This window comes from Ascaphus truei, chromosome 4, assembly GCF_040206685.1.
Source record: "Ascaphus truei isolate aAscTru1 chromosome 4, aAscTru1.hap1, whole genome shotgun sequence".
NCBI classification, from domain to species: Eukaryota; Metazoa; Chordata; class Amphibia; order Anura; family Ascaphidae; genus Ascaphus; species Ascaphus truei.
Window position 1 is genome coordinate 105,177,452 of NC_134486.1, and position 72,089 is coordinate 105,249,540.

The 72,089-nt window shown below is 42.8% G+C and overlaps 1 protein-coding gene across 1 annotated transcript; it reads right to left on the reverse strand.

The window, feature by feature from the left end:
• Positions 1–9,220: 9,220 nt before the first annotated feature.
• ZC3H6 (zinc finger CCCH-type containing 6) lies at positions 9,221–50,678 on the reverse strand. The gene is made up of 12 exons (XM_075596345.1): positions 49,999–50,678; positions 33,516–33,693; positions 30,750–30,866; positions 27,612–27,822; positions 26,709–26,845; positions 25,412–25,528; positions 23,482–23,595; positions 22,298–22,405; positions 21,805–21,872; positions 21,263–21,654; positions 20,298–20,393; positions 9,221–14,806 (listed from the first exon to the last, which is right to left on the reverse strand). Exons 1-12 carry the CDS (start codon positions 50,082–50,084, stop codon positions 13,257–13,259), a joined length of 3,174 nt encoding a protein of 1,057 aa, XP_075452460.1. The 5' UTR covers positions 50,085–50,678; the 3' UTR covers positions 9,221–13,256.
• Positions 50,679–72,089: the final 21,411 nt, after the last annotated feature.

Here is a 72,089-nt window from a genome sequence, read left to right on the forward strand (position 1 = left end):
TTAATGCTGCAGCAGATTACATGGCGACTGTAGCAGAAATATATGAATATTTCATTTCGAACTATGATTTCTACAAATTTTCACCTGATGTTTGTGGGTGGAACCGTTTGATAACACAAACCTTAAATAACGATCAGTGTTTTTTTCGCATCGACCCTGCACCCGGAGATAAAAGTGGGTATTGGGGTGTGGTCCCAGACTTTTACAGTATGTTTGATCATGTCAACTGCAAAAGGAGAAAGGTCAGGTTTAATCCATATAAAATTTGTCAATCCCAACCCAGCAATGTGCCAGCAACAGCGCAAGCACCAGCCACCGGCTTACAATAAGGGTCTGACCGTCAGTGAAAACCTGGTGAACGGCAATCCTTGCTACCTGTCCCCGCCGGAATACCTGCAACATTTCCAGCCTGAGCCTGATTTCACATACAGGAACCACCCCCCACCCCAAATAAAAATTACAGTATGCCACCCACGTCATAAAGTACAGTATAAATGACTGTAAAATTAAAAAGCTAGTGATTGATTGTAAGAATGGCAAAAATTGAGAGAGAGAGAGAGAGAGAGAGAGGAAAAAAAAAAAGGGAATTCACATTGAATGAGAAGTTATTTTCGCAAAATCCCCCAGAAGGGCTTATCACACATGAGCATGCATGTGAAACCGGACTCTACAGGACACAGTTAAAGAAAGCCTGGAACATAATGATTGGCTCTGGGGGAGGTGTCGATAAGCAGTTCAATTCACTTTGGTTTGTTAGGCTTTGTGTGTGTGTGTCTTTGGGGGGTGGAGGGAGGTGTGTATGCAGGATTGTTAGTTCAAAGAAATCTTTTGAACAGTTCATGTTTTGAACCCCCTTCCACCCCCAAATAAAAATTACAGTATGCCACCCACCTCATAAAGTACAGTATATATGACTACAGAATAAAAAAGCTAGTGATTGATTGTAAGAATGGCAAAAATTGTTAAGCCAATGTCGAGGGGAAAAAAAAGGGATGTCTATTTTTTTTCAGACTTGAAATTCCCATTGAATGAGAAGTCATTCTCGCCAAATCCCCCAGAAAGTGGTGACAGTATCACACTCATCCGGGTGTGCAGGATTATACCTGTAGTTCAAAGACATACACGCATGCGCTTAAATTTGATGATACGCATATGCGTTTCAACAAGGTTCCAATGAGACATTCACGCATGCGCTTAAATGTGATGACACGCATATGCGTTTCAACAAGGTCCCAATTAGACATACTGTACACGCATGAGCGGAAAAAATATTTTACATTCAGAAGCGATGTTGTATTTTTATATTAGAGGTGGTCCTTGGTTATCCGACGCAATGCGTTACTCAAAATGGCGTCGGATAGCGAAGCGTCATAAAGTGAATCACATTTTCCCATAGGAACACGGTTTAAATCAAACGTTCTGTTCCTGAAGGAATTTTTTATGCTAAAATACTTTACTCAAGCAATAAGATATGCAGCACCCACATAGATTATGATGTAAACATTATATTTATTGATTCCAGAACGGTAAAATAAAACTATATTCTGTACAGTAATGTACATGATGTACATTATGAGCAAAAAAAACCCATCAATTATTTGAGGAAGATGATTGGGGGGGGGGGGATCTTCAACGGATAGCGGACTTCTTGGGGGTGATGTAGGTGGACTTGAAGGTTTGGTTCACTTGAAGAAGATCTTCAATGAAATCTGGACAGATCCTTTCCTTTTCAGTCTGTAGATCTCTTTATAGCAGCTGATTTGGTTGGACACCCCACGATTGACTGTTGAATTCCGTTCGATGTTGGGGTCATTTTCCTCAAATATGGCCAGTGCGCTATCAATGTGCTTGAATGCCACCGTCAACATTTTGGTTGACAAAGATTTACGTGACTGTGCCACTTCAGCAGATTGGTGGGCCTCCTCTTCAGCAATTTTTTGCTCTTCTAATTGCATCAGGTCTTCATTGCTCAACTTGTTAGAATGTGAGGCGAGCAACTCCTCAATATCTTCGGTTTCCACCTCCAAGTTGAGATCTCTGGTCATTTGCACAACAGTTTCTGTAACCTTTGCAACAGTCTCTGTAAGGCCTTGGACATCTGACACAAAATCAGGGCACAAATTACGCCAAACTCCATTTAAATTGGATTGTTTGACCTCATTCCATGCCTCTCCGATGTTTCTTACTGCATGGAGAATGTTGTAACCCTTCCAAAATTCTTTCAAGGTTGGACCTCCTTCCACATCAGTTGCTCTGATGGCCTGGGCAAATGTTCGCATAAGATAGTAGTCCTTGAAGGAAGCGATAACCCCCTGGTCCATCGGCTGTATCAATGACGTGGTGTTGGGGGGCATGAACACCACCATGACGTTTGGATGGAGGTCATCCAGGTACACAGGATGGTCAGGAGCATTGTCCAGGAGCAGCAATGCTTTAAAATCAAGGTTCTGGCTTATGCAATATAATTGCACAGCTGGGATAAAATTATGCTGGAACCAGTCCTCAAAAAGGCTCCCTGTTACCCATGCCTTACGGTTGGACTTTCAAATCACTGGAAGTGAGCTCTTTGCATTACCCTTGAATGCCTTAGGGTTTTTTCATGATAAACAAGCAAAGGTTTTAGCTTGAAATCACCTGCAGCATTTGATCCAAGCAGAAAAGTCAGCCTGTCCTTTGCAACTTTAAAACCAAGCATAGATTTTTCCTCTTTTGCAATGTAGCTTCTGCTGGGCATTTTCTTGCAGTAGAGCCCAGTCTCATCTGCATTGAATACCTGACGAGCGTAATAGCCACCATCCTCTATAATTTTAGCTAATGTAACAGGGAAGGTTTTAGCTGCCTCCTCATCAGCACTAGCAGCTTCACCGGTCACTTTAATGTTATGCAAGTTTGCCCTTTCTTTAAACCGCATAAACCAGCCCCTACTTGCAGTGAACGTTTCATCAGTGGACCCTTCTCCATGCTGGTGCTTAATGTCCTCATAAAGACTCAAAGCCTTGGCCTGAATTAAGGCTAAACTAATAGGCACATGACGCTGGGATTGATATGAGGAGGAGTTTTTCTACCTCAGCAATATGCCCAACACGTTGCCTTATTGTTGTACCTTGCATAGGAGCTGAGCCCTTAATCTGTTCCAAGATTCTTGCCTTATCTCTTATAATTGTCACAATAGTTGTGCGAGGTATATCCAAGGCACGTCCAATTTCTGTGTTCGTCTCTCCTTTCTCAGAGCGCTTTATTATGTTTTGTTTGGTCTCTAAAGTAATAGATTTTCTAATCCTTTTTGGAGCAACACCACTTTGCTTTTTGCTTTTATCAGGCATGGTTAAGGGCCTAAAATAAACCAGTAAACCTTCACACAGACCGTTCAGAATGATTTCCCTGACCTGCAGCCTTCTGATTGGGCAATTGTATAAATTTTGCAGGCGTTGTAAGAGCGTCGGATAAGCCGTTCAGGCGTCGTAAAAATGGCCATAGGGATGCATTGAATAGCGTCGGATAAGCCGTTCATCGTAAAACGAGGACTGCCTGTACTCCTTTTCCCTTTATTATCCTGTACAATACAACACTTAATTCGTACAAAATACGTTTGTTACTGTATGTGTGCTCATATTTTTAATCTGTGTATGGCTAAGGAGCCTCAGAAAGGACTTCTTTCCCATGTACACTATACAGTATGAACTCGTAACGTTAATCTTCAAATTACAATTACAGATACTTGATGTATTGTACTGTACGGCAAGACAGGTTGAATTGCTATTAGACTTTTAATATTTGCCAAGAGAGATTGGGCACTGTAAGAGCTAGACGATGAGGCTGATCGTAGTTGATAAAATGAATTTATTGGGGCATAATACCCAAAAAGTTAAAACAGCACAGGTGTCCCGATGCATTTCTCGCCTCACAGGAACTTGCCTATTTCATTTACCACCTCCACCTTTGCCTACTAGAGCACACTTAGGGGAGCTTCTCTCCCCATTTCTACCATTTATTATTAGATTTTTAAGACAACTCGCGATTGCCCACTTGAGTTTCTAGACGGTATTGCAGATAACGCTAAAATGCCATTTTCGGCACACGAGTCAACACGCGTCTTAAGGCAGTACGGTTGGAAGAAATCACACGCCGTGACATGGGTATTGCGAGGTATACAACGCGTGAAGTGTTCGATTAACGGCCGCTGCATCTGTACATTAATACATAAACACAAACACACACACACACACACACACACACACACATGCATTATATACACACAAAAACTGCAGTATTTTTTTTAAGAATCGTGGCAAATATTTATTTTTTGTATAACGTTTACTTTTCATTCCATGAGACATTATTTTTGAGAAAGAGAACCTATATATAAGTAACATGGGTAAATTCAGACTATAATCAGGAAATCGTGATCTATTTATGTTGCATAGGTAGAACTTTCCACACACCAGCTGCCTGGGCCTGATCCCGCTCTGGAAAGGTCCTGTAGGTCACTGTGCCCTTTTGGGATTCTGTCAGATACCATTTCTTTTAGTGATCAGATGAAACTTGGCTATTACCAGAAGATTTTGATACCTCTGTGTTATTTGCAGTCATCCAACTGCATTAAACAATTATTGAGTAATATGCAGAACCACACAGTATATTGTGTTGTTGCATTTGCATGCATTAATCACAGCTATCAAAACTAGTAGTAATGTTTTGGAGTCAAAAAGGTGCAGGAACTATTTTTTTCCCCATGTATTTATAACTACAACAGGTAATCCATCTTTAAACTTGAATATATAGCATAAAATCTCTGAGTTCCCCCCAGTCAGGAAAAGCATCAGTTTGTGCATGTATAGGTCAGACCAGCAGTAACAGTCTTCACCATGCTGCTAGTATTATGATAATATTAGAAAGTATTGTATATGCTTGGTAAACGTAGTATAAAATCTGGAGTTTGTAAAAGTATGATCTTGCAATTTCCTATTAAGAACAAAACCAGTTAAAGTACAGCAAGAAACCAGAGATCAACTTCAAGGTTCACCAGATATGAGTTACTGTAGCTTTGTTTCCTGCATGTATTGAAGTGACGCTCATGTTGTTGTGACAAATCAGAGTTTTGATTGTACAGATATGAAAACTGCATTTAACACTTTCCCCCCCACTTTTAACACTTTTCAATGTAGACCACAGACCAGCTCATTGCTTCTGCTAGATGCATAGCTGCATGCGGGCAGTCTTTTGTAACATTTGTTCGAATTATGGCTAAAAACAGCGCAGACCGGAGTTCAGCTGATCTGCTATGTGGTATGGCACAAGTTCAAACAATTAGCAGCCAACTCAGCATTATTTCCAGGTAAAAAAAATATCCCAACATTTTGTTGTAATTCTAACAGGAACATTTACATAATAAAAAATGATGTCAAAAGTCAACATTTCCCCTCATTTATGAATTGGCGCGGCAGCTTCTCCTGAAAAAGCACAAATTGAGAGTACAGTACATTTTGAGAAACATCCGTCTATATCCGTCCCATCTATATTTGGAGATGAATGAAAACAGATTAGTTCATTCTTGAAACCAATGTTGATCATGTATAGTATTCATGAAGTCTTCATTGAGTAGGACAAACAACATAATGAAAACAAGGTAATTAAAAATGAAGTCAGATGGGAGCCACATTAGAACAGTTGTCTCTTGTTAAACAGCCATCATATGAACCTCACTTGTGCTTTCAGGCTACCGAACATCCTTTGCCCTTTTTTGTTCTATATCTGCTTCTGTAAGCAGAAGCCAAGTGTAAAATGACTGTTTCAGAGGGGCAGGAACACATCAATAGTGCACACTACAGGTCACATTCAGTGTATTATTCTAAAACATCCCATCTGTTTCCAAGAATGTTCTATGTTGACCCACCAAATCAGTTTGTTATTTTATTTTTAACTATTTTTGTAAGCTTTTTGCCAGCTAATAGAGTATTTATTCCATGAAATGAAAATGACAATGGCTAACTGAAGTTGAATAGGTCTTTCAGAGCTGCAGTTCTTTTAATGATTATGAAATCACATTCACATGTGCTTCAAAAGTAAAGTGCAGTTCATGCATTAAGCATATACATGCATATGATTCTGGCTAACATTGCTATGGTTGAATACATACAAAACAATATGATCAAAATACCTAATAAAATTAGGTCCAAATCTGGACTGGTTCCAATTCACATGTAACTCAGTTATAACATTTAAAGGAGTTACAACTAAAGTATTTTGATATTCCACTTTTAGATGTCACCATATACATACAGTAGAGCTAAAGAACAAAAAAATATGGATACAGCCTTTAGTATAGGAATAAAAGCACTAGACAGATATAAACATAATGAATTCCTGCCCCAAGGATCCAACAACAATTTAACTGGTTAGGTGAAAACTGAAAAACAACAGGTCAAACATCATATCTTCAGAAATACTGTCATGCCAGGTTTTCAGATAAGCCTATCAATAACCATATAAATGCAGTAAGCTCCCGTTAAATGAAGTGTTAGTCATGGCCTTCATATGGTTACTTCATGGTGAATCAGACAACCACTGTGAAAATGGTACCAAATTAGTATGTACAGTACAATGGGGAAATGGGAGTTTACTTACTGGAAGCAAGAATTCGAAGATACATTATGGATATAATTAAAGCCAAAGAGATATTCAATGACTGGTCGGCAGAGGATAGATCAGGTATGAATACAGCGTTCCCTTTTGAGCAGAGAAGTTGTATTTTAACAGGGAAGTCATCAACAAGCAGGGTAAACCAGAACTGGTCCCTTGTGACACAAGGACACAGCAGCAAATGGCCAGACAGGTGAGCAGAGCAAAATTAATTCCCTTATCTTCCTGAAGAAATGGGGTTTATTATAAACACAACAGATATTATATTTCAACATAAATGTGACTTACCACATTGCACTGATTTTATTTCACTTGATATATTTGCCTTGCTCTGTTCTAATTTGTATGCATTGTGTCTTCTGAATATTTAAAGTGTAAAAGCAGCAACAGGTTGTGATGATTCCTCAGGAGACGATGTGCTGGTGAAAAATGCCCAGAATCTGATTCACAGAGTTTTACAGACTTGGAAAGCAGCAGAAGTTGCCTGCATTAAGGTAAGTAGGCTTTGTTGCTACTTGAACCTTTGGATCTATTTAAGCCTTTAAGTACAGCAATACATGCCTCGTTGACTGAAAAGGTTAAATGCATAGCTTCTCTTTCTTCTGTACACAAACACACCTATATAAATGTATCTTAGAATATCCTTTATTTTGCACCTTTAATTCTAATCACATACTTCATTGTGAACAATCTACTTCTCTTCTGCAGATTTAGCTTTTGTAATGGTTCTTAAAATGTCTACTATTATTAGGATGACTATATTTGTCACAGCAAAAACCAGGACAAATGTCACGCATGCAGTCAGTTCTCACAGACTGCGCATGCACAAACGGCGAGCACACTGCGCATGTGCGAAGAGCAGCAATTGCCGGCCATGCATGCGTGATCAACGTTTGCCAGTTGCTAATGAGTTATCAGCAAGGGCAATCAACATTTGCCGATTGCGCACAAGCAACCGGCAAGTGCAGAAAACCAGGACAGCACCCCAAAAAGTCAGGACAGAGGCCTAAAAATTGGGACATCTGGTCACACTAACTCTTGTGATTCTCCAAGAGCTATTTTTTGTTTTTAACTCCACTCTTATTAGACGTTTGAAGTTGGTGCCACACACTTTCCTCAGTAAACCCTTTATGAAAGCGGTTTTTATTTGTCGTTTGAACTTAGACTTTCAGGCCTAAAATTGTATAGCTTTATATATTTAAAATGATAAAACATCTATTAAAATAGCAGAGGGGGCATATAAGACGATTAATGTTGTGACTTGTAAGCATAATTGCCGTGGTTATATTTCCCATAGAAAGAGGGTCACATCTTCAAGTAGCAATCCCAGGCTGTTATTTTTTTTTTGTTTTTACAGGCTGGGAACCTGTTCCTGAAATACATACAGATAAAGGTACTGTACTGGCGATTCAGTCTCCTCCGGGTAAAACAAAACAGTGGTTGAAATCTCGTGTCACACGGACCTATATAAAGCCATGTCATACGTTGCGGCTTCCTAATGGATTGTGTGACACAGGTGATTTAAAACACAGAAAATAATGTGGATGCCTTTACCAGTATCTCAGGAACCAGGGAGGTATGGAGGGAAGAGGTTCATGGACCTGAGAATAACGCAGTTCAGCTCTGGGGAGTCCCTGCTAAATAGACAAAACTGGTGCAGAACAAATCCCCCAACAGATTTATCAAAGAAGAGGAATCTCAGTAAAAGCAATGTTTTTCCCCCCTTTGATAAATATGGTGCATTTTTGCAGCCATGATATATTGATAAGACTACTGTTTCTGAATGTAAAGCAGAATTTTATCTAAGATTCAGGGTACTTTAATACAGATCACTAAAGCATGTAATTAAAGGACTATACATAAAGCATTTATTTACCCTGTACGATGCAAGGGGGCCCTTCAACACACTACTTTGAAATGCAGCAACATGATTCTGCCCCAAAAGCTTCATGTTCATTATTATTGTGGTATTGTTTGACACATTCTCAATTTACAATATGGAGCTACAGTATTCGTCATAGAGGTATTGCATTAAATTGGAGCAAAATAATCTACAACAGTCACTGTGAACAAACTATTGGAGCCATTTTTATATTGCACAAGTTTACATGAATGCATTAATATGTGTGCCAAATTCTAATATAATAATACACAATCCTATTAAAAGGGCATGTATAAATGATTATGGGTCCTTCAATTGTTTGTTCAGATCCCAACAAACGTAGCTTCTGCATTCCTTTCCAGCCACCATTATTATCTTGAAAAGTAAACCTCAGCTTTATAACAAAAATATTAGAATCCATGTTTCATGGCTGAGCCTTTTTTAGTCTACAATCCCAATCTGCAAGTTTGTGCTCATGCCAGAAATGGACTCTGCCCTTTTAATGTTTAAGGCCAGAGTAATTGCTTACTTAAAATATACACCAAACTGGATGCAGTTACCAATAGTGTCGGCCAATGCAGAGAAACATGCAGATTTAGTTACTTCTGTGCCACAAGGTGCCGTGAGGCTTAGCACTGTTAGTAAACACTGTACAAAATATCTTCAGTGAAACATGATTAACACACAATTAAGGTGGGCTTATGGTCAATATTTTAATAATGCAATAGTTTACATACAAACAAAAATAGTATTATGGGGACTAGAAAATATTTCAGTGACAAATGACAGGCCGTGAATATGGTTACAGATATATATTTTGTATAAAGATATTTTTGACTTGTTTTCAATATTTCACTTCCATATCTGACAGAACTCTGACAATCCTACATATGATGAAGAGGAGGCAGAGGTTGCTGCTTTCTGTACTCGGTGGAGGAAAAAACTACTATATCAAAGAAGCTGCAAACTAAAATAGATTAAATTAACGTGGTTAAGCTATGGAGAACCCATACTTCCCATATATGTAATTAAAAAAAAACAAAAAACAGTAGTGGGAACGGCTCCTTTAATGTCGAAAAAGAACATGCCCCTTGGCCATGACGTTATCCAAGAGGAAGCTTGTGAAATTAATCATTTATTTAAAAAAAGGTGTACAATAAATACAATGAACCTGCTCATTTGCACAAGAGGGTTGTGTTGTGTTGTGAAATCGCAATTTTCATACTTTAAAACAAATACTGTACTTAATTTATCGTCTACTTTTAGGTGTTGTAGATGTAAAATATGAAGAATATACTTTGGAAGTTCCGATACCTTTTAAAGCAGTTATCCCCCCTCGCCCTTCCGGAGCCTATGAGTTGAACTCATATAATGTTAGTATCCTTTCCCCTAAGCATGAACCCTCCCTTTAAAAATAAACAAAATGTTTTTGCTCGAGTTAAACATGATTTTCTTAATCTTTAGCTTCTGAGGTTACCATGGTCACCTTTAGGCTGCGTCCATACAGGGGCAGACCGCGCGTAGGCATACGCACGCTAAGCGATCAGACTGCCTTTAGGCAGTCATCGCGTGTATATGGCGTGCGATGCGCGTGAAATCAGTTAAAAGTGATTTCTCGCGCGATAGGGCGGTCACGTGAGCGGTTCGCCCAATGAGGGCGAACCAGCTCAGTGACATCATTTGCCCGCCCTTAGACATGCCCCCGGACGGCGCGCGTCCTAAGGCCAGGGAAAGCACCAGCTTTCCCTCAGCCTCCGCACGGTTGCAGTGTCTATGGACGCAGCCTTAGGCTACACTTACAGTGCACCGCAGTGGCAGGCTGCGGTTGCTGGAAAAATCAAATTGTGATGATTTCCAGTGATCGTGACCAAGCTTACTATAAAGCACATGCGACAGCGGCAATGAATTTGTTTTGACGCGACGTCGCGTCGCCGGCACTATAAGCGCAGCCGTAGGCTACACTGGGGGTCTGGGGAGAGCTGGATTTTAATATCCTGGACACACATTTGAAAACTTAGATTTCCTGAATAATGCATCATACTTTAAAAATAAAAAAACAGCTTTGAAAAAGTCAAGATGATGTAATAAAGTAGGAAAGAAAGATGGTGATCAGAGCGGACCACCGCTTTTACCTTTTGCGTGCCGAAGGGGTTACAGCACCTGAGTGGCACAGCCCCTTTGGCATTTTGCCACAACAGATATACATAATTTGATTCCCTTTTGAAAACGAGCAACTCTCCATATGACGTGGGTACGACATCATGGGTCCCCTGGAGTGGCAGACCCTATGACGTTGTAGTCATGTCAAGTGGCACCCAAAGGGTTAATGGACAATATCAGTTGTGCAAGGTTTTTTTCTGCATTAGCATTCGAGACTGTAGAGCAGAGGTGCGCAAACTGGGGGGCGCACAGGATTTTCTAAGGGGGGACGCGGCGGTTTCAGAGGTCCCACACTCTTCCCCAAGGCATTTAAATTAAATGTCAGGGGAGGCGTGAGGCCCCTCTAACTTCTTACCTGCTCTCAGGCGACGCGTTGCCATGACAACGCAACGTCACGACGTTGCTGAAGCCAGAGAGAAAGTAAGGGAGCGAGCGCACCTCTGCTGTAGAGGTCTCCACATAGGATTAACAGGAAAGCATTGTATGATTGATATGTTGGTTCATGAAAAGGTATACAAAGTATCTTACTCTTTCTGGGACCAATACAGCTTCTAGCACCCTTTATTCTACAAAATGAAGACCTTTTAGCATGTAGAATAAAGTTATAATTTTTGAGAGGAAAAATAGGCGTCTGCTTACTATTTTTGCACACTGAAATGTCAGTGTCACCCTTATTACAGATCCTGGGCCATGTAATTGCTTGTGTAGCGATCACACGGTTCAGTTCCGTCCAATGTCGTCATGGGTTGAAGAGAAAGTCCTCCTGTCCTGTTTTGATTATGATATTAGCTCACTGAAAGCAGAGGTCGCTTACTCACCTAAATTGAGCAAACAGGTTGTGACATTGAGACACCGTCATAAGGTCATGAGAGTGCCAGTTAATATGTTGCTATCACAAAAAGCTGAAACTGTTAATATTTAAAGCCACCCAATTTGATTATGCAATAAACTTTATTTAAAAAAAAAAAAAAAAAAACCCAGCGCCAATGCTGTTGGGATGACCAAAAATTATATGACACTGAGTTTACATGATGTACGTATTTGCCTATCTTGGTTTCAATTCCAAAAATGCAATATTGTTACATAAGTGAGGAACAGAGAGGCCGAGTTGTAGCTTCTGGTTCTCTACCTTTATGTTTATATTGAGGTAATACCAAAACTCCCCTTCGGTGCATAAAATGGCCAGAAATGCGTAGCTGGTTACTCAAGTACTATAATGGTTGATATAAACTGTTTGCACGAAAACTCTGTCCATTTCTTAAGCTACAAAATGCATCATAGTGCTAATGTCAGGTGAGCTGCTCGTTGCAACTTGAGGAGCTATGATCTTATAATGGGAATGTTAGCTCAAACAACATTTCAGAGTTGTTGCTATTAACGAATCAGAGCTACCAAGAACACTGTCCAGTTTCACCATTAGGATGCATAGTTTTTCTGCTGCAAAAAAATAAATAAAAATGGTTCAAATGTAGTTATAAAACATAGGTTAACACATTTTGTGATCCGTTTGCAGCTAATTATGACTATTTTCTAAGGGTTGTTATTGATGTTTTATGTTTTGCAGAGATTTTGAAAGAACAAAATTATATTCCAAGTGGGGATGAGTTTAAGTGGCAAAAAGTGAGCAACACACGTGTAATACACAAGTGAATGGATACTCATATATGATGAGTTTGCACAAAATGTATTTCCAATTGTTAACAAGCAAGATTAAGCTACTGAAACTTAACCTCAATGTGCACCTGTACTAAAACAGAACGGCATTGTTGTCTTAAATATTTAGTTAAAACTGTATAAACAATTAATACAAGTACTTGAAGATACACAAACAAAAAAATTACAAAAAATTCATGCAATACACAAACACCACCACATAGCCTACCTACTGTACAGTGCTAATTTAGAACTTAGTTCCTATGAAAATGAAATAAAAATGCTTGAAAAACTCACCTTCCAGTACAAAAATGTTCTAGTACTGTACTATGCTTTTTCTCTATTTACAGTATTTAATAAAATTGTTTAAAACACAATTTCAACTACAGGTATAAATGACTGTGGTTATACATATACTTTACACTTATCGACAGTAATAAAATGTGATTCACACTGAATTCCAGACTGCCTGCACCTAACTTTTCCCTATGCATTTAGGTATTTTCTTTTATCATTACTAAGTAATTTACACAGTATTGCTTGATAACATACAGTCATACAAATGTGTCAATATTTTTCATTAATGATTAAGACAGTTCAGCACATACTGCACAGACTTATATGTCTATTTCTTCATTATGTTCTATTTACAATGAAAGTGCTTTATTGTAATCTAATATGCCATGTTTCTTACCACATGATTAACAATTACATTAGGTCTGATATTGAAAAAATATAAAGAAAATACAATACCACAGATTTGCATACATCAGCATAGCATACTCCAAAATGACTTGTAGCAGCTTGGAGGTTTTCGGTTATAATATACAAATAAATAGAGCATAGAAGTAAACCATTTACAAACCAGGAATAGGCAATTTATGCAATTTACAAAATGATGTCTCCAATAATGGAGAAAATGCTAACAAAATGGTGAAGCTGTAGGATCAAATGTTTTAAAAACATCTTTCAATGGCTTATCATCTGATTCCCCATCAGGGTCAGAATCTTGCATTTGGTTCACCTGTCCGGATGATTTTATCTGCCTTGGGTCATTATATTGTGGCCGAATGAGTCCTGTTAAAGCCTGAATTGGCAGGTTATGTACTGCTGGTACAGTGCTTGGCTGTGGTAGTGCAGGCATGGAGTGAGTTTTGTTTGAATTACCCATTTTTTCATCTGGAAGATCAGTAGATACTTCCTCACTTTCCTCTAAACTGCACGTGTTTTTTGTTTGCGACAGTAATTCAGTGGCGCACTTGGGTTGTTGCAAACTGTCCAGCTGTTCTGTCTCGCTTTTGATTGATTTGTTTGAGGTTCCTGTCTTTTTTTGATGATCTCCATTCTCTCCCACCTCAACCTTTACTTGAACAGAGTCCACGGTGGAAGTGGAAGTTATATTGTCTCTTGGATCGTACAGACTTATATTCTTCAGTATGGAACTTGGCACTCCCAGTCTAATATTTGACGAGGACAGTTTAGGAGCATACGGTGGAAGGACATCTTGTTCAGATTTACATGTAGCAGATGTCTGTGATGAACCAGTGCCTGATCTTGTTGCCACACGCGGATCTATCTTGGGAGTATTGGAATCTTTTATGCTTCCAGGTTGAGTATCAGTGCTGGATGCTCTGCGAAGCCTGGACTGAAAAATTGTTTGTAGCCGAGGATCACCCAGTTTGTTAATAATCACATGAGAATCTGCTTGATCTGTGTAGCTACTTCTGGCTGTTGTACTTGTTTGTTTAGCTTTTGTTTCTAGCCTTGGATCTACCCTCTCTAACCTTGGATCAGACCCAGATTGGTGCAACTCTTTTTCCAGGTTCCTTGATTTATTAAGCCTCTGGTCAGCTATGAGTGGAGGTAATGGTAAATTAATTGATGAAACTGGATCAGGTTTTGGGAGGGGAACTGGAAGCAAGTCCTCAGGTGCCCACACAATCAACTTAGCAAAGTTTGGTTTGGTCAGTAGAATATCCATTTTAATATGGCTGAACTGCCTCAGCTTACATCGTGGATCCCGTAAGTTTACACCAGGCAGCATTTCTAAAGGTATTATAACGGCTTTCTCCCTCAACTCTCTCTCTGCATCCTCCTCGTCATCATCTATTCCTTTCTTCTTGACCTTGCCTCCAGACTGTAAATGATGACGGTCAGATCTTAAACTACTACTAGATGAGCTCTCTTTAGGTTTGATTTTTCGGGGGTCGCGTACAACTCTGGAGTCAGTGCATCCAGCGTCTCCAAGATTATTGGGATTTGACACATTTGTAGGTCTTCCTCGGGGATCAGCAGTTTGGATTCCTACAACCCTTTCTTTTGTGAGTCTTGGATCAAAATGAGCAGTAATGGGTGGCTGTTCGGTTGAATTATTCCTTACATTTTTCGTTTGATTTCTTAGGGTTTTTAAGATTGATGTCACACCGCTTTCTTCCTCTTCCTCACTACTTGTGTACCAGTTTACAATTTCATCTAAAACAACATCAGAAAACAGTTATTTCAGACATGAATATTTCTGCTGACAGATATTTGAAATGTTGCTTATAACTGAAGGCCACTAAGACTGAATCATCAAAGACCAGACCAGTTTAAAAGGTAATGCATTCATGAACTATACACAGTGTTTCAGTCAGTAATCACATGCTTTTAATGTTAAACTGCACAAGTAAAGCATTGTTGACTACTACCTATGCAATGAAAATTTAAAACAAAGACTGCTCCAGTCTCTCATACGCCATACAGCAGGAGTGGATGAAAAGATACAATACCTGGTGTTTTGTTAGGCCAGTGTTTTGTTAGGGCTGTTTCTGTTACTGCCCCCCTACCCTGTCGTCTGTGTCCCTGTGTGTGTAGATGTGAGACACGCACGCACACAGAGAAACACACGAGACACACAGATCTCTACTTGCTAATCTCCCTTGCTGGCTGCTCCGTTTCACGCGCTCATTAAGCCCGTTCACTATTGCCCCCCTGGTGCAGAACCATGTGTGGGAGAAAGGGGTGTGGTTACCAAAACTCTGCACTGATTTTCTGATCCCTGTGTGATGTTGTGACATTTTATACAAGGGCCTCGGGGACTTGTAGTTCATCTTTGTAAATCAGTGCTTCCCAACTGGGGTTCCTTGAGGATCAAAAGGGTGCAGCGGGATTTCACCTATCTCCAAGAGCAAGAAGAAAGCAGGACTGTTGCTAAGCGGTTGAGCAGTTTCCTCCATCTTGATTGGCTGCATTACCCAGCAGCAGCCAATCAGGTGGTGGTGTGAGGTGCCTGGGAGTGTGGCCAAACAGAGGAGGAAGCAACATGGGTAGGAGAGGTGAGGCTTTGTGTCTATGTCTCCTGTGACTCTGTCTGTCCTGTGCCTTATACCACTGACTGTTCTGTTGTACGGGTGCCTCAGCAACTGAGCACTGTGATTAGGGGTGCTGAGAGGAAAAAAAGCTGTGTGTGCTGTGCACGCGCATAGTAAGTGAAACTTCTTTGACTTTTGTCACAGAAATTGTATTTGTGTTGGTGATGTTTTAATTAAAAATCAAAATACAATCTCAATGACAAAACGCAAATAAATTTGACTTAGAATGCGCGTGCTCGGCACACATCCCCTGTATTAGCTATTTGCACTAAGTGTGAATTCCGCATGTGACAGTGTGCGTGTGACTGAGAGTGTGCGTGTGACTGAGAGTGTGCGTGTGACTGAGAGTGTGCGTGTGACAGAGAGTGTGCGTGTGACAGAGAGTGTGCGTGTGACAGAGAGTGTGCGTGTGACTGAGAGTGTGCGTGTGACTGAGAGTGTGCGTGTGACTGAGAGTGTGCGTGTGACTGAGAGTGTGCGTGTGACTGAGAGTGTGCGTGTGACTGAGAGTGTGCGTGTGACTGAGAGTGTGCGTGTGACTGAGAGTGTGCGTGTGACTGAGAGTGTGCGTGTGACTGAGAGTGTGCGTGTGACTGAGAGTGTGCGTGTGACTGAGAGTGTGCGTGTGACTGAGAGTGTGCGTGTGACTGAGCGTACGTGTGACTGAGCGTACGTGTGACTGAGCGTACGTGTGACTGAGCGTGTGCGTGTGACTGAGCGTGTGCGTGTGACTGAGCGTGTGACTGTGCGTCTGACTGTGAGTGTGACTGAGTGTGCGTCTGACTGTGAGTGCGACTGAGTGTGCGTGTGACTGAGTGTGCGTGTGACTGAGTGTGTGTGACTGAGTGTGCGAGTTACTGTGTGTGGGGGTCTGGGGGGGTCAGTGTGTGGGGGTCTGGGGGGGGGTCAGTCAGAGTGTGTGGGGCTTTGGGGGGGTCAGTGTGTGTGGGGGTCTGGGGGGGTCAGGCAGTGTGAATTCCGCGTGTGACAGTGTGTGTGACTGAGAGTGTGCGTGTGACTGAGAGTGTGCGTGTGACTGAGTGTGCGTGTGACTGAGTGTGCGCGTGACTGAGTGTGCGCGTGACGGAGAGTGTGCGCGTGACGGAGAGTGTGCGCGTGACGGAGAGTGTGCGCGTGACGGAGAGTGTGCGCGTGACTGAGAGTGTGCGCGTGACTGAGTGTGCGTGTGACTGAGTGTGCGTGTGACTGAGTGTGCGTGTGACTGAGTGTGCGTGTGACTGAGCGTGTGCGTGTGACTGAGCGTGTGCGTGTGACTGAGCGTGTGCGTTTGACTGTGCGTGTGACTATGCGTGTGCCTGTGAGTGTGACTGAGTGTGCGTGTGAGTGTGTGTGGGGGTCTGGGGGGGTCAGTGTGTGAGGGTCTGGGGGGGTCAGTCAGTGTGTGTGGGGCTCTGGGGGGTCAGTGTGTGTGGGGCTCTGGGGGGGTCAGGCAGTGTGTGTGGGGGTCTGGGGGGGTCAGGCAGTGTGTGTGGGGGTCTGGGGGGGTCAGGCAGTGTGTGTGGGGGTCTGTCAGTGTGTGTGGGGGTCTGGGGGGTTCAGTCAGTGTGTGTGGGGGTCTGGGGGGTTCAGTCAGTGTGTGTGGGGGTCTGGGGTGGACAGTCAGTGTGTGTGGGGGTCTGGGGGGGTCAGTCAGTGTGTGTGGGGGTCTGGGGGGGTCAGTCAGTGTGTGTGGGGGTCTGGGGGGGTCAGTCAGTGTGTGTGGGGGTCTGGGGCGTTCAGTCAGTGTGTGTGGGTCTCTGGGGGGTCAGTCAGTGTGTGTGGGGGTCTGGGGTGGTCAGTCAGTGTGTTTGTGTGTGGGGGTCTGGGGGGGTCAGTCAGTGTGTGTGGGGGTCTGTCAGTGTGTGGGGGGGTCCGGGGGGGGGTCAGTCAGTGTGTGGGGGGTCCGTCAGTGTGTGGGGGGTCCGGGGGGGTCCATCAGTGTGTGGGGGGCCCCGCGCGGGTTGCGCCCGGGTTTTTGTACCACCGCTTCCTGGGGGCCCCGCAAACGCCCGCGTCACTGGAGGGCTGAATGGCGCCGCTGCCAGCCGCTTCTGCGCATGCGCGGCATGGCAGCGGTAGTGGAAGTTAGGCGGGCCCATGTGTGGGCTGGGAGGGAGGTCCCATTCGGGTAAGGAAAGGGTGGGTGGGGGGCTGTCCCGGTCGGGCAGTCTCTGCTGTCCCGGGCAGCAGACGGGGACACATGTCAACAGCCGTGGCAGCGGGCGGGGAACGGCGCCTCTGCTTCTGCGCATGCGTGGCTTTCCTCCAGTCCCCATCATTACTGAGCATGCGCGGCTTGGCAGCGGATGTGCGGGGGGAATGGCGGCGTTAGGAGCGGCGCCGGCGGCGATATCAGCCATGTGGGGGGAGCGGGGGCCATTAGGAGCGGCGCCGGCGGCTATCGCCGCCGCCGCCGCATCTGATTTGTGGAGCGGGTGTGATGTCAGTGTTGGGGTCGGGCTGAGCCAGAACACAGCCCGGCCTCAACTGCCAGCACTGACGTCACATCCGTTTCATTTCTGTCTCCACAATTCTTTTTTGCCCCAGTTCGAATGAGGTGCCACTAAGGAAGTTTCACTTCAAAAAGGTTCAAAACCACTGCTGTAAATACTATACTATTGACAAGCAGCAGTATGGAACAGGTGCTAGGAGTTCATTTTTAGGTGCCTGGGCACCCGTGCCATACAGTATTATGGCAGAAAGCAAGATTTTAGATGAGGACATAGAAATTGAAACACTAAATACACACTCCGTCAAACCACCGGAATGTTTTCATTTTACCAATACCTGTAATTTTTCACAAACAGATTTGTAATGATTACATCTATCTGTATTTAGGCTAAAAGCTATACCGTTATAAAGCTAAAAGTGGTATCCTTTAAAAATGTGTTGCGCCGTGATGTTCGTTCATTTTGAAAAAACAAAAACAAAAATAAAAACAATTTGCTCTGCAGATGACTTTTGCATTGCAATGCTCGGAGTAACATTGTTAAATCCGCTCCTTTAGCATCTTTTATTAGAAGATGGCTTCTTTTATCCCTGCATTTTTAGGGAAGTATTCACACTTACTGATAAGTGCCTGGGCCAAAATGACTGGAGAGTTCAGACTGCCCTTGCACTAGTAAACATTCATATGCAATGAACACTTGTTTTAAAGCAGCAATACATCCCGGAAGCCGAGAGGAGTTTAATATAAGGCTAGAATCTAGCCCCCCGAGCATATCCTCTTTAAATAAAAAAAATCCCATACAAACGTTTTAATGTTAAAAATCATGATTTTCTTAATCTGCACTCCACATGAGGTTTGGTTGTTTCAATTTTTCATTGCTCCCTTTTTTCTCCCCCTTTTTTCTTTAATTATTTTCATTTTGTGATTTGTAATGATACAATTTTCTAGCATTGTCTAATTCAGTGGTTTCCAACCTTTTTGTGGTTAAGGAACCCTATGTGATGTATAGGCGGTGTTATCTGCACTAATACAATTGCTCACATATCTATTCTCCATCCAGATTATTGGATCTCATTAATCAGTAAAATATGATTTTGCTTGATGTGTTTTTACCCAGATTTTTATTATTGCATTGAGTGCTGGGAACCCGTATTGTGTTTTATGTATATTATATAATTTCTATGGTGAGATAAATGTTTATGTTCTATATGTCCCCCAAAGTTTTTTTTAATGCATTTTGGAGGTATTACACTTTTAAATAATGTTGATAAGTCATTTACAGCCAGAAATACTGATAATTGGTTCGTTATTTATTTCCCCTTCTAATCCACTGCAATACCATTGCATTTCTTAGATGTGAATGAAATGCATCTCTTCATCAAGTACTTGGTACGAAACGCGTAGAGGTCACGACAGGTCATCCTGCGCGTGTATGCTGGTAAGCTGAGACGGAGCCTGCAGGAGACAGCAGCGGTTTTATCCATCTCCGCGGTGCCGAGATCCGGATCCAGTGCAGACACCGCGAGTCTGCTGACTGTCTCAGTGTGAGTGTCCGTTTCCCCTTGCCAGTGCCCAACCCTATGGCGGTTTCTATACAAATCTGTTGATAGGTTGTTTTCATGTTTGTTTTTTTCTTTCTTTATATAAATTTTACTGTATTTGTATACTGTGCAGCTTAGGGTTTAGTCACCATTAGGTGTTCTCCTTGGTAGTACTTAGCCGTTCAGCTGCACAGCTGTTCTGAGGTGGGGTTGGATCCCCTCAGTTTTTGTGTATTTTTAATAAATTACCTTCCACTAATCCCTGGTGCGCATTTGTGCATTTTTTATTATCTTGTTTTTCAGGGTGCCTTCCCCCCTTTCTAAGGGGGGTTCACCTAGATTTGAGAGTTTCTGGGGAGACGCTTTATGTACATGCTGCAAAGGGATCATCCACACCATCACACAGCACGAGCGCTGAATATTCTGTTTTTTCTACAATCTGATACTTATTCCACTTAATTCCTTACTGGATTAAAAATGGATGAAAAAAAATAAATAACATTTGTATGCGCTTTTATTTCAGTACATTCTCTGAAGTATATTATATATTTTTAAGAAGGAAAGATGCAAAAGAATATACCCATGTTTTCTAGTGAAAATATGTATTCAAGTTTGTCACATACCTTCATCTCTGCTAATCGACCTTTGTGGTTGATACCGATTTGCTTCAGCGTCATCATGTTTTTTACCAAGTCTTGCAAACAAAACTTTGTGCATAGCTGAAAGTAAGAACGTATGGCTTAGAGACAGATACTGTACAAGCGCATTGGTTGAAAAATATTTAGACAAATAAAACATTTCCCTGTTGTATAACTTCTCTTTGTTATCTTATAGTAGTGTACTGTACATCATGCTGGTATCATTTTGTTTGCTTAAATCTAGCTCCAGAATGCATATTTGTATGAATGAATTATAGCACATGCATGTACCCTGTAATCAGATTTTAGTAGTGAGCTATTATTTAAAAAATATAGTCTTTTAATGTAAAATGTGAAGTCCATTTTTTTGTTGTTTTTTTAAATAGATTTTGATAAAAACATATCCTGTTAATTTTGGCTAATCTGGTCTCCCAGGCCCTCCAACAAGTCATTGAAGACCTGCGATACAAGATGACATTATTTCAAGGTTGCTACTAGCTAAACGTATACCAAGGAGTCTTGAAAAAAGGAGCAAATCAAACATCCATGCTGTTTTATTTAAGAGAATATCTTCAAAATTAAATCTGGATTTTAACAATAGAAAGCAGCCTAGGACGATCACCTTTGAAAATAAATATATATATTTTGAGATTGCATCTTAATAAATATACCGGTATATAGAAAATATATATACATCAGAGGACATCTAATTAGACACACAAACATTGATCATGCATTAAATTGCCTTTCACCACTTCTAAGTTTCCTGTAAGAACGTGTGTTTCAGCCGAATATTTTCTACAGATTATCTGGGCAATCTTTAAGAATTTATCGAGAGTGCCTTCTCTTCCTGTTTATATGTATATCTTTATTGCAGCTTGTTTTTCTACACTTATACAAATCTTACTGTTAACTACCCCCTTCCAAAAATGTAAGCAACAGAAACTTACATTCTGAAGCATTGGAGGGCTGTATATTATGAACAGCTTGGTGTGAATAGTAGTTGTCATAGAATCCTGATGAATTTTGTAAAGACGGGTAGCTGTTCTGTGGCTGCACGATATGCTGCTTTTCCTCTGGATTCTGGAGAAATGGTGGACCCGATAAACAGTGATTCTCCCTCTGATTGTTTATAACATGGCCTTGCACTCCAGATGTGCTGAAAGGTGCATTCATTCCCGTTACGGTTGGGCTAGCAAACCCTGGTACAGTTTGCAGAGGTGGACTTTGAGTCATGGGCAATACACTCGGACTAGATTCTGGCAGCTGTTCGGAGTTGTACATCTGCTGGTGGTTTCCTTGGAATGGAAGTCCTAAGAATGATGTGTTGAAAAACTTTGCTCTGCAGTACAAATACAAAATATTTGTTATATTTAAACTGACGAGAAGCCTTTGAAACTTTGTGGTTTCTACTGGTCAGATGGAAATTTAAGTGTTTTGCGGTTCCAAAAATGTTAAACTACTAATCTACATAAAAAGAGGTGAAACTGACCCATGCCTTCTCTGTTCCTCTGTGTCATTGTCATCTTCATGTTGCTGCTCTTCCTCTGTGTTTAACACCTGCAATGAATGTGTATTGTAACTGAAAATATTGTTCCTTGTAATTATATAGCAGCAAAATTCATGGATCCTTTGTTGAAACATCCTCCTTTACATTTTAACAAGGTAATTAAGTTACTATAACTTACATCAACAGTACTTTGAACCAATGGGAGAGAAAAAAATATTCTGCATATGAACTGTGCCAATATCCCTTTTTTAAATAAAGTTTTTGGTCTGGAACCATCAACAACACTGGGGATAACTACACAATATAATACACACATGTAAGTTAACCCCTTTGCTGTCAGAGCTTCCTGCAACACATTGTAGGATTAAACATATGATCAATTAATCAATAAAAATATACTATTTGACTCTGCAAATCCCCCTTACAAAAAAAATGCCTAATACTTCCAATATATCAGTTACTAAACGTGTGTTACCTTGTGCAATAATTCTCTTGTGTCATCTGTTAATGGATCGTGTGCAAACTTGCAGTTATCTCCTTGATAGCACTTTGCTCCTGTATGATAAAACTTGCATGGAAATTCATGTGAAAGCTAAATATTAAGGAATGCAACACATACAGTACCAAAGATTTTAAATGAGTATTTTACACTTTGTGCTAAGGTTTGATTTTTAGGTGTATATATCAGCTGGAAAGATTAGATTAAATGTCATAGCAGAAAACGAACATAGGTTAAACAAGTGTATTGTAACAACCACAGATGATATTAAATATGCCATCCCTAAAGCATTTCAAAATATTAGCTTTTTTTTTTTTTTTTTAAATGTTACCTTTCAATAAACCTTTGTGGTGTAGTGACTTAGCTATCATTTTTTTATGACATAGCACTTCAGAGAAAACGGATTGTAAGGTCTAGATTTGAGGGTATTCAGACAATTGCTGGTATTTTCTCTGCAGTAATGAGACAACTGCATGTTACATTTAGAGTTAAAAAAATTGTGTTAATAATTTGTGTACTTTCATTTACTCTTATTCTCCAAAACTTTATTAGGAGGATCTGCTCCTATAAGACGATGTCTATGCACAAAAAAAAATAATATTAACAAGTTTAAATTTATTTACAAAAATAGAACCAGAAAGAACTAATATTTCTTAAGAGTTGAAGGGCAACCGCTTTTCAAATCTAGCCTTAGATATGTTACTACATAGCGTATTATAGTATCTACTCCAGCAAAACACGAGCACATACGCAAATTACCACTTGCCTAACAAAAGCTGTAGATAATAAAAAAACTAAAGTGAAGCCGAATAAGCCATAAGAAAATGTTTTGAGTACTTTGAAAATGTTTCCGCAAACTGGTACGCAAATGAAACTGCAACCAAGTATCTCTTCCACCCTTACCAAGCTCTTACAAACCATTTCTCTTTACTGTACACTGTTTTTCTCCTGACAAAGTAGTGGTGGTCATATTACTTCCCTTAAACACATAGGGTATAGGTAGAACATTTTATTTTGTGACTAGCTGGATAGTTAACATTCCACAGTACTCTACCAACACAAGTTAAAAAAAAAAACCTCACGAAAATCAAAATAGTCTTTTCTTTTGGAGTGTGTGTGTGTGTGTGTGTGTGTGTGCTATTAAATGCTCCCGAAAGGATATTATGCATGTAGATGCAGTTCTCTCCTTTGGTACAATATCCCTGTATATAAAACTTGCAGACTTCCTTCTTCTTTTCTAATTCTGCATCATGATCAAATTTACACTGATCTCCCTGAACAAAGAAAGGAAACAAACGAAAATTTTAAGTTGCTCAGAAAGGCATACATTATCACATTCATTGCACCAAAGCAAACATATTTACAGTAGTTATTTATCCATAGCAAAAACCTTAGAAAATGTTAAGATTTCTTGGAACATGTTAAAGAACATTATTAGCTGGACATGGAGCATTTCTGCAAAATATTTTAAACTGCAAGCTAAGGAACCTAATGTTACATGAAAATGAAGTTGAAATCAAGACATAAGAGGACAGCCCACTGAAAATCTCGAAGGCCCTGCTGATTCTTTGAGAGTTCAGAAAAAGGCCAATGTTTTAGCGCACGCTTCGTACCTCCCATTCTCACACTGAAAGTTGTAGCAGGATAACACTAAGCATTAAAGTGGAGTGTTGCATTAGCTTTATTAACAGGGAAAACAAAAGATTCCAAGAACGTTAATTTTAAATGGAGACATGTTTCTTGTAGGTAGAGAAACATTTGAATGGAATAATAACACGAGATCTTCATGTATGTATTTTGTACATGAGCTTTCAAGATCTTACATTTGTGCCTGGTAACATAATTTAATAAGAGGACCACATGTGCCATTTAAAAAAATAACAATTGCACAGCGCTTTAAAATAATATATTAATATAGTCTTTGGGTGTCAAAAGCCATAGGGGAAAGGACAGGCAACAAGAGCTCTATTTAAACAAAACACACACTCGCCCGAAGCTGATGAAGCAGGGAGAGAGGTAAGTCCTCGCGGAACCCCTGATCGCAGAGGTCATTTTATAACAAAAAAATAAAAGTTTTTTTTCTTTTTTAAAACGGGCGCCACGCCGAGACAGCATTATAAGCGGATCTGCGTTGTAGCGGATCGCGCTATAACAGGGTTGAGCTGTACTTACACTTAGCCAATATTCATTTACGTACCTGTCCTGTGAGAAACTTCTTGAAACAGTCTCAAGTAAATACTAATAAATGCAGAGGGCTGCAGACAGTCATATTGGTATTATGGCTTCTTTCACTGTTACAACAATTGATTATATTTTTAAATAAATTGTTGTATAATTATGGGTACATCAAACGTTTCCATCCCATCTGGTACCTTCACTGACAAAAACTCCTATGGAGGAAAGATGCACTAACGCAATTTTGATTGTCTATAGCATGGGTGCGCAAACATTTTTGCCTGCGCCCCACTGCATGCTCTCCCCACCTTCTTGCGGCACCCCCCCATACCTTTCCTCATGCGTTAAGAGGGCGTTAGAGGCCTTGCGCGCTCCCCCTTCATTTAATTTAAATGTTGTGGGGAAGAGTGCGGGGCCTCTGTAAGTGCTATTCCCCCCAGAAAATTTTGCTCTGTATCCCTGGTCTACAGCACCTAACATTTGCTATTTTTTTAAATACAGTAACTAAAATAAAAAAAAGCTGCTAATGGGTTCGCTAATTACATGTTGCTACAAATCAGTGATTCAAAATACCCCCATTAAGGCCCTGGGAAAGACCAGCTTTTGGGGGCAACTAAACACTATCCTATTCGTAAGCAAATGATGTACTTATGTTTTGCTTACTCCTAAAACATTACAGAAGTATATTGCAAAAAACACTATTTAGGGAACAGAACTATGCAGACTAAGTGATAGTTGGCATTTATCATTTTACATACATTTAATAAAAGTAACAGTGTCAAAAGTAGAAATAACTGTAGACAGTGTAACTACAGAATAACTAAAACAATATATCCCAACTGAAAAGTTGGTTAAATAGAATTGTTAACCAGTCTGCAGTGGGGTTAAATAATAAGGCCTTTATTTCATGTTTACCTTGATACAACGTCCTTCCAGGAAATATTTACAGATTTGTTTTCCTTTGTGCTCCACTGTATGCTGATTTATGAACTCCTGGCTCATGTTCACCCATTTCTTTATGGGTTTGCCATCCTACAAGAGAAACAGTGTGTACAGAAAACACTATGTTTCCACACGTGTGGTACATATAATAAATAAAACTCCACTTCTAAACCCAGCACACTAACTTCTAAATGTTTATATAATTTCACTGCAATTATAAATGTGCAATAGTAAAAACAAAATAATCTGTAAAAAAACAAATGATAAACTCTTAAAGCTGCAGTCCAAGCAATATCCTACATGTTTTTTTAAATTAAATAAATCACTTCTGTACTGTGAGAAAATACGTGTAGCATTTTTTAAAACTCTGAATGACATTTTTAATGTATTATAATGTAACAAGCATTTTTTGTTTCTATAGAAACCATTTACAAAGTCACATCCCCTTCCTCTTCTGATACAGGCTTTGGCACACCCCTTTTTGAGCCCTGCCCTCTCTCTAGCAGTGAAGCAATTGTATCTAGTGACTGCCTGGTCACATGATCTTTCCCACAGAACTTTGCATCTTTCGTCCTCTTCTGCTGCACGGACAGCCATTTAGTGAACCCCGAGCCGAATCTTTGCCCATCAATCACAGGAGAACGGATTGATCGGCAACTTAGCTAATTATTCATCAGTGTGGATTGTATTGGTGCACATATTAAACGGGAAAAAAGCACCCACAAAAACGGCAGCTTGGACTGCTGCTTTAAGGGCAGGGAGTCCTAATCCCCAATGCTTACTTTTATGTACAGTATGTGCTTTTTGTATTATTCTTCACTGGACAATGTATTTGTTGCATATTATCTCTGTAAAGCACTATGTACACGATTGGTGTTAAATAAAAATGCAATACAATAATGGGAAATAATTCGGAGTTTAAAAATGTATGGGAAATAAGAGTTCCGTAGGAATCCCTTTCAATCATTGGGTCCTTGGTTTGTAACTTCGTGGTAAAACGCAAAGTCTGTGTTTATGTAACCCCTGCTTTTTGGGAAGTAATATTTGTTCGCCCAGGTGGATGCAGTCATTGAAAGCACATGTCAAGCTTCGGCGCTTGGTGTGAAAACCTAAGCGAGAAGCCAAAGATGTTTTTTTTTTTTTTTTTAAATATAATTAAGAACTGTTCATTTCTATTTTTATATCTCATGTAATACCAACCCCTTAAATCAATAACTATAAAACAATAATAGCAGTTTTGAAGTTCATACGTTTAACTACCCATGCATACCTCTTGAAAGCCATCTTGAAAGTAAGTGTTTGGTCCCTTATGTACACCTCTTCCCCTTCCATGATCTGTACGTTTCAACTTCTTCTGTGTACCACGGCCTCGTCCATAAAAAAAACCTTTTGCTTTTTGTTCAGGTCCTAAAAAACAATTTATTTAAAATTTTAACTGAAATTGGTCAACAGTTTAAGAAGTACAGAATCAAGGGTAGGGATAAAGTGTTTTTCCCTCGTAAATGTTTTAATTTTAAAACCAAAAAGCTGCATAAAAAAATATTTACAGGCACAAGTAAGAAATATAAAAGAAAAAATAGGAACCACTTCTAAACAAATTAGGATCACCGACACAATGACTGCACTAGGAATACTGTGGCGGATCAACAAGTTATAAATATACAGTACATGGTTCAATCCCAAAGCCACTCTAGAGTATGATAAAAACTAAGGTGCAGAGGGATGGATGGGATACACACACACACACACAGAAAAGACGAGAGAAAGAAGACGAGAGAGAGAGAGAGAGAGAGAGAAATGAGAAAAAGAACTTGCACAAGTTACATATGGTTAACATAATAGGTGATTAAGTAATCACTACGTAAATTTCGTTTACGTAGTGGTGACGTAATGCTTTATACCCAAGCTATTTCACAGACGGTATGCTTTTATTCCATCCAAAATTAAAGCAGGAATCCCCCCCCTACCTATTAGGTTTTATGTTGTGTTTTGCTATGTTTATTTAAGAGGTTTACATTTCAAGCCGTAAAAATAACTTTTAAAAGCATTTACAAAACACACTGCTAAAATAAATAACTTAATTTACGTAATGTAACTGCATAATATCTGATTAACTTGTAGATAAAGCAGAAGCTTTTTAGACATTAATGCTGGAACAAGAAAAATCAGTTACCTTGCTGAATTCCTTTCATGCATGGTTTCTTAAAAGCGGGCTCAGGAGTTGTATTTGAATTCTCCTTTGCTTGCCTATAATGCTTTAGCTGTTCAGCAAAATCTTCCTCCTCTTCTTCATTGTAGTTGCCGTCACTATAGTCATCATAATCATTTTTTGTGTTGTGTTGTGCTTTTGGGGATGTCATGTAGTTCCCAGGTACATGCCCATGCTAAAAAAGAAGAAGATTAGTTTGCCATTGATTTGACTGCAACTACCAATTTGATTCACTCAAGTTTTTACTGGCAACAGGAATAGATAATTCAAAGAAATGTTAGAGGTAACAGAATTCAAAGAGCTTTGTAATTAAATGCTATTTTCATCCTTTTACTGTATTTAATACTTTACTGCCAGCTCATGTTGTCTGTGTGCTGTGCTTCAATGTGCATCTTTGAGAGAATTAACAGACAGCTAAGAAAGCAATGGTCCATATTCACTAAGCCAGGGGTCCCCGCACACAAAATACACATACCTTGACGGGAGGCCTCTAGCACGAGAGAGGGGCACGTTGCAGCTGTCAGTGGCACCGCCCCCCTCATTCACATAACCTCCCCCCTTCCACACAATAACACCCCTTCCTCCATTCACATAGCCACCCCCCCCCCCCCAACACACACACACAATTTCTCTTACTTACACCACATACCCACCTCCACCCCATAAAAAGCACTAGCCTTCGTCACGTGTCCCACACAAAGCCATCAAACCCCGCCCTCACCAGCGACACACAAAGTCATCACTTCCCTTCCCTGTTTCTTCCCACACACCTCAAAAATGTCAGCTCAGCGGTTGCATCCTGTGCTGTCAAGAGATGGAGAGGCTTCTCTCCTCTGTGCCAGGATGAGGAGGAGGAGGTACGGATCACAATCTCTATGTCTCCAGGCAAGGCGGGATGTGCCCTATAAGCAGCCAGCTAAGTTTTTACCTTGGGGCCGCAGCACCCTGGGCAGAGGGTCGCGGTACACCAGGGTTCCTTAGCACCCCGTGGAGAAACACTGCACTAAACTGTACTGATTCAATGCACACCAACTCCACTGAATGTATTTATGCTAGCAATGTTTACTGTATTGAAGTTTTACTCTTTTTGTAGCTACTGTAGTTGGTAAATTCACATGCAGCAATTTGGTTGTCAATGTGACAGAAAAATCTGAACCCGTCCCTTTTGGGTATGGACATTTAAGATTGCCCACAACTTAATTACAAGATACAGACTTGTGCAATTGTATTAAAACTTGAATTTATGTTCTTAAAATTTTAAATCCACAATATCACCATGGGGCAGCAGTTGGAAAAGGATCAACCCAATATTATTTCTTTCAGGCTGGCTGGCTTTCAAAAGAGCACCTAGTTTGAAGCAATAATGTTTAGTTACTATGGACTTTACAAAACCAAACAGATGAAAATGTGTATAAGTCCTAAAAGTGCAATCCCCCAGACAAAGTTAATAGAAAACATAAAACTGCGGTGCTCAAATTGAACACATCACATGAAAAAAGCGAAAACCACTATATGAAAGACAGCCGAGTCACAAGTACTTTCAAATCCTACTGATCCTTTTAGTTTTATGAATTGTGGTTACCATCTACCATCCTAGAATCCCCTATGTATCTCATCTCCATTAAATTCTATTATGTTATGTTCTTCTTCCCCAGGCAGCACAGCATATATTTTCAGAGGGACCTTCCCTCACTAAGAATCCAGGCCGCAAAGAATGAGGAAGGGGGGCCATTTAAAAAGGGACTGCACATTTAATTTACTGCTACATTAACAAAGACCATTCAATAATGATAAACAAATATATGATTATCAAGTTGTCAAGGCACTTCTGAGGAATACAGTCAGAAACTATTTTAGCTAACATTTTGCATCTATAAAACATGAATAAATCAATAAGTCTGTAGCATTATAAAAGCTACAAGCATAGAGTATAATTAAGAAAGGATATGTAAACAAAATTATCAAGTTCTACAAACGCTTAAACACCTGTTGCATTGCATTAAAATCAACAATCCCACCATTTTGACCTCCCCACTTAAAAAAAATAAAATAATGTACAGTCTGGGAACAGAGGTCACCCTTAACTGAAGCGCGTTTTTATCAGCTACAGGGATGTCCCAGATCCTGAGATACTTACTGGTGAAGTTACCGGTATCACATCCAGGTGTCTCGAAGGGATTTAAATGGTCAGACAATTTGGAAGCCGCAAATGATGACGTTGCAGCTTCCTATGGGCTCCCGGGACCCACGAATGACATGTAGGGACAGTGGTACCGGCAACTTCACGATATATATATAGATATATAGATATATATCTATAGATATAGAGATTCCCAGTAAAATCAACCCCACACTGATGAGACCCATCAAGGTCGAAATAGCTGTCTGTGGGTGGTTTTCTGGCTTTGCACCTTAACCCTGGCTGTGCTCAAAGCTGTGACAATGCAGCAAGCTTAAGCCTATAGGGAACCATGTTAAAAATGGTTATTGAGGCAAAAAGTGACACTGTGTGCTCATTTGCATGTCATTTCCCAGAATCCCTTGCTGCAGTGGAAGTGCTGTATGCTGGGTGATAATGGGGAAAGGCGGGGTTGCAGACCTGCCTAAGACATGCAGATGAGCATACAGCTATATTTGCATATATATATATATAGATATATATATCTATAGATATAGATATATATATATCTATAGATATATATATATATCTCTCTCAGGAACCTGAGGATTCCTGGAACTGAACTTAATGCAGTTCAGCTCGGGGGATCCCCCAGTTCCCATCCTGTAAAAAAAAAAAAAATGAATACAAAAAACGAGTAGGGGGACTTCTGCATTAACATTTTGTGGCTGCTTCATGAAGATTCTCTACACAGCTGGCTTAAATTTCAACCCGTAATACTCCTTACTTTCAACAGAGAACACAAAAACAGACAACTGTAACTATTCTACTTGTGGTCTAAAGAGCAAAATGAGTGGCCTACACAATTTATATTTCAGGTACACAGATGCGTTGAACATTTTCAGGCCACCCATTGCATAGCTGTAACATTTTAAACACACAATTGTTTTCGTTAATTTAGTTTAACAACAATAAAAACATACCGGAGAAAATTGGTTTTCATAATCCCTGTACAAAAATTCTTTGTTTGGCCTTTCTGGATGGTCATTATCTGATTCAAAGCTGTATTCCGAACTGTTATCACTAGCGGGGAAATTATGCTGTAAAAAAGACAAGACAAAACAAAGTATAAAAACTAAAATACATCCAGGCACAAATTACGCTGAAGACACACGCGCACACATATACGGGGGGCGTGTATGTTAAAGAAACTGATTTCTGAGAAATTGTGTGTGTGCTCAGATATAAGTTATTTTGTGATCACACAGGTGAAAAATATAATGTAGCATTTATGAATACATAATAGGAACTAAGATTTACATGCAGGACTTTTTCAATCACATCCGGACGTAATCAAACAACAAATTATATGATTTGATTATTAATGTGGGAACTGGAAATTTAAAGAGCATGGTATAAACTAGAGAAAGCAACTGCAGCTTACTGATGGTGATACCCAAGAAAAGGTAAAAAGGTGAATTTTTCCAAAGGCCATGCTTTGAACCCTCACAAACAAATATCACTAAATTTAACAAGTAACTTAAAAAAGGCAAAGCTTGCATTTAAAAATCTAACACAAGTATGCTAAAAGTATTATGCCGGAAGTGCTTCCCATGGGGGACGAATAAGGCTGTGCACTGCCTGAAGAACGATGGAGGCTGGATCGCTCAAAATAGAAAAATATTTATTCGTCATCAGCAACGGGCTAAAAACAAGAAACAGCAGAGGAATAAATATTTCTATGGCCGAATAAATATTTTTCTATTTTGAGCGACCCAGCCTCCATTGTTCTTCAGGCAGTGCATCGCCTTATTCGTCCCCATGGGAAGCACTTACAGTACTTCGTCTTTGCAAGCTGGGCGCACACCAACTCCAGAGACACAGAGATCAAGCAGGTCGTGAGTACTAATTTTCGGATATTTCTCTCGACCAATATTCTTTGCTTCACTCCAGGAGCCATCACCCTTTAGTCATGAGAGGGTCTACTCTACACTCACCACAGTCGTGGTTTTGCAGATATCCCCTCTAAGTACTATCACAGGGTACATACTTACCATACTGGGAGTAACAAATGACTTCATATTACATATGACTATATCCAAGTGCCCGGATTCACTCTTAATTATTACTCTTCATGCATAGTAATTATCGTTATGGGCAGCATATAGACGTTAATTGTGGACCCACAGTAGTTTACTCTGAGGGCTGATACTGGACTCATTGTTCCGTCTGTTTCTTAAAGTATTATTGTACAGCTAAGTTATAGCATTTACAAAACCAATGTCAATTTAAGGTAAATTGCTTTATTAACTAAATACAGCTCAACCCCGTTATAGCGCGATCCGCTACAACACGAATCCACTTATAACGCGGTCTGAGCATGCCTCCCAATTTGAAAACCTCTATTTTGCCTCCCGGCATCTAGATCTCTCTCCTCACTTCATAAGGCAGTGTCCACATGCTCTCCTCGCTCTCTTCTCTGTAGCTGTCAACTCTCGTGCGTGCAGCGTCATTTTTTTTTTTTAAAACATTCAATTTAATGCTTTAATGACTAACGGACACATGCACACACCATGTGGGAATTGAACATTAATATATTTTGTATAATACACACGCAGGGATCGTACTCAGGACCTTCCATATACTGATACCGATGCCTTACCTCTACACAATAGGCTTGGTGTGACAAGTATCAGTATATGGAAGGTCCCGAGTTCGATCGTCATGTGTATTATACAAAATGTATTAATGTTCAATTCCCACATGGTGTGTGTATGTGTCCGTTAGTCAATAAAGCATTAAATGTAAAAAAAACAAAAAAAAAAAAACGCTGCGCACGAGAGCTGACAGCTGCAGAGAGAAGAGCATGTGGACACAGCCCTACGAAGTGAGGAGAGAGCTGACATCTGCAAGGAGGAGAGAGATCTAGATGCCAACGCGATCCCGGTTATAACGCGGTCTCTGGGTTGTGGACCCCAAGGACCGCGTTATAACGGGGTTCAGCTGTACTCATAAGATCCCTGCATAAATTCTTAGGTACATTGAGACTTGTATCGGAGAAAAATTCTCCGAAACGAAAAGGGTATCGCCTATCTCATTATTAGAGGGACAAAAAACAAAAGTAAATATTCAACAAACAATGTCTGCAGCTGCCACCTGCTTATAACCTGTTTTCACTCCATGAATGCTATTGACCAAATTGGTCCTGGACAATTGCAGACATTTTGTACAATGTTACTTTATTACCACTATGACAGTGATGTATGTATGTTATGTTCAAGATCTAACAAGAATAAATACGTGTTCCCAAAAGGTCACGTACATTAACACCTATGAAGAACTCCAATAAATATTAAAATGTACAACATATCTACCATTACCCAAAAGAAAATGTTACTTGAAACATATACCGACTGCAAAGCAGACTTTTTTAATTCTAAATGACGCAGCAAATGATATGCTTCAAATAGATGCCTACATGTCAAGTACAAGTTTATCCTAATATTTTGATTGAATGAGTGAAATATTTAGGGTCATGTAGGAATTGCTCTACAAGCAGTGTTCTTTTATAATGGGTTGTACCAATGATCCAAGTTAAGAGCATCTCCTTATATTTCACCTAATAAGCAAGATATATTAGGGCATCTTTTACTAAGCAGTCCTAAATTGTATGGCACCACTTAGTAAATACTTTTCATGAGCAGAATTTATTCCAAATAATGAATAGTACGAAAAGTCTAATTTCTTACCTTCTGTTTCTCTCTTCTGCGGCGCTTTCCTTTCTTCTTTTCCTTTTCTTTCCTCTTTCTCTTTCTCGACTTTCTATGTGTTTTTTCTATATTGGGTTTTTCTGCTTCTTGTGTTTTCGGTTGTTCCTCTTCAAAGCCTGCATCATCTATTTCCCCATCCTCAAGTTCACCGTCCTCTCTGTAGAAACGTTGGACAATTTTAGATGACAAATTCAGGACAACAGTCACAAACAAACATATAGATCAGTTTATTAACACTCTCTCTACCAGAGCCTAAAACAATGCAAACCTGGCAGCAAAACGTAGAGTTCTGTAATGGAACAAAATAAATTCAGGGCCTACACGTTTTTGTAGAATTTTTCCTTATTACAGCAACATTGTGATTGTGTTAAGCCCCTATTTAGTTCAGGTTTTATAATAATTGTTACTGTGCTTTCAATACTCACGTTTTCAAAGCTATTAAACATTTTAACCCTGTGAGCGCACCAGGGTGTAGTCATGGGGGCTGGCACTCCGTGGGCCCCATGGCAGTGACTATGTCATGCACGAAGGGCTTGTTTTTTCCCGGGTTAGATTGCGTCCTGCGTTCCCATGGAGTACAGAACGTGATGTAACCAGTGAAGAAACGAAGGAGGATCTTTCTTCTGTTTTCTCCAAAAGGGCCGCCTCGGTCATGTGACCGCAAGCCAAAGCAGTCACGTGACCGCCCTGTGCCGGAGGGGCCGTGGCACTCGGGTACCTCGATACCTCAGGCACTCAAAGGGTTAAATTAGGAAAATGGTTATAAGTGTAACAGCTGCAGTTTCCTTTTTTATTGAAACTCCTATACTGGCCAATTGTGATAACACTTTAAATCAGACGACATGCCAACAAATGGCTCATATTTACTAATATTTGGCAACAAAATCCCCAATTGAAGAAGTTAATAAAAAAAAAATGTCTGCATTTCAAACTAAGGCTACGCTTATAGTGCCGGCCACGGCCGAAGTGACATCAGGCTGCGGTTGCTGGAAAAATCAAATCAAGATGACTTCCAGCGATCGCGACCACGCCATTGCTCCCTCGCGCTTACGATAAGCACACGTGACGGCGGCAATGCATTTGTTTTGACGCGACTTCGCGTTGCTATTGCCAGCACTGTAAGCACAGCCTAAAGGATATATTTCTCCCTCAATAAAAAACAACTACAGTATATATACCGCCCCACGCCAGTCAGTATCAAAAGCCTTTGTACAGATCATAAGCAAAGGTTTTGGAAAACCTGTCTGTTTTTGAGGTTCATAAATATACTATCAAGTAAAAGATTCATCCATGTGTCATTTCCATGCAATACAGAAATAGTTTTGGGCCGATGAGTTTCGACAATTGCTTTTAACATGTATTAACAAAAAACAGAACTCTAGTTACCATTTTTGGCGCCTCACAGGTTTAGAACCTGTTAAATCCATTGACTTTTATTGAATTAGACTGGGCATTTTAACGAATAAGGCCCGTTTTGTACGTAGGGAACATTTAAAGAACCAAAAAGCGATATTGTACTTAAAATCTGATCTTTATTTTTCATTTGGTAATCTTTTTAACGGCTGACCTCGTGCTCTTAAGCATCGTGTGTCGCATCAGAATGCTTGTGTCCATACATGAGTATCTGCACCGGGCATAGGTGATGTCAAGGATCCAATTGTAGTTACAGTGTCTTAAGTTGGAGGCTGAATTTGACCTCCCTGGACAGGATACTTTTGTCTACAATAAGGATTATTTTACACAGCCTTGTACATTTCATTAGAGGGCAATATTCACATGGTTCTAGTTTGAACAGTAGTAGGCCTAAAGAAAGTACAAGGCATACGGGTTAACCGATATGTGTGTATAACGCACGCTAACGCACGCACACACACACGCACACACGCACACACACACACACGACCAAAAAGTTTAAAGAATAGTCGATTTACGGGAAAAAAAGTCCCAAAACAATTTTAATTTCTCTCCCCATAGATACAGCTTTTCACACAAATTGCAACAAAAAATACCCTTTACCCACAAAAATAATCTCAACCTAGAAACTACTGTTACTCATTACTGTAACTTAAGAGTTCATCAGCACTGCTAACAAACATAGTCCTCTAAAGCCCCGAGGAAAGTTCATTGGGTCAGAAAGGTTTGCTATTTGTGGCATTATTATGATGTATTCAGATGACATTTTCTACTTCATTGCATCCTAAGGGTGTGCCAAATTGATTATTTTTGTCTCTACCGTTACTATGCATCTTTATTGTGAAGTCAGCTGACACCTTTGAGCACCCCACTTTCAAACTTTTTTTAAAGGTCTTGCTCTAATAGGAATGAGTGAGCATTAAGGTTTCTTTTTTTTAACAACCCACATTTAGCAAAGTATCTGTTGGTTGTGTGTAAATGAAAGGTGCACGATCACTTAACCAGTACAATATACGCATGAAGTTACATTCACGTCAGGTGTTCTCATATTGCAGATATTCCTCAATCATTCAAAATTCCCTTTATGAAGCTTTTTCCTTTAATGCCAGCAGGAACTGTAAATCCAAATCAGTCATTTTAAAATATGTTGTACATATATAAAAAATATATTGGATGCAGTCAGTGTGGGTCCTTGTTGGAGTAGGTACAGCGCTCCTCTGCTTTAGGCTGCGTCCAGGGTTGCAGCTGCCGTGCGGAGGCGCGCTCAGGCTGAGGGAAAGCGGGTGCTTTCCCTGGCCTTGGTTAGCGCGCCATCTGGGGTCGTGTTGGGGGGACGGGTCAGTGACGTCACGGAGCTGGTTCGCCTTCATTGGGCGAACCGCTAAAGTGACCTTCCCTGCGCTGCCGTGAGCGCTTGAAACGAAACATTTTCTAAGACCTACGCTTCCGCAAGCGTGCGCGAGCCCCTGCTAAAGCCGCTCTCATTGCGGCTGCAGGGGCTCACTGGTAAGTGTAAGCGCGTCTCAGCACGGGTCAGTGCCTAAGCGCTGACCATGCCCGAGGCCTTAGGGATCACTCCCTCCCGCTGTAATCATCACACAATTCTGCCCACTCCTGACATCACTACCACAGTTGCGGTCTAGCGAAATGGGACATTTGGTTGTGGCCTTTTCGCTGCGACCAAATGGTCGCCGGGGCTGTGCTGCAACTCATCCTGCCACCGCAGCCGATCCGCCGCTGGAATACCCGCTGCCGGCTACTTCTAAGGTAAGTTTTATTACTGTTTGGGGTAGGGGGTTAATTTAAAGTGTTTTAGTGCTAAGGGTAGGGGGTTAATGGTGAAACGCTGGTGTTCGTTTGATCATGGCAAAACAGCCGTAACCAAATGTCCTAGACCGCTGTCTAGCTACAACCACTGATCAACTACATCTCGGAATTCTCCAAGTGCGTTTCGCCCTATGGCTTTTTTAGGGGAAAGGGTAGCTTGATGTCATCCACGTATTTATGTCTAATTTGGTCGAATAATCCACCAATAAAAAAAAAATGGAGTCTTTAACCCAGTAATGATCAGAAAGAACCAAAACTTGTTTAATTGAATATAAAATCAGTCCATAGTATTACAACGAGTTTCATAACTTGCTTATAGCCATATTTCAGGTATTTACTCAGTGCAAATTTAAGAGCTTTTTAAATATACATTATTCATGTCTTATTATAATACTATATATTCACCTGTTGTAGCCCACAGAGTACTTTATATTGTCACCAACAGGAGTGGGTTTTTTCCTAACTTCATCACACTAACTAGCGCACTTTGTTCACTTTGTATTTAAAAAGATTTATATAATAAAATGATTTTTCTTCTTATATAATTTATAAAGTCTATGGACTAATTTATATTGAAACAAGCACCTATTATTTTATTGGTGGATCAATGGACTCAATCGTATATAAAACAATGGATTAAATAAAGCAAAACTACGCCTGATGACGCTGTAAGTTGAAGCAGTGTCGCAGATCAGTGATTCTAGCTGTCCCGTGACATTGGTAGTGACACCAGTTGAGGGCAGTAATCCCGGGAGCGGCGAGAGAGCGCTGCACCTGCTCAGACAGCTGACTGCATAATTTTTCAGAGTATGATTCAACTTTTATTAAATTACTATACTACATATATTTTGTCTTTTTTTTTTGTCTTCTATGGTTGCACATTCAATTCTGTTTAAAGACAGCTGCTAGGCGGTATAAGAAGAAAGATGTATGAAACAAGCCGAGAGAAAGCTCTAGGAAAAGCACTTAATGTATAATCATTATAACATCAAAATAAGGGGTAACAAACAATCAGTGGCATAAGTACTAGTAGAATCCGCTGCTAAGAAATTGGCCGAATATATTAAGGAAGAGGAGAGAACACTTGTAGGGAAATGTACAAACCGAACCGGGTAGTTCAAAAGAGGCAAAGAAAATACCTCTATGTTGTAGTCGGGAGTGGAAGTCTGACCCAGTGTCTCCTGTGATAGACGTGGGGAGTTGCTTCTGCTCCCTGTGATGCATCGTCTATCCCTCAACTAGCCAGGCGGTTAGAAAGTGTGTAATGCAGATGGATCAGTACTGTCTGTGTGCGTCGCTCCAATCACAAATAAAACAAAGAGGAAAAACAGAGGATTGGTGGGACTGAAGACCCATTAAAAATATCGGAACTCACCAGATGTAGGAAAAAACAAAAAAGATTGATTACATAAAAAAAACAGAACAAAAATGACAAAATCTTCTCCGGCGCATTTCGAACCAGGTTGGCGATTTCTCAAGGAGTACAAGGAGCAGGATAGGTATACGTTATTTAACCCCATCTACGTAATCAGACAGCTGAGTATTATCAATCAAATTGAACATGGCACTGACAGGTGTTGTATTTGTTCGTTAAAGCCACAAGTTGTTTCTTATAATGGGTTCACACAGTTCCAGGGCCCTACAAATGAATACCCCAAATTTGTCTTTAAACACAGTTCATTCAAAATAACCCATATAATATAAGCAGAAACTCCAAAAAGGAGTTGTTGTTTTTTGGCAAATAGCACATACAGACATAACAAAATATGCAATGGAATACATTAAGGTCCACAGAACAAATAGTGAATGAAATCAACCTAAAAGTTATATTAGTAATAATAGCAATAGAGAACCCAAGGTGGACATTCTTGGAAAAACATCACACACAGAGGATGGATAAATAAAGAAATTAAGTAAATTTTTCTTATGATGTAGAGTTGATAAACCACAGATGTGTTCTTAGGAAGAACATATACTAAGGAGAATTATTGCATCGTTATTTACAAATCTTAATATAAAAACACATAAGAACTGAACTGTTCCAATAACTGTGTAGTACTCCTACAAAGATCTACAACACAGCGATAAGTAAAGCATTGAAATACAAATGGATCATATTCATCCATGGTTTATCAACTATCTACATCATAAGAATAATTTACTTAAGGATAGCTCTTTATTTATCTATCCTCTGTGTCTGATGTTTTTCCACAGATGCCGACCTCAGATGCAATACTGATATTATTTCTAATATATCTTTTAGGTTGATTTAATTCACTATTTGTTCTGTGGACCTTTATGTATTCCATTGCATATTTTGATGTTATGTTTGTATGTGTTATTTGCAAAAAAAACAAAACTTTTGGGGGCGGGGGGTTGGGTTCTGCTTATATTATATGGGTTATTTTTCATTAACTATGTTTAAAGACAAGTTTGGGATATTAATTTGTAGAGACCTGGGTCTGTGTGAACCCATAATAAGAAACAACTATTAGATTTAACTAACAAATACAACACCTGTCAGTGCCATTTTCAATTTGATTGATTATACTCTGATGTGTTTGATTACGTAGGAGGGGTTAAATAACGTATACCTCTCCTATACTCCTTGAGAAAGCACCGGTGCAAAACGCGTGGGAGATTTTCATCCTTTGTTCTGTGTTTATTATGTAATCAATAAAGCTTTTATTTTTTCCTACATCTGGTGAGTTCCGATATTTTTCATGGGTCTGCAGTCCCACCAATCCTCTGTTTTTCCTCTAAGAAGCAAGATGCACCAAAGAAAATGGTTTCAGAATGATTTTTTATCTATTATATTATACCTGTATTGTTTTTTTATTGATAAATAAGGTTTATTTAAATTGATACATTTCCACATTCGCATTCATAGGTATATATAATATATTTTTTCTTGAGTTAATTTTCACCAATGTATTTGTTATTTATTTCTATATCAGGCTCCAACTCCAACCCCTTGGATATCACCTGTGGCGTCCCGCAAGACTCTGTTCTGGGGCCCCTACTCTTCTCAGTGTTCATCAATGATCTTCCCACAGCTGGTAAGGAAGCTTCAATACATATGTATGCAGACGACACAATCCTATATGCACACAGCCATAGCCGCTCCGACCTTGAACACATACTTCAGTCTGACTTTGAGACTTGAAAACTGGATTTCCCAAAACAAACTGTTTTTAAACACTGACAAGACTGCAACAATCGTATTTGGGACCAAGACTAAATTTTGAAAGCTTCCAGTGACTGAGCTCCAGATCAGAACCAACGCCAACACCACACTAAATCCTGTTACGAGTTTTAAATACCTGGGCATATGTAATGACAAAAAAGCAGATACATATAATACAAACAATGATTCCCTGGCGCACTATCAGATATTAAACCTGACTGATGAAAGTAGTCACATGAATCAATTGATGATAAGAATGAGATCCACAGTCCACAATGTCCCGTTCTTTTAGATTGGAGACTTGTCTGGAAATAGAAATGAAACAACCATTGCGCAGTACCCTATGGTCAGTGTTCCACACCCCCACCGTTGCTATCTACTTACTTAAAAATAGATAATAATGGGCCTCAAAAGGTTTCTTTATTCTCCTCACAGTTGGCTCCAACTGATTCCTGCTACTGGTAACACGATCCTTTTTTCCAGCATCAGCAACGCCATACACCGATTGGGAACAGAAATGGGCACCAATAGTGTGATACTGGAAACATTTATTGTTTAAAATGACAGGCTTAAAAACATGCACTCACATGATATAACGCCCTATGCGTGTCCTACAACGTGCCGTCCGCTTAACATGCGAGGATGCCGAGGGATTGCAGAAGGAGGCTGGAGTCGGCGTGAATCCCCGTTTCGTGGCCGCGACTCGGAGCGCCTGGTCCCTCCTCCGCTGACGTTCTCTGCCAATCAACCTCTTCTCCTCACACAGGGTCTGCACGTCGCGGTACGTCCTGCAAGCTCCACCCTACGCGCGTTTCGTGACTCTGACGTCACTTCTTCAGGGGTAATGGAGCTGTGGGGGCACTGGAGGTAATTTATACCTTTGTGCCTAGCCGTCGAGGGGTTCCCATTGGATGGATGTCCTCACTGGGAACTCCTACTAATTGTCCACTTATATACTGGTGACGGGCAATTTGTGTACAACAGGTTTAACCACTTCATGCCTGGACAGCAATAAGTACTAAATACATACATTTTGGCATGCTATGAAATGTTTTAAAAGGACATTATTGATACATCCTGATGTCATTACATCTAATAAAATACATGAATAAAACTCTAATACATATAAAAATAAAAAGTAATTAACTACCTTGTGGCTTCTTATTATTAATGTGCAAGATAGCTGTTGCGCTAGCTCCCTGCCAATGTCAGCATAGAGGACCCAGAGGTGGAAAGAGAATACTTTGGATACAAAAATCAGGTAACCTGGTTAGGTAATGATCAACATCAGCAGTATACAGACTTAACTATCCCTCAGGAATGCTGCCAAGTCAAATTCAATGTTAAGTCCTCTCGGGGTCATGGTTTTAAGGGTATATATCCAGTATCTTTCGCGTCTGGATATAAGATTTATTTTATCACCCCCCCTCCAATTCTGCTTGGGACATTCAATCCCTTTGCAGATTAACCCTTGCGGATTTTGTCCATGTTTATTTTTAAAGTGACTGGAGACACTATGTGTCTCCAGACCCCTTTTAATGTTGCAAACATGTTCCGCAAGACGTCGTTTCAATGGTCTACCTGTTCGCCCTACATATTGTAGTCCACATGGGCACTCTAACAGGTAGACCACAAAAGGAGTCTAGCAGGAAATGAATGATTTAATGGGAAATTTAATCCCTGTGACATTGGATTGCTGTTTTATTCATGTATTTTATTAGATGTATTGACATCAGGATGTATCAATAATGTCCTTTTAAAACATTTCATAGCATGCCAAAATGTATGTATTTAGTACTTATTGCTGTCCAGGCATGAAGTGGTTAAACCTGTTGTACACAAATTGCCCGTCACCAGTATATAAGTGGACAATTAGTAGGAGTTCCCAGTGAGGACATCCATCCAATGGGAACCCCTCGACGGCTAGGCACAAAGGTATAAATTACCTCCAGTGCCCCCACAGCTCCATTACCCCCGAAGAAGTGACGTCAGAGTCACGAAACGCGCGTAGGGTGGAGCTTGCAGGACGTACCGCGACGTGCAGACCCTGTGTGAGGAGAAGAGGTTGATTGGCAGAGAACGTCAGCGGAGGAGGGACCAGGCGCTCCGAGTCGCGGCCACGAAACGGGGATTCACGCCGACTCCAGCCTCCTTCTGCAATCCCTCGGCATCCTCGCATGTTAAGCGGACGGCACGGTGTAGGACACGCATAGGGCGTTATATCATGTGAGTGCATGTTTTTAAGCCTGTCATTTTAAACAATAAATGTTTACAGTATCACACTATTGGTGCCCATTTCTGTTCCCAATCGGTGTATGGCGTTGCTGATGCTGGAAAAAAGGATCGTGTTACCAGTAGCAGGAATCAGTTGGAGCCAACCGTGAGGAGAATAAAGAAACCTTTTGAGGCCCATTATTATCTATTTTTAAGTAAGTAGATAGCAACGGTGGGGGTGTGGAACACTGACCATAGGGTACTGCGCAATGGTTGTTTCATTTCTATTTCCAGACAAGTCTCCAATCTAAAAGAACAGGACATTGTGGACTGTGGATCTCATTCTTATCATCAATTGATTCATGGGACTACTTTCATCAGTCAGGTTTAATATCTGATAGTGCGCCAGGGAATCATTGTTTGTATTATATGTATCTGTGCTTTTTTGTCATTATTTGTGCTTTGTATACATTCCTTGTGGATAGGTTTGTTTTCATTCCTGAGGCAGTCATTCCCCAATCTGCTAAAATAGGTTGTGAGGGATCATTATTAGGGTTTCCCACATAGGGGTTCCCCTTTTTGTTTGTAGAGCACCTGTTTATATCACTTATATATAGGTTTAAGTTTTTTAGGTTAGAGCGCTGATTATATGCTTTTAGTTTAATTTTCTTCACCACCTGGGCATATGGTTTGACTCCCACTTAACATTCGGGATGCACATTGATACCCTGACAACCAAGACCTATGCCAAACTAGGGGTACTTTAAAGGAACAAATCCTCCCTAAGCCTGCTGGTCAGAAAGCGTATCGCACAGCAGATGCTATTGCCAATTATTGACTATGGAGACATAGTATACGGCTCGGCACCCCAAACCCACCTTAACAAACTTGACACCCTCTACAATTCAATATGCCGTTTTGTTCTCCAATGCAATTACAACACACATCACTGCAAAATGCTCAAAGAACTAGATTGGTCATCACTTGATTGGAGGCGTAAAGTTCACCTTTCCTGTCTTGCCTTCAAATACTTTCTGGGCAAGCTACCTGTCTATTTGAACAAGCTCCTCGCCCCTACCACATGCAGGACTTATCATCTGAGATCTGACTCAGAAAGACTGTCCATGATCCCAAGGCTCAACAAAGTATCCGGCCAATCCTCCTCTTACCGTGCACCCCAAAACTGGAACAACCTATCGGAGACTCTCACATCCACCACCGGAGACTCTCACATCCACCACCAGTTTAAGTCCTTTCAAAACCAAAGCAGTCCCACATTTTAATCTGGTCTGTAACTGTTACATACGCCCATAATATATATTATCTTTAACTGTGCATGAAATGTCTTGTATATAATGTATACCCTGTTCACTTATGCAACTGTATTTGTAACCATGTACTATTTGTCATTTTAACTCTATGCCCAGGACATACTTGAAAACGAGAGGTAACTCAATGTATTACTTCCTGGTAAAACATTTTATAAGTAAAATAAAAATAAATATCCTTAATAGCATAAACATCACATCAACACCCAGAGCACAGAACCGACGACGTGGTTGCTACATCCCAGGGCACTCAATGGTTAACATAACAGCCTTACTTATTAGTATGTATCACTTCTTTTTGGAAACACTGGATTTACCCATGTCAGTTACTTTAGTGTGTCTGTTTAACCAAGAGGCCATTAGAATTACTTTACAAAGATAAAATAACAATTTTGATGACTGGCAAACACTCATGTCACCAAAATTAATAAAAAGGGCAGTTCAATCTAATCGTAAAAAAAATGAAATATTACCAAAATATAATGGGCTTGTTAGCGATGGTCAATGTTTCCCATTACAGGAAACACTGCAAGTAGCGCAGACACCTATCTTCACCCCTCAAGTGATGTCACAGTCATTCAGACAGTATTGCGGACCCACATAACTTCCACGCAGCGGTACAGGCTCAGTGGCTGTGATATCACTTGGTGGGGAGAGCTAGGCGCCGCTGCTGCTACTTGCAATGTCCCTGACTGAATAGCAAACAGTGAATATTACTAACAAAAACAAACGTTTATGGCTGTTAAAGCAAGTTATTGTCATGTTTATAAGCCTTCATCTTAATATTAAAAAAATATATGGTTTTCAGAATTAGGTTAAACTGACCTGTTAAAGGTAGAAAAAATCCACCAAAGCATTTTCAAATATTAAGTTTTTTTTTCTCCAAATACTGGTCTGTGTTTTAGATGCCAATCAGCTATATTTAACCTATTAAACATGCCGCTGTCCTTAGTTAACTTTTTTCCTAGGCAGAGTAGCATTTAATAGCTATACTGTTAACCAATTACATTAGTTGGTAATAACAGGCTAATTATGTGATAATAGATAATGTAACAACGTAGCAGCAATCCTAAATAAAAAAAATTGAAATTTAAAAGGACACATCAAATAATTTTACATTACTATTTTAAAAAGAAAACGATAAAGGACTTTACTATGAAGTATGCAGTATCAGTCGAAAGGAAACAATAAATGCAATTTGGTAGGAAAAAGAGGCCAAGTGGGACTGGAGCTTTAACTACAGATGGCTTAATGGGACAATAGAAATGCAAAATGTGTGTTATTAAAGTACACACCTTGTCTAATTACATAAACAAAAATGATCGATTGCTTACCAGACAGCAAGCAAGTTATTGCATCATAACATGCAGCAAGAAATTGCTTGAGGAGATATAGGGCCTCATGCAGAGAGCAGTGCAAAAATAAATTGGAGATGTTAATAAATTGTACCTGTTATGGCGTGATTTTATCTCCATATGCAGAAAGGCCCGATAACTGCATTTAAAATGATGTCTGCATATGGAGACTTTCAACCGGCGAGATGCGCGCTGGGGAAACATGTTTGAAAAAAAACGCGTTTTTTTCTCGTTTTCCCTCTCGCCGGTGAGCTCCAGCTTCCAGCCAAGTTTTTTTGGCGGAGCAAATAGTAGAATTTCTCTCCATGTTATTGGCGCGAACAGCCACTAGATGGTGATCGCGCCTCTCTGCATACGGCCGTTTTCAACACTGGAGAGATTTAGGTTCTCTCCAGCCGCGCAGCGAAATTTGTTAAAAAAAAAAAAAAAATATGGCGCTTTTTAATAAACTCTCCATTACCTGCCTTTTTCAAGCTATACTTCGCCAAAAAATGCCGCTTTACCTGCTAGCGCTGCTCTCTGCATGAGGCCCTTAGTCTTCACTATTACTCTGATGGGTTGACAAAGTAATTTACTTATACTTACAATGTAAAGACCAAGGTTCTTCTAATAATCAGCCTGACTAGGCCAAGACCGCTTCCATATAATATAAATTATTGGACATGCAGCACTAATTCTAGTTTGCATTCTGTAGTTTACCATATTATTTAGGACAGGGGGATTTTTGCTGGTTTAGGTGTTTAGTGGCAGTGAGTAATAATACATTTTTATAATGTTCCACAATAAAGTAATAATCTCTTCAGAACATGGTAATCCTCGGCCATCAATACCTCCTGCCTAAAGCATCTTTGACTTGACCTGCCGACTCAGCAATTTTTTATTTTTAACAGATTCGAACCGGTGAGTCCTGTGGAGCTGAAAGGACCTAATTTGAATCTTGAGAGCCGGTTTCCCGAGATACTTGCCTGTTTAGTTACCCGTGTTCTCACCTTTTAAGGAAACCAAACTGTCTGCCAAATCTCATAGATCAATAGAAAGCCATAATTGATTAAGTTGTGGCTGTGACGGTAGGGTTAGATAGATGTGACTGCTGTTGATTAAGGTCAAGCCCGCCATAACCCCTACCTGTCAATATTATATTTGTATTATGTATAGATATATACAGTATGTATTATGTAGCCTGGTTCCAGCACAAAAGGCAGTGACAGGCTGGTGTGGGATGGTGTTTTGAACTCATATCCCTGCTTTTCCTTAGATCAGGGGTCTCTTCCCTCTGCGGCCCCCTGCCTGGGCCCCACCTCCCACCCTTCCCTTCATTTGATGCCGCCGGACACAAGGTAAGAGAACTCACAGAAGCCATGCGCACACTATCCCCGGCATTTAATTGAAATGCTTTGGGGAAGAGTGCAGGGCCTCTGCAAGCACCGCCCACCCCCACACCGCCCAAAAAATAAAAAATCTCGCACCCCCCAGTCTTAGACCATTGATGTCAAGAAAACCCTTCTAAATGTATGCCCAAATGCTCAATACTGCCTAACATAATAGCTAACATGCAAAATATACTACTGCCACTAAACGGAATGATGGTAGTCGCAAAAGCAAATCTGCTTGTGAGGCTTAATTATTGATCATTCTTCTAATAAACCAGGTGCCATTTCACTAAAATATTGTCAATTTTGTTTGCACCACATAAAATAATTTGACCCACTCTATGTGTGAGGGACAACTAGAGCCTATTGCTAGGGACATTGAAAATGGAGTGAGAGAAAGTGGCAATAAATCCCCCCATAAACCCAAGGTCACAATGTTTATAAGCAAATACTACAAAATAAGTACAAAATATTTACTGTTTTTAAAAGTCCACAATCGCCTAGTTTTAACTTAATAAATACATCACTGCTAGGAGACCTGTACCTAAAAAAGCATACACTATTTCAGCCATGTCAAAAGTTCAACGGTATGGGTTGACTTGTAAACTAGTGTTATGCACTGGAAGAGGCAAAGACTTTGCATAAACTCAGCTGCTTTTCATGGAAGCTTCGGAGGAGCTGCCAGCGCGGGGTTCTAGGGAGGACAGTTACAATTTGGCTGGCGAGTGAGATTAAAAAAAGGTGATTGGTGCTGTGGGAGCAGCGCTGAAAACACAGATATGTCAATGAGTGCATCGTTCTTTTTCGTTTTGCCTTCTCTATCTGTAGTATTCCATGTGCACCATCTATTGATTATATTCCATATCTACCTATAAGTAACCTTGAGCTGGTGTCTGGTATCTTTGTGTTCTCCTATTAAGACAAATCCCTCTGATGAGTGAAAAGAAGAGCTAAAAAGAAGAATAAAGCGCTGCATCTATACAGGGACAGACAACTCAGGGCAAAGCGACCCCCTTGGGCCCCGCGTTCCTGTCGGCACCTAGATCCAACTTTTACCCGACCGGAGGGGGTAGCTGGAGGAGAATGCAGCAAAGGTAAGACGTTGGATCCCGGCACCGACATGAGGAAAAGGGAGTGCAGGGCCCCTGGACCGACAGAGGTGGTATGTGAGCTCTTACCTTCTCCGCAGTGGGTCGCCTCCTGCAGCGTCATATGACGTCTCTTTGCCATGGCAACGTGACATCATGATGCCGCGACGCTGCCAGAGGGCTGCTTGTCAAGGTAAGTCCCCTTTTTATTTTACAGGGGGTGGGGGGCTGCCTGGCAGTGGGGAAATATTAAGGAGATGTGCTACAAGCAAACAAGTGCCACAAGCCATTAAAACCAACCAGCTATATAAATAACCACTTGCCATGTGTATGACAAATCCCAAAGTATTATAAAGCTCAGATTTACCACACTTTCCAAATATTTTATAACTGTAACATGTAGTTATGCAACAAGGGCAAAATTACAAAAGTTACAGAATACACTGGCAATTTTTCTACTGAATGATGCCAATGGACCCTCTGTTAAATCACTTAAAAAAACAAATGTTTGTTACTCCATTCTATATAATTATACAGGAAACTATGATACTCAGCTAAGCTTTTACAAGCTGGCAAGTATAGGCCTTACAACATAAGCAACCATCAAAACATCACGCCACCATCCAAAATGTCACTGTGCCAAAGAGATGAGCAGTAGCCCCAAAATGTAATGGATCACTGGGAAAAATTGCAAAGACCTAGGCGCAACAAATGAAAATCAGTTCATTAGACTTACAAATGATCTATTTATAACATGTGACAACAGCTGTTAATGCATAAAGATGAAGAATCCTGTAACAAGAACTACCACCATAACTTTAATGTGGACGAGCATCGTTGTATTTGGGACTACATTTGTTTTTATGCCTGTTAATAATTTACCCGAAGTTCTCAAATGTTCATCATCACAGCAAACAATGACTGTAGTTAGTTTTCATGTGTAGGACCACCATAAAAAAAACTGGGGACCTTTGGGTCTGAACTGAGCTAGGTTTAGCTCCCAGGACTCTCCCGGTTTCCTAGATAATTACCGGTTATGTTGCGAATGTTTTCCTCCCCTTTAAAGGAAACAAAATGGCAACCAAATCTCACAGGTGCCGTGGGCCAGTACGAAGCCGCGACGTCAGAAGGAAAACATTGTGGCTTCCTATTTGAAGCCTGTCTCAATGTGGATAAGGAACCCTGGTTCCCCAGAGCTAATAACACGGCTCAGTTCCAGCATGCCTCCTAGTTTAAAGGATGTTAAAAAAAAATCAATAGTGATTTTATGCGGGATTGCCGACTTGTGATGCCTCATCTACCATTTGTTTCATACACAATTTTTTTTATATTTAGGCCAACAAGCCAAGTTGCAGCCAATATACATTTAAATGTATTTTTGTAATGGGCTAGTTTAGCTATCAAACCTAGAGCATCAGGTAATAAACTGCAGCAGTTTCAAACTTGCAGTGACTTGGGATGAATTATAAGACATTTCTTATATGTATCTAATAATACCAGGCATGTTTTAAAAAGTCCTGGCAAACATTATTTTTAACTGATATTTCCTCGACACTGGAAAATGCCTGAGGACTTAATAATTGGGCGAGTAGGGTGAAAAATAAAAATTGAAGGCATTTTCAATGTTTTCTAAAACATTAGTATTATTGTTTTAGCACTTAAATCAGACGGGACATCAAAGGCATGTTAAATTTGCAGTTTTGTGATATATATTTTAAGGAAAGGTGAACATGGAGATCTTTAGCAATAACAATAAAAAAAAACAAGGAACTTAACAGCATCCCAGATTCGTCACACAAAATATACACTTGGCTACCCGAATACTTCTGGTTTCACTCAAGAATAAGAGACTATGCAATCAAAGTCCAAATGTTGGAGGCAGCAGGCAGCCATTTTTGTCCATCACTTATCACCTGCTTCTCGGGGGTCTACATTTAAGTAAGGCTGTTTTGATAAAAGAAAAACATCCTGAAATTGGGTGGCCTACTTCATTAAAGTATATATCTTCATATATATATATATATATATATATATATATATATATATATATATACACACTACATATACACACACCCACTGAATAAATGTGTTAGACCACCAGTATTTTGTTTTATATTAATACCATGAATAAATGTGTGTCAGAACACCAGTATCTCATATATACAGGAGATATATATATTTACTGGATAAAAGCCATTGGCAAGTTAATGGCCTCTTTGCTGCACTACAACAGACTGCAGGTGACTCCAGAAACAACGCAGTTAATTTGCATACTAATACATAATCAACACAGGGGAAAGATGGCAAACCCCAAACTCTGGAGGCACAATCCCCCCCCCCCAAAAAAAAAATTATAATAATAATGATACAAAGCATGGCATTTACTGTTGCAGCTTTGTTCCCTCCCCTCCTCCCTCCAAACATCACTGAAAAGCATGCAAGATGTTTGCCCAATAAATAATGCACAGTATATATATAAAAAAAGTGCCATTTCTCCTCACATACACATATACATTAACACTTGTTTTGTTGGTTTCTTTTACCATAGCACATGACTCTTTTATAAGCAACAACATAGATAATATATATACCGTATATATTAAAAAAAAAAAGCCAGGAAGCATTTTTTCCCCCCCAAATCCCCAACATTTTCAGATAGAAGTATATAACATTACTCGACCTTGCGTCCCCTGCATGCTCAGAGTCTGTCATGTTTTGGTCAAGGGCTGGGTTTGGGGGTCTGGAGAACAAGCTTTCAAAAGCCATGTCTGATGAATGATGACAGCCAATGCAACCCCCTTTGTCGTGTTTTTCTTGTTTGCAGACTATATATTTGGTAACACTTAACACTATAGTCTTTTTTTTAAACAAAAACGACAAAAAAAACCAGGAGCAAACGACGCCCCCCCTTTTTTTGTTGTCCCTTTCTACAAGAGCGAAAACGAGACGTTTGACTGTGATAGATGATGAACGTTTACAGTATTCATTAAAAACTCACGGTTACTAGTGAGAGAGGACAAGGCTTTTTCCCCCAAGTCTACAATCACTGGATGGTTGTTTTTAAAACCGTGTGAGCTCGTCTTACTACCCCCGGTTAGATTGTGTCCGCCGGTTGGTTGAATCTTCCTATATTATTTTTTTTTTATGGGTTTTGTTTAAGAGAGTTGATTCTATTTTGTTTTAATACTGATATTTTTTTTTTTTCAACAGATCGAATTTGTTTTCTCAAGATACAAAATAAATAAAACAAGAGGGCGGACCAACGTAAAAAAACAAAAAAAAACGCGAGGGTCTTTTAACGGTACCCGTTACAATTCCTTCCTACCAACATGGCGCCCGACACAATATCGACAAAATGGCGACCGCCGTTCAAATACCTTCAGTTAGGCATCTCAGAGCAAGCTGAGGTATCCATCCGCAGGCATCTTTGAAGCCGACCCGCCTGTCCCCTGACGTCACCCCCGTCCCAACTGACGTGCATCTCATTGGCTGAAGGGGGCGGGGCTTACTGGGAAAACGAGCGCCATTTCGCTAACTTGCCTGTCGATCACATTTGAAGGCGGGGACTAGGCGCGCACTCTTTTCGCTCTGTGTCCCGCCTCTCTTTGTTTGGGTTAATAGCGAGGTATGAAAGTTCTACCCTGTCCCTAAATGCTGATGCGTCATTGGCGGCGGAGTGATATTCTTTTCTGTAGGAGTCCTGGTAGTGCGGCCTTATGACGTGGGTGGTTATACAAGTACACTACACGCACACACACAGGAGAGCAGGGAGGGGAGGAATCCTAGTGAGGGGGCAGTCAGAGTAATTATTGGCTGCTGTTAAATGTCTAAATTCAACCGCCAAAAGAAGAAAAAGTTGTGGAAACAGATTGTCTTTGGTGTGTGAAATACACTAATCATATTATTGCCCAAATGTTTGATAAACATGGTAATTTACTAATGTACATAGTCAATTTCCCCTTTTACATGTCCGGACTGTTTGCTTTCCAAGTCATTTCTACAATGAACAATAGGGGGCAGGTCTAATCAGCCCCCTGACACTATATTTTGAGTGGGAAGGGAGGACATTATAAATATCTGCTATTATTATTATTTTCTACAAAGTGCCAAATAACAACTGCTATGGAGTTTGAATTGCGTTATTCCCAACACAACCATACATTGTATATTCATGTCATTTCCCAGAATCCCTTGCTGCTGTGAAAGCTCTGTATGCTGGGGATAATGGTGAAAGGCACGGTTGCAGACATGTGAATGTGCTCACAAGTGATCTTTTTATTTGCTATACAGTATGCAATATGGTGTAGGTTTCTTGCTGCCTTTTTCACCCACCATAACTTAAAACACTATTTATATATATATATATATGTATATGTAACGGGTATTCCACCCCACCCAATCGCAGATATAGTGTGGGTGCGGAGAACATACAGTGTTACCAGGTGTGGTGCTTTACCTGCTTGGCTCACAGGAGGGCTGAGCTTCCGCCACGGGGAACCTGGGACAATTATATTAGGAGTAAGAGTAACCTTGTACTCGGTGCAGCGCCTCCACCTGCGATGGTTCTTAGCAGAGCAGGAATTGTTCCTCGCAGGACACATACAAATACTCGCACACCGTAATGTATAATAACTAATACTTTTACTTGGGAACATAAGAAACAAATACTGTCAACATAGAATATAAACAGGTGTCCCTCTCTAGAAGCAACACTGACTACGGCGTCACGCAGGTCGCTTCCCCAACACAGGATGACCCCACCCCGTGTCCATAGGATCCCCATCCAATGTCCCGCACTCTTGCAGAGAGAGGATATGGGTGACTGCGCAGTCACTATTAAAGCTAATGGCCAGTTGTTGCACTTGTGTCTTTAAAGTACCTGCTCGAGCACTGCAGTGCTCGGATCAGCAATGGCTTCGCAAAGGATCAGTCGCTCAGTGATTCCGTCTAATCCCAAGCTGGTTCCTTGCACACGGACCCCAGGGCGATCCCACCCTGGAGATAGTCTCTGTGGGCCCCGACTGAGCCCGAACTTCTACAAGGGAAACGCAGCGTCCGCTGTGTCCCTCTCTAACTCGAGCGCTACTGTGACAGGATCCCTAACCTAGGGCCTGTCCCTGTAGCACCACAACTGGGGAGTGAGGACCTCTCTGGGACCTAAGGAGTTAATAGCCTGCTCCGCTCCCCTAACTCTTCCCAGTCCTGACTCTAACTAATAACTAGCAGCGCCTGCAGCAACGCACTGCAACTTGACACTAGGCCCGCTTGTCCGCCCTCACAGCACTGACCGCTGTGACCGGACAATAAGGCACCTCACGACACTTCGGGCAGCGTCCCTAACCTAGGGCCGTCCCTGGTCAATTACCCACCAACCTGAGAGTGAGTTGGGGCCTACCTGGAATAGAGGGGACCTTACGCGGTGCAGGAACTTCACTCGCTCCTTGCACCCTTCCTTCCCCTTCTGCTCCCCGCTCCAACTAATGTAAGTGACAGGGTCCCTCACCTGAGGGCTGTCCCTGGCAACACTCACTCTAATGGGTGAGTCAGGGCTATCTCGGACCTTGGGGGTTGCTGGCCTAGTACAGGGAGTGACTGACTCCTGTACCCTACCTCCTTCCCTTGGCTGCTCCTGGCTCTGACTAACTGCGTAGCCACAAACCCAAACTATGTATCCCTTTGTTTCTGCAAAGTCATCCTCCAGCCCTATTGGCTCCTTGGGGTCATGTGGCTCTGCCCCTATGCACCCTGGGGGCTGACTACCCTTCTCTGCGCATGCGCGAGCTGTTTGGGGGCCTCCCGCGCTAGCTGGCTCCTGCGTATGCGCAACAGCATTCACAATGGCGGCGCCCTGCTTCCTGAGCCGCCGGGACCGCAGCAACGCGATCGTGGCCTTAACAACGGCCCGATCGCGTCCCCGGCAACCGGTCTGCTCGCGAAGATAGTGCGCTACTCCCTGCTCCGGCCCCCACCTTTGGAAGCAGCCAGCGGGTCCGTCGCTGGCTCCTGCGGCACCCGCGACCACGCTGCTCCAAGGGAGGGGGGTCTCTAGGAGCTTCTGGAGAGCAGGGCTACACTCTCCCCCTGGTGAAAAACCCAACGTCCCCGCTTGGGGAACGACATTACACTGCATAAGTTTACAGAATAAAAAATTGCATTGCATAAACGGTACACTTAGCAGGTTGACTTTGACATCACGAATACATGGCATGTCATATAGGATAACTGAGGTGAGCTGAGACCATCTATGGGGTGCCCCTAACTGATCTGGTGGGGGTACCTCACTTTTGCATCCGTGAGCCTCCCCCAGAAAAAACTCTTGGAGAGCACACTTTGGAGTGACAGTCACCGTTTCCGTACTCATTCCTCCCCCTGGTGGAAGGAAGAGTACAATGTCTCTTAACCAGGCCTTTACCCGGCCATCCGCGGCATGGATGCGGTAGGCCAGGAGGTCTTGACCTTTTCCGCGGTCCACCACATGGTGAATGGAGTGCTCCTTCTTGGGCTCCAAGGAGGCAATTTTCACTAAGTCCCTCGCTACACAGTCCTTGTCCCTACGTACTTGCGAGGCTTCCACTAGGTAGCGAGCAATGGGCAATGTCTCTTTCCTCAAAGTCTCTGTTTCACCCGGCAGGGAGTAAAGGGTAGATACCTTACCACTGCGGTGATTCACGGTGGCCAACAGGTCCTCGGGGACGCTGTCAGTTCCCACCTCGGCTGTCTTGGGACCTGCCTCCGGCACTTCTGGGGCAGTCCACTTACTCGCTGGAAACTCGGGAGTGTGGGATCCCAGTCCTGGGACCATTTGGGTGGGAGCGTACGGGCTCACACTCTGTTCAGTTACACGGATGTCCAGCTACGTTCTGCTCAGCATGAACTTTAGTTGGAGCATTTTTCACGGCCACCTCCATCGGAGCCTGTAGGGAGTAAGGAGGTTCCTCACCACTCCGCTGGCTTGCGATGGGTTCCTCTTCCTCTGGAACACTGTCAGGTACCATCTGTGCTTCACTGGACACCACGATGGGACTGACTGTTCTCTTCCCCTGGACGATAGGCGATAGATACTGGTCCACTCTCACCACTGGACAGCTATCTTCTAAGGGAGACACCTCCACCAGGACGCTATGCCGAGTGGAGCCATTCACCCTGGTGGCCAGACTTAAGGAGCTATCGTGCTCCGCGGTCACCTGGAGGCTCACACCCAACACCCCTGGGGCAGTCAACTCACCCTTGTTGTTGTTAGGTACTGATCCCAAGCCTAGGACCGACGGTACCATCATCTTAGGCCGGACTGGCCGTAGTAGGGCACACGGGCCCATATCAGGATTCGCTGCAACTGAGGTAGTTGGTTCTTTATCTCCAGCTTCACTGGTGTGGTCCGCCGGCTGGCGCATCACCACCGCTGGTTGTTGGTCGCTGGAATCACTATGAGGGGATGGGAGTAGAGACACCTTACCCTGTGATTCCGGAATCTGTGGTTCTGAGTGTGAAACCGAATCTGGAACCATGGTTAGGGCGCACGGGCCCTCTGTAGCTGAGGTGGGCTGGTTAGCCACATCTTCCTCTGCGGGTTCCATAGCACACAGCAGCACTGGTTTTAGGAACTGTGCCCCGCAGCAGGCATACTTGGGACCCCAGGTCTGTTTGCCACCTGGGAATTCACACTGGTTACAAACACATCTTATACACCCCTCGTCCTCCACCACTGCCACCCGGTATTCTATTGGTAGCCTAAAGTGGTTAAAGTCCATACCACCAGATAGATTCAAGTCCTTTTGTAGGCACGGGCACACAAGAAAGGATATTTTCCCTCCTTTTGACCGCCATGCTCCATATAACTGAGGGTGTGTTTCTCTGCATTCTGTACTGTCTTTAATGGAAACAGCAGTTGCTGCTTGCTGTTCACTGTGCTTGCTCCCGCTGGTGGATTATAAAGGAGGGGCACGCTCTATCACGGATTGGTTCTGGCTCTGCACTGAGTCACTCACATTGTGGGGGCGGAGCTCTGGTTTTCCCGCCAGTCCCGGATGGATTTCTGCAACACAAGTTAGTGCAGGCTTGCAGTCAGCAGCACATGTGCTCTCCTGCTTTGGCGGGAGACGCCATTTTAGGTGTGAATCACTGGATGAGGGAGCCTCCATTTTAATCACAGTTCTGTTAATCTCACTAGGGCTCTCTGCGTAGGTAAGAGGGTAGCCTTCTGGTGGGGCCTCTGGGAAATGTAAACTCAGAGGGGCATTTTCCCGGCATATTTCCTGATCCGCTACTAGCCATAGTCTACTACACTGGTCAGTGGGGTCGTACCGGAGCTCTATCCTCTTCCACCTTTTGTCTATGCCCAGGAGCCCCCTAGGGCCTCACAAATTTCCTTCAATTTCACCGCACTACTGGGAACCTTCCCTACTACTATCGCATGTCGCGGGGATACTTTTGTCTTCTTGGTTCGTTCGTGGGCCTCATGGCTTGCGGGCCCAAACATGGTGAAAAAAATATGAATTGGACAATTTGGAAACAATTGAAACAGAGCACCCCAGGTCTATCTCAGCAGCGCCTCCAAATGTCACGGGTATTCCACCCCACCCAATCGCAGATATAGTGTGGGTGCGGAGAACCTACAGTGTTACCAGGTGTGGTGCTTTACCTGCTTGGCTCACAGGAGGGCTGAGCTTCCGCCACGGGGAACCTGGGACAATTATATTAGGAGTAAGAGTAACCTTGTACTCGGTGCAGCGCCTCCACCTGCGATGGTTCCTAGCAGAGCAGGAATTGTTCCTCGCAGGACACATACAAATACTCGCACACCGTAATGTATAATAACTAATACTTTTACTCCAGTGCTCGGATCAGCAACGGCTTCGCAAAGGATCAGTCGCTCGGTGATTCCGTCTGATCCCAAGCTGGTTCCTTGCACACAGACCCCAGGGGCGATCCCACCCTGGAGATAGTCTCTGTGGGCCCCGACTGAGCCCGAACCTCTTCAAGGGAAAACGCAGCGTCCGCTGTGTCCCTCTCTAACTCGAGCGCTACTGTGACAGGATCCCTAACCTAGGGCCCGTCCCTGTAGCACCACAACTGGGGAGTGAGGACCTCTCTGGGACCTAAGGAGTTAATAGCCTGCTCCGCTCCCCTAACTCTTCCCAGTCCTGACTAACTAATAACTAGCAGCGCCTGCAGCAACGCACTGCAACTTGACACTAGGCCCTCTTGTCCGCCCTCACAGCACTGACCGCTGTGACCGGACAATAAGCACCTCACGACACTTCGGGCAGCGTCCCTAACCTAGGGCCGTCCCTGGTCAATTACCCACTAACCTGAGAGTGAGTTGGGGCCTACCTGGGATAGAGGGGACCTTACGCGGTGCAGGAACTTCACTCGCTCCTTGCACCCTTCCTTCCCCTTCTGCTACCCGCTCCAACTAATGTAAGTGACAGGGTCCCTCACCTGAGGGCTGTCCCTGGCAACACTCACTCTAATGGGTGAGTCAGGGCTATCTCGGGCCTTGGGGGTTGCTGGCCTAGTACAGGGAGTGACTGACTCCTGTACCCTACCTCCTTCCCTTGGCTGCTCCTGGCTCTGACTAACTGCGTAGCCACAAACCCAAACTATGTATCCCTTTGTTTCTGCAAATTCATCTTTGCCCCTATGCACCCTGGGGGCTGACTACCCTTCTCTGCGCATGCGCGAGCTGTTTGGGGGCTTCCCGCGCTAGCTGGCTCCTGCGCATGCGCAACAGCATTCACAATGGCGGCGCCCTGCTTCCCGAGCCGCCGGGACCGCAGCAACGCGATCGCGGCCTTAACAATGGCCCGATCGCGTCCCCGGCAACCGGCCTGCTCGCGAAGATAGCGCGCTACTCCCTGTTCCGGCCCCCACCTTTGGAAGCAGCCGTCGGGTCCGTCGCTGGCTCCTGCGGCACCCGTGACTACGCTGCTCCAAGGGAGGGGGTTCTCTAGGAGCTGCTGGAGACCAGGGCTACATACACACACACATATACCTCTACATATATATATATATATATATATATAAGTACCGTGTTAGCCGAGCTTCAATAATCAAAAAATAAATAGATGATACAGTTCTGTGGCTAACGAAATGCTTTTATTTGTGCGAGCTTTCGAGATACACTGATCTCTTCTTCCGGCGATGTAACAATGAATGAAGCAAGCAAAAGGTATACTTAAAAACAGTGTCTCTTGGAATGTTATCTGTGCTAGTCCTTCCCCCAGTGTGGATGTGTTTTTTAGCTAGAGGTGTCAAAAGTTTCCTGAAAGCAAGTGATGTAAGAGTGTGTGTGTGTATCTGTGTGAATATAAATGAATGGAGAGCCCACAGTATATACAGTGCTTTACATAAGGTGTGTGTTGAGTGGGAGTGGATATAAATGGTGTGGGTAGGTGTGGAAATGTGAGAGATTGTAGCACAACTAAAAGTGTGTGTGGATACTATGTGGTCCCTATTGGTGTTAATCTGGTTAGTTGCCAACCTTTCTCTCCCAAATAATGCCTTGTAATAAGTTATATCCTGCCCTAAGCAGAGAACACAAATTACAATGTCGTACTTGTAGATTTTCGGTTCACACTCTCGGATGAGGGTATTGTGAGATTATTATAAAGAAAGGTCACTCAGAGTTTGTATAAGATAAGGTTTGTTGTTTATTGTATCACAACAAAGAAATAACCAGTAATATCACAACAAGCTAATTTATAATCTTAACAGTAAGTTAACAATCCATTTCTAACTATGCAGAGATTATTCAGCTAACATGCTTGTCATACTCACAAAACCCAAAGATATTATGATAGGTCAGCCAGTCTCAGCTACAGTAAGTCTCATCTCGGTTCTAATCAATATGGAGTCATGCAAACTTATATATAGCATCTTATTGTTTGGTGCGTACGTGATATGATACCATACTCTCTGGTCAGTGACGTATGATGTTTATCAGAATTTACAGTTACTGACGTATAATTTGTTTCAGCATTTACCGTTTGACCACGGCCTGTTTACCAGAGTTAGTTCCCCTTTTATTTGGAAGTACCTATGTCCCAATATCCTGTCACTTCTCAGCAAAACAACCTATTATTTCTAAGACAAAAAAACTAGGATTTTAACAATATGCTCTAAGCTGTACTAGGCCTTATAATGATACTATATATATATCTGTGACCTGTATTAACTATGCTATATATGCCATAAGATACATGTAATCCATAACAGTGTATAGGGATGGAAAAACAAGGAGTATTAGTATGTGTAAGAGACAGCTGTGTGTGCATACATATAGCACAGTATGTACAGACATGGCCTTTAGCGCTCATGGGAAGAGAGTCCACTTGTGTCAGTAATGACTCATAAAATTTCGATCTCTGTTTAGGCCACCGCTAAGTGTCCCGAACAGTTGCATAAATTTGTATTCATGCAACCGTCTCTCTTTCGGTGTTTTAAGATTACCTTTGAGTATGGCAACCCTCAGATCGTTCATCTTATGGCCAGAGTCAGAGAAATGTTCGCCGACAGGACTGTCTCTTGTTCCGCGTGTGATGCTGTGGCAATGCAGGTTAATTCTCTTGTTTAGCCCCTGCCCTGTCTCACCTATGTAGTAGCAGCCCCCTGGGCATTTCATGCACATGATGAGGTACACTGGCGACACACTTTATTCGAGCTTGGCTAGTCCCACGAATTCGGGTATACTCGGGTGTATTGAGGTTTGTGACTGTTTTCTGCCCGAGTGCATTGAGTTATTTTCCAAGCAGGGATTGAAGCATTTTATTCCCGCTGGCTGCAATACTGCACAGTATATATATATATACTGCATTACAATTCATGAATTTATGCCATCTGGTAGACACGCGAAGCATTGCAGCCTATTAAATCCTAATCATTATCATTTAACAGATCAGCCGCCCATCAGCCAGGCATGAACCCAGGCTGGGAAGGCAAATGCAACGGGGCTTGTCAGAGGTGAGGAGCGGCGCATTCCAGGTATCTGCCAGGTACATACTGGGTATTTGCTCGAATAAAGTGTGTCGGTGCAGTACACGACATTGCTGGAGGAACAGGTGAACCTTCCTCTGATTTTGTATTCCCGATTCCTGTGTGGTATTTGTATTGTGTCCGCTGTGTAGAGCATTGCGCAGGTTTTGCATCTTGGGTCCTGGCATGGTTTCGTCCAGCATTCAGTTGTACTGCTGAATACTTTACTCCTCACCATAATATTCTTGAGATTATGGGGTTGTCTGTATGATAATAAGGGTGCTTCAGGGAAGACCTGTTGCAGTCTTGTATCTTCCTGGAGGATGGGTTGTAGTTTCCTGGCGATCTTGCATAGGGCTCCTAGGTGTGGGTTATATGTGACCACCAAAGGAACCCTGTCGCTTGTCTCCTTCTATTTATATTCAAGGAGATCACTTCTTGGTATTCTGGTGGCTCTTGTGAATTTGCTGGTCTACAATTCTGTGGTTATATCCACGGTTTATAAAATCTGATCTCAAGGCTTTAATCCGCTGGTCTCTGTCTGCTGTGTTGGAGCATATCCGGTTGTATCGTATGGCTTGACTGTAGATTGTTGCATGTTTGGTGTCTGTCGGGTGGAAGCTGTTGTCCCTCAAATAGCTGGCTCTGTCTGTAGGTTTGCGGTATACTGCACCGACACACTTTATTCGAGCAAATACCCAGTATGTACCTGGCAGATACCTGGAATGCGCCGCTCCTCACTTCTGACAAGCCCCGTTGCGTTTGCCTTCCCAGCCTGGGTTCATGCCTGGCTGGCGGGCGGCTGATCTGTTAAATGATAATGATTAGGATTTAATAGGCTGCAATGCTTCGCGTGTCTACCAGATGGCATAAATTCATGAATTGTAATGCAGTATATATATATATACTGTGCAGTATTGCAGCCAGCGGGAATAAAATGCTTCAATCCCTGCCTGGAAAATAACCCAATGCACTCGGGCAGAAAACAGTCACAAACCTCAATACACCCGGGTATACCCGAATTCGTGGGACTAGCCGAGCTCGAATAAAGTGTGTCGCCAGTGTACAGAAGTCTGTAGTTGGTTGTTCTTTATAGTAATGGTGGTGTCTAGGAAATGTACTTCATCCGGGGAATGGGTGAGTTTGAGGTTGATGGTCGGGTGGAATGTATTGAAGTTGTCATAGAACTGTAGGAGGTCCTTGTAAGCGATGTGTGCAGAGGTATGCAATGGAGACCGTTTTTAAGGTGAAATTAAAATAAGGCTTTATTGCGCCTGTCCCTTTTAACACAGCAAAACATATGAAAACAACAAATGCCTGTCCCTGTTTAAGGGCTAACTTATTTCCCCAGTCCCTTTCTCCAGGGCTGGAGGGATACTCCCATTACCACCCTATTCCCCAAAGTCTCAAGAGATACCTTAAAGCAGGTGGCCCTTCATGTCAGTCTCTGGTAGGTTCCTGGGTCCCCTGTGTCCAGGAATATAAGTCTCTGGGTGTCTTGGTCTCAGCACCCCTTTGTGCTCAAGACAGTCTGTGTGCAGGCTTCTCTGCTTTCCTGTCAGTTCCAAATGTCAGCTCAGGAAAATCCTCTTCCTGTGTCTCACATGACACTATTTCACAGAGCTCTGAGGGAGCTCTAATCAGCCAGGTGGATTTGATTGCAGGTGTGCATTAACCAGCACACTGCTAGATTAGAGGCAAGATTCTTAAAAGGGATAAGACCCTGTTACACACCTCCCCTGTTTGTGGGAAGCTCGGGCTTACCATGGCCGAAGCCCATCCTTCCACTCTCATTCTAGATATCTCTGTGACTTGAATGAGAGTGGATGGAGGAAGAGAACCCTCAGTCCCGCTGGGATTGGAGCCCTTTCTACAGTTTATTCGTGTCTCCTCCTGAAGGTGCTTGAGATCAGCACTCCTCAGTCGCTCGAGGAGAACTTTTTCCAAGTACAGTCTTTTTACCGAGTGCGCGGGCATGAGATTTCCCTTGCATCGGGCGCTCCTCTTTTTGTGGGCAGATTGTATGGCGACAGTTGCAGAGCGTTTGAGAGTAACCCTTTGAGTTTTCCGCTCTTGAAGCTGTCCTTCTGCACTCTTTTCACTCCATGGTGTTGCCAGTTCAGATTCTTTGGGATTGAGTTGCAATTCCACCTCCAGAGAATGTCCCATCTTTTCAGCTTCATCCACTAAGGATTCTTCTGGTTTTGATTCTGCACGTATACCTTTCTGTTTTGCCTGGTGGCCAGCTGAAGGTTTTGCTAGTGCTTGCTTAGGTGGTTTAGACTTTGCAACCTTGTTTTTCAGATGAGCGGTGTTCCCAGCTCTCACTGTATCCTTGTTCCTTTGTTTTTTTGTGGCTGTGGGATACCGACGCTTGGTCAGGGTCAATACTTGTCCTTGTAGTACTGTCATCTCATCTGCGAGAGATCCCTGTTTTTTGAGTGCGTCTTGCAAGTCTGTTCTCAGGGAATTTATCTGCGCACTTTGCTTTCTCTGAGTTTGTATCAGTGTCTCCTTCATATTCTGGAGCTCTGTAATGTTTGTCGTCAAGGTTGCCGCTGCGTCTGTTTTCTCCTTGGTGTACTGACTCAAGGTACAGACTCTCTGTCTCTCCAGCTCTTGCACCAGTTTCTGGGCCTTCTCCCGCTCCCTGTCATACAGAGTCACCTGGTATCGAAGCTCCGCCTCCAACGATGCTCTGGTGACATGCAGCGTGGCCTTTAGCTCCTCATACTGCTCTGTGGGGACACACATGGTATTCAGACGTTCCTACAGCGTTTGTACCTCTTTAGCAGCCTGCAGATTTTCTTCCTGCAGAGTTCGCTGCTTCTCCTCTGTATTCTGGAGGTGTGTTCTGCAGTCGGTGCTCTGCTTCAACCTTTTCACCTTCCAGAAGTTTCTTTATTTTTTCCAACTCATGGAGCTTTTCATTCTTTCCATTGACGTGGTCTGTCAACTCAGAACTTTCTTTTTTTAATCTTAAATTTTCTCTTTTTCCAGTCTCTGTAATATTCAGGGCCTCCTTGTAGTCCGTCTTCCATTTTCGCACTTCTGCTTGGAGACCGACTGTCTCCTGGCGTGAGACTTCCATCTCTAGGTTGAGGGTCTGAAGCTCCTTCTGAGAGACTTTGAGATCTATATTAAGATTGACAATAGTTTTTTTTAGAATTGTCCAGCTCCTCAGCGAGACTGTGAAGTTCCTTTTTGGCGACTTCCAGTTTTGTCCAGCAGCTGCCGATCTCGTGGTGTGAGGCATCCAGTGCTGTGCGGAGATTATGAACCTCTTTCTGGGATATGTCCACCTCTGTCCGGACACTGTTGACCTCCTGGTGTGAGGCATTCAGTTCTATGTGGAGAGTGTGAACCTCATTCTGAGAGACTTCCACCTCTCTATGGCACTTGCGAACTTCTTGCTGAAAGACTGTAATCTCCTTCAGTGCCTCCTCATATTTCTGCTTCAGATTAACAATCAGTCTATCAGATTTGCTCTGTTTTTCATCCATGGCGGTAATAGTAACGTTTGCTATATCTAGATCTGTCCTTAGATCCTCCAAGTCGGTCCCGGATTCAGAATACAGTGTGAGAACAGTTTTCTGTAGCTCAGCATTATCTTCCCTCTCCAGTTTCAATTGTTCCCGGAGCAGATCACAGTCACGCCTGGCAATTTTCAGGGCATCTTCAGGGCTGGTCAAGGGATGGTCACTCATTGGTTCCGGCTCCGCTTCCCTGGTATGGTTGGTTGAGGGTTTCTCACTACTAGCACCGGACAGACACTTCTTTGGGGTACACGATTTCTGCCTTGGGCCCTCTGGATATTCGGTCATCCGCGGGACGAATTCTCCATTGTTTCTAGGCTGCAGGGCCTCTCGGACCCCCTTTTCCTCCGCGGGATCTGCAGATGTGTCTGTTCTTTCCACGGTAAGTGAAGATCCTTTTTTCTTTTTCCGCCTTTTTGTTTTTGACGACTCCGTCCCATCATGGATATTGGGGTCTCCGTCTTTATTTGAAATTTCAGCAGCTTCACTGTATCTGCCATGTTTTCCTTGCAGTTGCGTTAGGTGGCGTAAATATTCAGCGATCTGCTGTTCCCGCTCTTCCTCCTGCCGATCACATTCGTCATCATAGAGAGCGGTCTTTTCGGTTCGTACAGAGTTTAGGCACCCCCACCATTCTTGGGGTGTTCTGTGGGTGTGATTCGCTTCGGGATCCCAGTAAGAGATGTCTTCCTCTTTATCGGACTGGAAGGGCCACTCTTCTGTGGGGTAGGGTTCATTACAGGAACACCGCATCTTGTCCTCCATTTTGGGGTTATCAGGTGTATTTTTATTCCTGACCTCAGGAGGCGCTATTGCAGCTGTTATCACTGTATTTGCTAGAACCCCAAATTGTGGTAGTCCTACAGGCGTGCATATTTTGCTTGTAGAGGTCGCAGCTCTCACAGGCATCTCTGTAGACTTTTTCTTCCCTTGGGTAAGTTTTACAATATTAGCAGTACTGTGCATGCATTCACTCTCATCGTCTGAATAAGGCCTGAAGGGACACTGCTCTGTGTGGTGGGGTTCTTTAAACCCAGGAACACATTTTCTTCCCCATTTTTGCAGTGTCTGTATTTGACTTCAGCTGGGCGGCCATTTTAAATTCCCAGAATCAGTACCTTGCGTCGGTCACTGCCTGTAAAAGTTTCCCTGCTTCAGCACAGTCTTGCATATACTCCATTCACAGCTCTAAGTCCTATGCGGTGTGGCAGCCTTTACTTCCAGAATCAGTACCGTTTGTGGGTCACTGTGTGTATTCACTGCTTCAGAGCATTTTTTTTTTTTTTTTAAGAAAACAATAAACAAAGCTTAGCTCCACTGGAGCGCTAACTCACTTCTTGAACCCTGACTACTGCTGGAAGGCAAAGCCCCTTTATCAACAACCATACTGCATTACACATCATTGTGATAGGCAAGTAAGGTTTACCTGCTTCAGCAGTCTCTCTCTCTCCTCTTGGGATTGGGGAAAAGAGTCCATCTGTGGTTTTGTGGCTTTCTTCAGTGCAGTGTAGATTTCCTGCCTGGATGTGTATCCCTTTAATTCTGGTCCCTGCTGCATGCGATTCTTTGCTTTGTTGCTCAGGCTGTTTGCAGGAACTATATGCAGGAAAATAAGCACAACCTTTTTCACAGGCAGTGCAGTTTTGCTGCCTGGATGTGTTTCTTTGGTTTTGTTGCTCAGACTGTTTGCAGGAACTATTCAGGGAAAAGCACAAACATTTTCACAGGCAGTCTCCGGGGCCCCTTTGAACTTCAAGGGCCACCTCTCATCCCACTTCTGACACCATATGTAAGCGATGTGTGCAGAGGTATGCAATGGAGACCGTTTTTAAGGTGAAATTAAAAAAAGGCTTTATTGCGCCTGTCCCTTTTAACACAGCAAAACATATGAAAACAACAAATGCCTGTCCCTGTTTAAGGGCTAACTTATTTCCCCAGTCCCTTTCTCCAGGGCTGGAGGGATACTCCCATTACCACCCTATTCCCCAAAGTCTCAAGAGATACCTTAAAGCAGGTGGCCCTTCATGTCAGTCTCTGGTAGGTTCATGGGTCCCCTGTGTCCAGGAATATAAGTCTCTGGGTGTCTTGATCTCAGCACCCCTTTGTGCTCAAGACAGTCTGTGTGCAGGCTTCTCTGCTTTCCTGTCAGTTCCAAATGTCAGCTCAGGAAAATCCTCTTCCTGTGTCTCACATGACACTATTTCACAGAGCTCTGAGGGAGCTCTAATCAGCCAGGTGGATTTGCTTGCAGGTGTGCATTAACTAGCACACTGCTAGATTAGAGGCAAGATTCTTAACAGGGATAAGACCCTGTTACAGTCCTGTTCGCCAGAGGTCCAAATCAGGAGGATGTCATCGATGTAGCGAAGGTATGTAAGGGGTTTCAAGTGACAGGTGGAAAGAAATATATATATTACATAGTTACATAGTAGACGAGGTTGAAAAAAGACATAGGTCCATCAAGTTCAACCTATGCTAAATTTAGACAACAGATACTTTATCCTATATCTATACTTACTTATTGATCCAGAGGAAGGCAAACAAAAAACCCCATTAAGCGGAAAAATTAATTCCTTCCTGACTCCAAGAATTGGCAATCGGATTAATCCCTGGATCAACATCCTTCCCATGTATACTTATTTGGTATATGCCTGTATACCTTTCCCATCTAAAAAGATGTCCAACCTTTTTTTGAACAAATCTATTGTATCTGCCATCACAGTCTCCATGGGTAATGAATTCCACATTTTAACTGCCCTTACTGTAAAGAACCCTTTTCTTTGTTGCTGGTGAAATTTCCTTTCCTCCAACCTTAAGGGCTGGCCCGAGTCCTTTGTACTGCCCATGGGATGAATAGTTCTTTTGAAATCTCCTTGCATTGTCCCTGAATATATTTGTATATAGTTATCATATCCCTTCATGGACGCCTCTTTTCTAATGTAAATAAATCTAATTTAGCTAGCCTCTCCTCATAAGTTACAATGTCCATCCCCTTTATTAATTTGGTGGCTCTTCTCTGCACTCTCTCTAGTTCAATAATGTCTTTTCTTAGGATTGGTGCCCAAAACTGTACTCCATATTCAAGGGGTGGTGTTTTAGGCGTTGCCAGGCCAGGTGGTGTTAGCTTAAACAATACTTGCCGGTACCGGTAAAGAAGTTCCGTAGTCGTTGCCGTTAGCCAAGGTCGGGGATTGGAGAATTTCGGAAGGTCGGTGTCCAAGCAGGGATTGAGAGCCAGGAGTTGACGTCTGCCAAGCCAAGTTGAGTCCTGTGTAAATAAAGAGAGAAAGTGCCAGAGTAGACCTCCGCAGTGGAGACTATGTCGAGCAATGAGTGAGTGTCAGGACAGGCAATATAAAGTGCGGCTGACCAATCAGAAGCGGGGGCAGACCTGGAGGAGTGCGTGGAGCTGTCTTGTATAGGTTCCCTTGATTGGCAGGCAGGTGAGTAATTTTGGTCTGGGGAAGCAGCCTGTACGTCAGCTGGGGGTGTGGTTTCACTGCTAGTGCAGTGAATAAATTATGTTCACCCGGCGCGCGCTGTCCACGTGCGCGCCCGGGACAAATGGCAGCTGCATGAGAGGGACGGCCTCGGAGCAGAGGCGGACTGTCGGGGATGGCGGGGAATCCCCAGGGCAGCGGAAGACGGCCGGCGCCGGCGAGGGGCACGCACCACGGCAGCAGGAGGCAAAGGAGGTGAGGAGGGGTTGCGCTGTGAGCGCCGCAATCCCCGAAACCTCACAGCACCCCAGGTCTGAGATCTCAGCAGCACCTCCTTCAATTGTAGCGCACTTTCCACCACCCTATGGGAGATATGGCGGATACTGAGTGTGTGTGTGGTGCTTTACCTGTTCTTCCTCCACTGCTGGGAGCCTGGAGTGCACGTGATCCGTCTGGTGACAGCGCCTCCACCTTTACAGGATCCTAACTATGTTGGATAACCCGTCACAGAACCCAATGCAAGAATACACACACTGGTGTAGATAACAGTTTGCTGCATGCAAAGAATAATAGGAATAACAATGTAACACCCACAACTAGGCTCGTCAACAGGGGTGGTCTGCCGGGCATGGAGTCCCGGGCCCCGTGAGTCAGGGGGCCCTGCCCGTTTTATTAAAAAAAAGTTTTAAAAAAAAATGGTGGCGATTCCCGCCCGCATGCGCAGGGAAAGCAGGGTGTCCGGCCTGCTGCCTGTGGGCCCACTCCCAACGTGGGATGGAGGGGAAGCACCGTGCTCCCGCCAACCCAGCTTCCCCCGCGCGCCCGCCAACCCAGCTCCCCAATGCCTGCCTCCAGCTGCGGAATTAGCCCGCCAGTCTCGCCCCTACCCCCAACCAGCCACCTGCCTCCCCACCCCCCGGGCAGTAGCTGCGGTGGGGGTAGGGGGAGCGTCTGGCTGGCAAGGAAGCAGAAAGCAAGGACCCACCGGGTCAAGGTCAGTCACCCACCCACACAGTCACTCACCCACCCAGTTACTCACTCAGTCACCCACTCAGTCACCCACCCAGTTACTCACTCAGTCACCACCTGTAAGGAATCGGAGAACGCGTCCCCCACGGCGCACTCCCTCCTTACCTGATGTCTCGCACAACACAGCTGTCCTTACAGTGCGCACGCTCCCGCAGGAGCTTTTCTGAAGTTGTGCAGTCTGGCTTCGCCCCCCGCATACAACGACGCGCATCAACTCCCAAGCTGCGTGTCAACTCTCTTTATTATGCCCACCTGTGTCTCTCCTCCTATCCGTGCCTCTGTGGAAGCCGTGCTTCCACTCCACCCCCGTCTCATTGTCATGCTCTCCCATATTTGCTCAGCTGTGCCACTTGCACTTTGGCGGAGCATAGTTCCAGTTAGCGCTGTTCTCCCACTTCCTGGTTCCTTGTCCTGCCTTGCCTTGTCTCTTAGCTCCTTGTTGCAGATTGACCTCCTGTGTACCGACCATGGCTTACGGACATCTACGCTCCTACTGGCTCCAATCCCTGACCATGGCTAAACGAACACTGACCATTATACCGGCTCCTAGCTCAGACCTCGGCAAGTACCTGACCATTCTACTCCAATCCTGACTCGGCTGCCTGACCATCTGCACTCCAGACGTGCCCCGTGGCTGTGGGTGGCATTTATACCCATTCCCACTTCAGTACCGTGGTACCGCCTTGTTTGTGGTGAGCACAGCGTTACACCCACCCAGTCACTCACCCACTCACCCACCCAGTCAAGTCACCCACCTACCCAGTCACTCACCCACCCATTCAGTCACTCACCCACCCAGTCAGTCAGTCACTCACCCACCCAGTCACCCACCCAGTCACTCAGTTACTCACCCACCCAGTCACCCACCCACCCAGTCACCCACCCACCCAGTCACCCACAAAGGCAGTCACCCACACAGGCAGTCAGTCACCCATCCACCCAGGCAGTCAGTCACACATCCACCCAGGCATTCAGACACCCACCCAGGCAGTCAAGGCAGTCACCCACCCATGCAGTCACCCACCCACCTACGCAGTCACCCACCCAGGCATCCAGTCAAACACCCATCCACCCAGGACGTCAGTCACCCACACTTCCAGGCACCCATCCACCCAGGTAGTCAGTCACCCACCCAGTCAGTCACCCAGTCACCCACCCAGGCAGTTAGTGACACACCCAGGCAGTCACACACCAACCCACCCAGGCAGACACCCACCCAGTCAGTCACCCACCCAGGCAGTTAAGGCAGTCATCCACCCAGGCAGTTAAGGCAGTCATCCACCCAGGCAGTCACCCACCTAGACAGTCAGTCAACCCACCCACTCACCCACCCACTCAGTCAACCCAGTCACCCACCAAGTCACTCAGTCACCCACCTAAAGGACCCACCCAGACAGTCAGTCACCCATCCATCCAGTCCGTCAGTCAGTCTGTCACCCAGGCAGTTAGTCACCCACCCAGTCAGTTAGTCACCCACCCAGTCAGTCACCCACCCCAGAAGTCAGTCACCCATCCAGCCAGGCAGTCAGTCACCCATCCAGCCAGTCAGTCAGTCACCCAGTCAGTCTGTCACCTAGGCAGTCACCCACCCAGTCAGTTAGTCACCCACCCAGTCAGTTAGTCACCCACCCAGTCAGTCACCCAACCCTGAAGTCAGTCACCCATCCAGGCAGGCAACCAGTCAGTCAGTCACCCAGTCAGTCAGTCACCCACCCAGGCAGTCACCCACCCAGGCAGTCACCCACCCTGGAAGTCAGTCACCCACCCAGGCAGGCAGGCCGTTTCTTGTCTTTTATTGAAAATATAAAAATAAACAGATTGCATTGTAATGTTTTTTTTCTGTATTTACAATAAGAAGAAAACAGTTAAATAAAAGTTGTACGCTAAAAAATATTTTTCGTGGTAGGTGTGCTATGGGATGGGGGGGGGCAGCTCCTTTCATTTGTCCTGGACCCCATAATTTCAGTTGGCGGCCCTGCCCACACCAAATAGGCGACGCACGGCCGTAACCCCACAGTGCCCTCCAACACAGTGTCCACACCCTGATGGGATATCACAGAGTCCTCCCCCCCGCGAGCGCAAGTTGCAGGACACCCGGCGCTCATGCTCTAAGCTTGAGCGCGCTCAGCGCCAGCGGGGACTCAGCCTAAAACATGAATGAGCTCCCAAGTGTTCAGTTTTAAAATATTTATAAATGGTGTCACCATACCGTACTGCCAAGCAGTACGGCACTAAATAGCACAATTTGGCGTGTAGATTATAACGCAATAAAACTTGTGCCAGAGGTAATGCATTATCATGCAATAACAAGTGCAATAACATTGACTATATCTGTATAGTCTGATAGCTTGACCATCATTTTTGTGACTGCAATCTGGAAGGTAGGTTGCTGAAGCGCTTCCCTCAGCTTGTGCACACTTGAAGCCGTCTCTGCATGATTAAAAAGCAGGAAGTGAACTTTCCAATCAATACTTATACAAAAATTAGATGGAGCCCCAATACTCAATCATAAACAAATCTTACAGTATCATTAAGACGACACTGGGCCATATTTACTCATCAATGCTAAGCCTTAAAGATGCCTGATGGCTTAGCACTGTCTAGTAACCTGGGCCTTTGTAAGAAAATAAATTCGTCAACATACCTGTTGGTACAGACCCCAAAGTGTCACATCCTCTAGTTTCAAAGTAATCAAAATATCAACAATTAATTAAAGTTTTGCACAGAATCCGTTTTTTATACCTGGGATTTTTTTTAGCTTATAAAATGGATATTTGTGCATGTGTGGCATGGTGAGTGGAATATTGTTATATATATTTTTTTAAATGAAACCTGACCAGTCCCATAGATCCATAAAAGGCTTTGCTTTTCAGCCTGGTGGTTGAAAGCACATTTAAAAAAAGCCCCCAAATGCACTTTTACAGAGTGGATGCTATAACTTTCAATCTGTGTTGGGTGCCTTCTGTAGGCATGCTCCACAATATCTTGCAGCAGATGAAAGGGCACCGACAAGAGATACACAGAGCGGTACTGGTTTCCCCGTGACAAAGGGCCAATCAGATTCTTCGGAGAGTCTGAAAGGCTGTCTGCATGGCTTCACTGCATGGCCAGCCTATCAGCGTGACCATGCGGCTATGGTGCGGGGGCCACTCTGCGTTGCGCCCGCATCCCTTTGCCACAACCTGCCCTGTCTACAGGCTAGGTGTAAGAGGCTGTTTTTCTTAAATGTTTTAGGAGTGTGGAATTTCCTATAAAGGGAGTTTTATAAGGGTGTCGAGAGTCCCTATCGGGGGTACTGGAGTCTTATGAGAGGTGGGGATGTAATGGACACATGTGTACCTATTTTAATCTGGGAAATGTTGGATATATATATATATATATATATATATATATATATATACCAGGTTTTGCACTGAACAGTGAAGGCTCTGCAGATCACTTGGGACTAATCAGCAGTGTTTAAAAAAGGCCAGCCTGGACCAGTTCACCCCTATTAAGGCGAGTAGGCGAAGGAAACATAGACAGCAAGGAGAGGAGGAGCCAGATGAGATAAGTAGGAGAAGTGGGAGTGTAGTGTGCACAGAGAGGAGCAGACACAGTAAGGCCTAGGACATAGTGAAATCAGCGTCGCTGAGGCAGGCTGAGCCACGCTGAACAGATGCACAAAGCCCCTGCATCTGTAATCAGCGCGGCTATAGTTTCTCCCTCCGCATGCTTGCTGATGCGTGCGGAGGCTGAGAAAATCCGAAGAGACAGGAGAGTTTAGGAACGGTCACGTGACCAGAGAAGAGGCAGTAGGGGAAAAAAAGAGGTCGGGATATATTTCTTTCATTGCATTTCCATGAAGAAATAAGAGAGCTTCAAGGGCTGTCATTTTTTTCCCTACTGTGTCGTGAGATAACAGAGTCACCAGACCAGAGTAGAGGCAGCACAGAGGTGTGTGTGTGTGTGTGAGTGTGTGTGAGTGTGTGTATGTGTCTGTGTATTTCTGTGTGTCTGTGTATGTGTGTGTCTCTGTGTGTGTGTGTGTGTGTCTGTATGTGTGTGTCTCTGTATGTGTGTGATGTATGTGTGTGAATATATTTATCAAAGTTGCACAATGTTAATAAATAATTTATTCTCACATGTCTTTTTTTTTAATTGGTAAAATATTATATAATACACACACACACACACACACACACACACACACACACACACACACACACACACACACACACACACACACACACACAAACACACAGACCACTTCAAAGTGACACACACACACACACACACACACACATTGACAGCTACCAAGTGACACACACACACTGATACCCGCCTCCCAAGCACGCTTGCTGTCTCCTCTGCCAGGACAGCAAAAACCTCCTGGTAGAGCAAGCGGCAGCAAGCAACAGCACAAAAGTGTTTACAATGTCCGAGGCTTAAGGCTGGGAGTGCAAAGAGAAGGGAGGAGAGAGTGCAAAGAGGAGCAGGGCATGATGTGGGAAAGAGTAAGGAGGGGACGAGGGATGAAGAGACAGCAAGGCATTACAGGGAGGGGCGAAAACAGAAATGTTTAATTAATAACCTTTAAGATATGCTATAATCGTACAGCTTGTGAAATAATACTTGGTTAAATAGCTTACCAGTTAATGTCAGGACAATGTACAGTTTGTCTCCTAACAACTTTTTTTGATCTCCCAAAAAGCACATTTTACATTTTTCTAATTTGCAGCTCTCAGTTATTCGTTGTACTTACCAAGTCAAATGAAAAAATAAATAAATAAATACAATGAAACAATTAGAAAGAC

What these genes read in the sequence shown, in the direction of transcription:
- ZC3H6 (XM_075596345.1), bottom strand. Translation starts at nt 50,084, where the DNA reads ATGGCTTTTGAAAGCTTGTTCTCCAGACCCCCAAACCCAGCCCTTGAC. An exon ending in GCAGAAGAGAGAAACAGAAG is followed by an intron (nt 30,867 to 33,515) that starts GTAAGAAATTAG and finishes TCTTTTTTACAG; the next exon opens with CATAATTTCCCCGCTAGTGA. An exon ending in GCCCTCCAATGCTTCAGAAT is followed by an intron (nt 20,394 to 21,262) that starts GTAAGTTTCTGT and finishes TCTTACTTTCAG; the next exon opens with CTATGCACAAAGTTTTGTTT.